Source organism: Aegilops tauschii, chromosome 6, assembly GCF_002575655.3.
Source record: "Aegilops tauschii subsp. strangulata cultivar AL8/78 chromosome 6, Aet v6.0, whole genome shotgun sequence".
In the NCBI taxonomy this organism is placed as follows: domain Eukaryota; kingdom Viridiplantae; phylum Streptophyta; class Magnoliopsida; order Poales; family Poaceae; genus Aegilops; species Aegilops tauschii.
In genome coordinates, this window is record NC_053040.3 from 128,555,004 (window position 1) to 128,627,092 (window position 72,089).

Sequence of the window (72,089 nt, forward strand, 5' to 3'; positions counted from 1 at the left end):
CCGACTCATACACCATGCTTACAAAACACTTGGGGGCTTCCTGTTCAAACATAGGTGTATTCACCAAAGAGAACATAGCGTTACTCCCCTTGCTGTATAAGGCACCAATATATGATGATACTAAATACTTGAAAGTATCGTTTTCTAAAGTTTTGGGTTGTCACCCTTACTGCAATGGTATGGTAAGCCGACCGTTTTTAATCACATATCACAGGTATGATATTCTTTTTTATAATCATAATTATACCGGCCCTGGTTATGAATTGTTTTCGTCACCAGTGGTTTTATATGGGGTATTATGACCCGCCCGCGGTAAACCGCCAGGGAAATTGTAATTTACTTGTGTACAGGGTAATGATAAATCTCATCTGCAAAAATTGACGTTACCATAAGCATAAAGTGATACACTCTTCAAATGGCGGATCAAATGGTGTGGCACAAAGCAAAAACATGCATGATGGCGCGACAGATCAAAGTTTCACTAGCCTATTACATGACTCAGTGAGCCAAAAAGATCAAGTGTTTTCCAAAGTTCAAGTATTTGAACCGCCTAGCGGATCAATCTTCTTGGTCTTGGCGACTTGAAGCTTCTGGATCATCCTTTTCTGGTTCTTCGTCCTCCTCCGCCGTCTGGAAGTTTGGTGATGACCAATCAATGCCATGTAAGGCATGGAATTCAGCTTCATCATCTATAAGATCGGACGGGTCAACTTTAGGGGCGAAAGTATGCTTACGGATTGGGGGAATCAGATCCATCACTTTATAAGCCGGCGTGGGCTTCTTCTGATTTTCTGCATCATAAGCCGGCTGATATTTTGATAGATTTGTCTCATCAGCAATCAGAGTCGCCACATGACGTATTTCCTTCATGCAAGCAGCAAAGTCCTTCTGATCAAAAGAAGTGCCATCTTCTTTCAAACTCGGATACCCAGTAGCTACCTCAGCCGGGTCTAGCTCTGGTACCCATGCCTTAGCATGGCTCAAGGCCGTCACGGCGCCGGCTCTTGCACATGACCATTTTATCTCTTGAATTCTCGCAGGCAGAATTGACAATTTTTTCAAGACGTCGCTCAGAAGATTGGGTCCTTGATGTCTACTACACAACCTTCTTCTTGTAGACGTTGTTGGGCCTCCAAGTGCAGAGGTTTGTAGGACAGTAGCAAATTTCCCTCAAGTGGATGACCTAAGGTTTATCAATCCATGGGAGGCGTAGGATGAAGATGGTCTCTCTCAAACAACCCTGCAACCAAATAACAAAGAGTCTCTTGTGTCCCCAACACACCCAATACAATGGTAAATTGTATAGGTGCACTAGTTCGGCGAAGAGATGGTGATACAAGTGCAATATGGATGGTAGATATAGGTTTTTGTAATCTGAAAATATAAAAACAGCAAGGTAACAAGCGATAATATGAGCGTAAACGGTATATTGCAATGCTAGGAAACAAGGCCTAGGGTTCATACTTTCACTAGTGCAAGTTCTCTCAACAATAATAACATAATTGGATCATATAACTACCCCTCAACATGCAACAAAGAGTCACTCCAAAGTCACTAATAGCAGAGAACAAACGAAAAGATTATGGTAGGGTACGATACCACCTCAAAGTTATTCTTTCCGATCAATCCATTGGGCTATTCCTATAAGTGTCACAAACAGCCCTAGAGTTCGTAGTAAAATAACACCTTAAGACACACATCAACCAAAACCCTAATGTCACCTAGATACTCCAATGTCACCTCAAGTATCCGTGGGTATGATTATACGATATGCATCACACAATCTTAGATCCATCTATTCAAACAACACAAAGAACTTCAAAGAGTGCCCCACAGTTTCTACCAGAGAGTCAAGACGAAAACGTGTGCAAACCCCTATGCATAAGTTCATTGAACCCGCAAGTTGATCACCAAAACATACATCAAGTAGATCACGTGAATATCCCATTGTCACCACAGATAAGCACATGCAAGACATACATCAAGTGTTCTCAAATCCTTAAAGACCCAATCCGATAAGATAACTTCAATGGGAAAACTCAATCCATTACAAGAGAGTAGATGGGGAGAAACATCATAAGATCCAACTATAATAGCAAAGCCCGCGATACATCAAGATCGTATCACCTCAAGAAAGAGATCAAACACATAGCTACTGGTACATACCCTCAGCCCCGAGGGTGAACTACTCCCTCCTCGTCATGGAGAGCGCCGGGATGATGAAGATGGCCACAGGTGAGGGTTCCCCCTCCGGCAGGGTGCCGGAACAGGGTCCCGATTGGTTTTTGGTGGCTACAGAGGCTTGCGGTGGCGGAACTCCTGATCTATTCTGTTCCCCGAAGGTTTTAGGGTATATTGGTATATATAGGAGGAAGAAATACACCAAGGGAGCCACGAGGGTGGAGGGCGCGCCCAGGGGGGTGGGCGCGCCCCCCCTGCCTCGTGCCTTCCTCGTTGATCCCCTGACGTGCACTCCAAGTCTCCCGGATTGCTTTCTTTCCAAAAATAACTTTCCCGAAGGTTTCATTCCGTTTGGACTCCGTTTGATATTCCTTTTCTTTGAAACACTGAAACAAGGGAAAAAACAGAAACTGACACTGGGCTCTGGGTCAATAGGTTAGTCCCAAAAGTAATATAAAAGTGCATAATAAAGCCCATTAAACATCCAAGATGGATAATATAATAGCATGAATACTTCATAAATTATAGATACGCTGGGGACGTATCAGTCCTTGATTTGTTGGAGAAATCGTGGCTAGCATGCGCTGAGCTCTAGTATATAGCTATTCAATAAGCGTATATACGGCTTTAAGCTTCACCAGTGTATCTTGACTAAGGTTGCTGCTCCTTGGACCTGCGTAAACAATCGTGAAATGATTAGCACCGGTTTATGGTATAAAAAGAAGAGATTCAAGTTTGATGCTGGCAAGGCGGCTCACCAAAGATAGCAGAAACCATCTGGGATACACGGTGTTTTAAACCGGTAAGCTCAGTAGTCACATTTTGAAGATCTGCTTCTGCTTTTTCGGCCCGCTGCGTTAGAACAAATTTCTCCTTAGCCCAGGCGGTTCTTTCAGCATCAAAACCGGTTTTCAGCTTTTCTGTCTCCTCCAGACAAATTTGAATTTGAAATCGGCTTTCCGGGTCTCAGATTCTTGAACCTCCAGCCGAGTTTTCATATCAGCCAATTTTGATTGAAGTTGAGCAGTGGCGTTCTGTACAAACACAGATTTGCAATCACATTCATATCCAGGTTACAAGAATATAAGTGTAGCGACCCGACCTCAGACGGTCAAGTCTTTGTGTTTCTGTGCCATCCCTGGATCAGTATGCTGGCACACACAGTACATCAATGTATATATCAAAGTGCAATCACATGTATAAATAACGTAAAACTGATATATACCTCATAAGTCACAGCGGAAACAAATAGTCGGGTGTGGAGTCCCATCAACGCCATCGCCAGGTTGAGTGTAGACCGTAACCCTGTACCGTACTCTTACTCGTTGGAAGAAAGTATCTGCAACATGATACGTTGCAGCCGTGTAGGTCAGTACATTGAATGTACCGGCAAGATCACAACATGAGAAAACAGATGATAAAACTATACTATATGCAATATGGCTTTGTGGCTCTGTATCTAAGTTTTGTTTTGCATAAAAGCTGGTTTTATTTTCCCTACATCAAAGAAATTCAGGAGTCTATACTACGGAGTTTCCTATCATGACATGGTTCCGCCAACCGATGTCTCATGGCCCAAATCATCATAAGTTGCCCACAATTATGTTATCAGTCCGGTGTTGAGAGTTCCGAGATAAATCCAAGTCCAGAGGCTCAAATTGTCCGTAACCGGGGACACGGCTAATCGATTAGGTTTAAACCCTCTGCAGAGGTTTGTACACTTTACCCGCAAGATTCGATCCCTCTTTTTACGTTCTCGCACTTCAGGGTGTTTGAGAACAAGATGACCGAAACATGGTCTTCCAAAGAGTTCCTCTGACCACTGTCCGGTGCTCATCCAATCCTACCGTAGTTCTACATCTGCTAGCACCGTCCCAGCCAGAGTCACAACTAAGGTCAACCAAGCCAGAGCCCATAGTGACTTGCGGTTGCACAGGTAAGCTTCCGGGCATGAAGTATTCTTCTGTCTCTTTGAGTCTGGGTGAAGCTTTCCGCAAGATGTCATGGCGCTTCTCCATGCATCCCGGCCATCCACTGGTTTCTCCAGGGTGCCCGTCAACCGTCCTTCACCCAGTAGTGTGTATTGAATTCTTGTCTCGAGTCTCGAAGAATTCTTGAAGTCCTGAAGATGCAGTCCTTGCCGATGCCATCATGAATTTGTTGTCATGGACGTAGAGTCCTCCATTCTCACACCACTCCCGAGCATTCATACCAAACCCCGTCTACTATAGCGTAGCATTAAGATAAATAACGTCCCGGGCTTGGTAACAGGGTGATGGGTTCCTACCTCATGCATACTACTCAACTACAAGAATTCAATATCACTACTGGAGGGTTGTTGAAAGGGTGCTACTACATGCAAATAAAACATAGGTATGAAAAACATGGTCAAAGTGAACTTGCCTGGTATTACTTGATGAAGATAACAAAGCTCTCAGAATAATGACTTGGTAGAACTATTCGTCACTCTGTTGAAAATCTATATAGTCAAACATAGCATTCATATAAGCAAACATACTAGCAAGCAATTCTAACACTCATAATAAAACCAACAAATAAAATGCAAATCAACAAGGGACACCAAATAAAAACAAAGGAAAACTACACAACAAAACTACTAAAGAAAACTCTAAGACATAACACAAAACAGTTTTGTCCTAAGTAAAAAATTAACAACAATTAAAACACTAAACTAATAAATTAACAGAAAATACAAAGTAAAACAACTGATTTAACAGAAGGTATTTTTCATAAAAATTTATTTGCAAAAAGAAACAAATAAAAAGCTTTTATGAAACACTAACTATGACCTAAACAAGTTTTCCTACAAAACTAAGTAAAATAAGTTTTTAAAACAAAAACAAAATTTTCTTTTGTTGACTAACAGAAACTAAACTAAATTTTTCAAGAGTGACAAAAAGAAACAATTTAAAACTAATAAAAGCAATAAAGAAAAGACTTAAAACAAAACTATAACTAAAACAGTACTGTTTTGCTAAAACATTAATTTAAAATAAACTAAAAATAAATCACTATATGCTACTGGATAGACAAAACTATAACAAAACAGTAGCAAAAAGAATCAATCAAAAATATTTTATAAAACCCAAGATACGACCAAATTGGTGATTTGAACAAATTTCATCAAATTCAATTTTAAACAACTCAAATATGAAATCCAATTGCACTAGCAGAAACTTCAAGAAATCATAAAACTAATGCAAAAAGAAACACTAAATTTGGATCTAAAACATAAAAGTTATAAGCAATATAGAATCAGAACTATTCTGTTTTTAAAACAGAAACGAAAAATCAAAACAAAAAAAATCGGCCACTAGCTACGTGGCCTACTGCTATCGGGCCAGGGAGGTGGGCGATCTGAACTATCTAGCGCTCGGTCGTAAAATAACACAAACGTGTACGTGCTAAAACAGAAAGACCGGTTGGCTAAACCGACTAGACTTGAACCAATCTAAACCGAATAAAAACCGTAACAAACCGGAACTAAACCGATCTAATTAAAAAAACGTAACCGTTCGTTAGATCTAATCTATGCCGTCAATAACAGATCGGACGGTGGAGGTTGCTTACAGCGGTGGTGGCGTCTCCGACGAGGTCATCGTCGGCGGTGGCGGCTCGGACGTCGGTGGCGGTGGCGCTCCGGTCGTCCGCGATGAAGGTGGAGGGGTCGGCGTGATGTAGCGGGCGACGACGAGTCCAACGGTGGTCGTGGAGTCGGAGGAGATGGTCGGAGGTGGTTGACGGCGAGCTCGAGGCGGCGGATGGCGTCGGTGATCAACGACGATGGCAATCCGGTGGTTTTGCGGCTCAGGCGAGTTGTTGGGAAGGTGTAGTCGAGGGAGGGGATCACGATGGTGGTGGCTGCGGGTCTCGGGGAGGTCGGAGGCGGGCTCTAGGGCATCAATGGTGCGGTGGCGGTGCTCGGCTCCGGCGAGAGATTACGGGCGAGGCAAGGGGTTTCGGTGAGGGGAAAGGAGGGGAACGGGTCGAGGGAGAGGGGTATTTATAGGGGGAGGAGTTCTTGGAGGAGGGGGCGAGGGGATTCGTGATCCCGAGAAGATCGGGATTCCGGCGGCGGCGGCGCGACTTGGCGTGGGGAGGAAGAAGACGGCGGGCGAGGGCGATCGGGCAGTGGGGCCCAGCGGTCAGTGGCACAAGGGCGAGAGAGAGAGGAGCGGGCGACCGAGGCGGAGGCGTTTCGGGCGTGCGCGCAGCTGTGGGCTGAAAGGCCAGTGGGCCGTGCGGTGCGGGAAGAGAGAGAGAGGAACAGTGCTGGGCTTCGGCCTGGTACTGTTCGAGGATTTCCTTTTTATTCTTTTCACAGACAACAAAATAAAAAGAAACAACAAATAATAATAAAAAGTATATAGGCATATAATATATCAAAATTTTCAGAAAAACATTTCCTAAAACATGAACTATTTTCCAGGTTCAAATAAAATACACAAAAAATCAAATAAAGCAAACAATGCTACTGTTGCATTAAAATCCAACAAAAATCATTTTTAAAATACCAAAATTATTTCAAAATTATTTTCTCCTAATTTTCCATTGAAGGGAATCATTTTACCCTTATTTCCATTTATTTATTTTTAGGAGAAAAATAATTTGAATAAAATCCAAATAATTCCAAATTTGAAAGGGAGTTTCAAAATACTTTCAAATGACTTTCAATTTGATTCTTTTTGACTTCCAACTCATATTTCATATAATTGAAGAAGTCATTTTATCTTCTCTCATGAAAATCATTGAGTTGCATAAAGTTTTTTTTAGAATTTGAAATATTTCCAACTGGAATTCAAATCTTTTCAAAAACCCTTTGGATTTCAAATGGAAGAAGTCATGTCATCTTCACTCTCGGGTTTTGTGTTGAAATGAATTTGAATTCATTGAGATAAAATGCAAGGATGAAAGTTTGGGAAAGTCATTTCGTTCCCTCTCATCCAACTTCAAAAGTTTCAAATTTCACTCACTTTCAGTCAATCAATCAAACAAACAATCATAATAATTTATTTTATATAACATTCCAAAATTTAGAATTTTGGGATGTTACAAACCTACCACACTTAAAATGAATCTCGTCCTCGAGATTCGAAGCGGCTAGCAAGAAAAGGTTAGGGTTTGGAGGTCTTCCAGCAAATCCTTCGACCAGAGAGGTCTGGGGTGCTACCACACTTAAAAGCAAGGCTATGGTTCTGACAAAATTCATGTACTCCATCCTTTGGGTTGATGGTGTCGGTCTTCTCATATTCTTCGGGATAACTCTTTCAGTGGTGCTCTTCCGGTCGGGGCATGACTTTTCTCAAAATCTCGTGTCCTCTCAATCCTGATGAGGTTCTTCCAAAGAGTGGATCTTCATATCTGACATGTCTGTCGTCAATACTAAGAAACTATCGGAACCTCCTGGCGGTCAACAATTTATGGCTTCTCCTGCAGGAAAATGGCCGGGGTTGAATCTCACCGTATATCCTACGATTGGCAACGGTTGCCTGTAAAGGGTTCCATCGTCCTACCATTCTATGGTTTTATGGCTTATCGCGCCGACACTCTTCTAAGGTTTTCAAGTCTCTCTGATTTTCCATCAACATATGATAGTTCATGATAGAAGTCTCCGGTATGGGGGCCAATCCATCCCGTACTTGAACCATTACTACATACGCAGACAGTGAATCACGTAGTCTAACACTTGGGCATCCTCACAAGCATTGCAGAATTTCTCTTGTCAACGAACTTAGTTCGGATAATTCCATTGATTCTGCAAGCTGAATGAAACATCTATCGTTCTTCACAACTCTTGGGTTTTCGTAACCTCCTAAGGAAATGTCTGCTGATGGAATCATAGCTTCTTCCAATTTTCTTCCTTCATCAAAGTTATGTCTGTTCCTTTTCAAACCCTGGGCCTGTGGGTTATGGCCCACTTCAACACTTGTACAACTCATCCTTGGAGTTACAATTGTTCCATATTCCAACATTACACCTCCTTAAATTCCAATATTGCTTCATTCCTTCATATTCTTGGGGTAACCAACATATCGAAACAAAACTCATACCTATTTTGTCCAAACTTCACTCCCTGAAATATCATTATCCTTTCCATGGGTCAAGTGTTCTTCACAGGGTACTACCACCCTTAAATGAAATTCACAAATCCATCCATAGACCATATTTCTCATATCCTCGAAACTGGTCCAAAATCTTTGTTCATAGGGTAAAAACTCACATAATACAACATATGAAATCATAACACATTAACTTTATTGATTTCATGAATTCATTACAATCTCTGAGCACCCATTACATAACTCAACTCATCGAACTTATGAAAATAGGATTGCTTTCTACCACTCTTATTATCCATATCAAAATCTCAACTACTCAGCTCCAGCTTTCTTCTGATTTGAACATTCCCTAGCAAAATGTCCTGCTTCCTTGCAGCGAAAACAAATGACTTCCGACATGTCTCGGGGCTTCTTTGTGATTATGTAGGCTCCTTGGATTATTGGCTTCTTTTCTGGACATTGACTAGCATAATGACCTAAATCCTTGCACCTGTAACAAATGATATGACTCAGGTCCTTCTTTCCAGAAGTTGGGTTGTTCTGGGGTTGCCTTCGTTTTCTCTTCCTGGATTTCTCTGTAATGATCAGAGCTTCTATTTCCTGAGGGTCAAACTTCATTTCTGCTGTCGGGATGTCTCCCAGATACCCTTGGCTTTGCTTCGTGCAATACAGTGAAAAATGTCCTTCTTTCCCACATGAATAGCAGGCATTGGAGTAAAATCTGTTTAGGCCTTCTCCATTAGGGTCGTCAACATCTTCCTTCATCACAGGTTCTTTCAAACTTTCCCTGAGGGCTTCTTTCATTGCTTTCTTCTGCTGCTTGGTAATTTCTTGTACCTTGGGGTAAATATGACACTGACCAGGGTAGTGTGTAGTTCCTTCACACAGGAAACAAGTAACTTGCCCAGTCGGGCACTCTTTGGTTGGGTGATTCTCCTCACAATGAGGGCATCCATCCTTGTGTTCCTCCTGGGTGTGTCCTATTTCTCCGCAAATCTTGCAAGCACAAGGTTTCTTCTTCGGGTTATCATCGTTCTTCCGAATGAGACGGGATCTTAACAGAGTCTTCTTGAATTCCTCCCAAATTCTTGCTCCATTACATCCCTGTATGGCATGATGCATTTTCCACCAGGTTGCAGCACTTTCTATAAAGTACCAAAGAGCATATTGAACCTCATACTTCCTTGCAATCAAAATTTTCCTGAAGTGATCCTCCATGTTTTGAATCCATAGCTCTGCGTCCAACTGAATCATCGGTCCAGAGAATACCAGTCCATCTTCCTTCCTCATCTATTGGGTCCAAGGGCTTTGGGGTGAGATAAGAGAGATAGAGATAGATACACACAACACAAACAATAATTTTGAAAAATGGATTTTATTTGTGGTTGTCGAGAAACATCACACAACTGACAGCTCACAAATCGTTGCATCTAACGTAAGTATATAACAGGGATTTGGTCTTCTAAAGGTCAAATAATTCTTCAGATTCTCCAAATTCTTCAAGTCTTCGCAGTCTTCAACTGGTGTAGCTTCTTTCTTCGAAATGTATCATGAAATCTTCTTTACTCTGAAGAGGTCATCGGTTGTCCGATATCTTGTCCTTCTTGGAGCGGCTTCAGTTGATCCTCCGTGTGGTCAAAAGGGAAAGGGTATATTCTAACTATTTGAGGTAAGTGAAGATATTTGTTAAAATCAGAAAAGATGAGAAGTAATGGATTCTTTTGAAAATAAAGTTTTAGAGATTTCCTGTCCTAGGGGCTTTCCGATTTCTAGGGTCACGTCCTACAGTCAACATGTGCTCTGATACCATATCTGTAGCGACCCGACCTCAGACGGTCAAGTCTTTGTGTTTCTGTGCCATCCCTGGATCAGTATGCTGGCACACACAGTACATCAATGTATATATCAAAGTGCAATCACATGTATAAATAACGTAAAACTGATATATACCTCATAAGTCACAGCGGAAACAAATAGTCGGGTGTGGAGTCCCATCAATGCCATCGGCAGGTTGAGTGTAGACCGTAACCCTGTACCGTACTCTTACTCGTTGGAAGAAAGTATCTGCAACATGATACGTTGCAGCCGTGTAGGTCAGTACATTGAATGTACCGGCAAGATCACAACATGAGAAAACAGATGATAAAACTATACTATATGCAATATGGCTTTGTGGCTCTGTATCTAAGTTTTGTTTTGCATAAAAGCTGGTTTTATTTTCCCTACATCAAAGAAATTCAGGAGTCTATACTATGGAGTTTCCTATCATGACATGGTTCCGCCAACCGATGTCTCATGGCCCAAATCATCATAAGTTGCCCACAATTATGTTATCAGTCCGGTGTTGAGAGTTCCGAGATAAATCCAAGTCCAGAGGCTCAAATTGTCCGTAACCGGGGACACGGCTAATCGATTAGGTTTAAACCCTCTGCAGAGGTTTGTACACTTTACCCGCAAGATTCGATCCCTCTTTTTACGTTCTCGCACTTCAGGGTGTTTGAGAACAAGATGACCGAAACATGGTCTTCCAAAGAGTTCCTCTGACCACTGTCCGGTGCTCATCCAATCCTACCGTAGTTCTACATCTGCTAGCACCGTCCCAGCCAGAGTCACAACTAAGGTCAACCAAGCCAGAGCCCATAGTGACTTGCGGTTGCACAGGTAAGCTTCCGGGCATGAAGTATTCTTCTGTCTCTTTGAGTCTGGGTGAAGCTTTCCGCAAGATGTCATGGCGCTTCTCCATGCATCCCGGCCATCCACTGGTTTCTCCAGGGTGCCCGTCAACCGTCCTTCACCCAGTAGTGTGTATTGAATTCTTGTCTCGAGTCTCGAAGAATTCTTGAAGTCCTGAAGATGCAGTCCTTGCCGATGCCATCATGAATTTGTTGTCATGGACGTAGAGTCCTCCATTCTCACACCACTCCCGAGCATTCATACCAAACCCCGTCTACTATAGCGTAGCATTAAGATAAATAACGTCCCGGGCTTGGTAACAGGGTGATGGGTTCCTACCTCATGCATACTACTCAACTACAAGAATTCAATATCACTACTGGAGGGTTGTTGAAAGGGTGCTACTACATGCAAATAAAACATAGGTATGAAAAACATGGTCAAAGTGAACTTGCCTGGTATTACTTGATGAAGATAACAAAGCTCTCAGAATAATGACTTGGTAGAACTATTCGTCACTCTGTTGAAAATCTATATAGTCAAACATAGCATTCATATAAGCAAACATACTAGCAAGCAATTCTAACACTCATAATAAAACCAACAAATAAAATGCAAATCAACAAGGGACACCAAATAAAAACAAAGGAAAACTACACAACAAAACTACTAAAGAAAACTCTAAGACATAACACAAAACAGTTTTGTCCTAAGTAAAAAATTAACAACAATTAAAACACTAAACTAATAAATTAACAGAAAATACAAAGTAAAACAACTGATTTAACAGAAGGTATTTTTCATAAAAATTTATTTGCAAAAAGAAACAAATAAAAAGCTTTTATGAAACACTAACTATGACCTAAACAAGTTTTCCTACAAAACTAAGTAAAATAAGTTTTTAAAACAAAAACAAAATTTTCTTTTGTTGACTAACAGAAACTAAACTAAATTTTTCAAGAGTGACAAAAAGAAACAATTTAAAACTAATAAAAGCAATAAAGAAAAGACTTAAAACAAAACTATAACTAAAACAGTACTGTTTTGCTAAAACATTAATTTAAAATAAACTAAAAATAAATCACTATATGCTACTGGATAGACAAAACTATAACAAAACAGTAGCAAAAAGAATCAATCAAAAATATTTTATAAAACCCAAGATACGACCAAATTGGTGATTTGAACAAATTTCATCAAATTCAATTTTAAACAACTCAAATATGAAATCCAATTGCACTAGCAGAAACTTCAAGAAATCATAAAACTAATGCAAAAAGAAACACTAAATTTGGATCTAAAACATAAAAGTTATAAGCAATATAGAATCAGAACTATTCTGTTTTTAAAACAGAAACGAAAAATCAAAACAAAAAAAATCGGCCACTAGCTACGTGGCCTACTGCTATCGGGCCAGGGAGGTGGGCGATCTGAACTATCTAGCGCTCGGTCGTAAAATAACACAAACGTGTACGTGCTAAAACAGAAAGACCGGTTGGCTAAACCGACTAGACTTGAACCAATCTAAACCGAATAAAAACCGTAACAAACCGGAACTAAACCGATCTAATTAAAAAAACGTAACCGTTCGTTAGATCTAATCTATGCCGTCAATAACAGATCGGACGGTGGAGGTTGCTTACAGCGGTGGTGGCGTCTCCGACGAGGTCATCGTCGGCGGTGGCGGCTCGGACGTCGGTGGCGGTGGCGCTCCGGTCGTCCGCGATGAAGGTGGAGGGGTCGGCGTGATGTAGCGGGCGACGACGAGTCCAACGGTGGTCGTGGAGTCGGAGGAGATGGTCGGAGGTGGTTGACGGCGAGCTCGAGGCGGCGGATGGCGTCGGTGATCAACGACGATGGCAATCCGGTGGTTTTGCGGCTCAGGCAAGTTGTTGGGAAGGTGTAGTCGAGGGAGGGGATCACGATGGTGGTGGCTGCGGGTCTCGGGGAGGTCGGAGGCGGGCTCTAGGGCATCAATGGTGCGGTGGCGGTGCTCGGCTCCGGCGAGAGATTACGGGCGAGGCAAGGGGTTTCGGTGAGGGGAAAGGAGGGGAACGGGTCGAGGGAGAGGGGTATTTATAGGGGGAGGAGTTCTTGGAGGAGGGGGCGAGGGGATTCGTGATCCCGAGAAGATCGGGATTCCGGCGGCGGCGGCGCGACTTGGCGTGGGGAGGAAGAAGACGGCGGGCGAGGGCGATCGGGCAGTGGGGCCCAGCGGTCAGTGGCACAAGGGCGAGAGAGAGAGGAGCGGGCGACCGAGGCGGAGGCGTTGGGCGTGCGCGCAGCTGTGGGCTGAAAGGCCAGTGGGCCGTGCGGTGCGGGAAGAGAGAGAGAGGAACAGTGCTGGGCTTCGGCCTGGTACTGTTCGAGGATTTCCTTTTTATTCTTTTCACAGACAACAAAATAAAAAGAAACAACAAATAATAATAAAAAGTATATAGGCATATAATATATCAAAATTTTCAGAAAAACATTTCCTAAAACATGAACTATTTTCCAGGTTCAAATAAAATACACAAAAAATCAAATAAAGCAAACAGTGCTACTGTTGCATTAAAATCCAACAAAAATCATTTTTAAAATACCAAAATTATTTCAAAATTATTTTCTCCTAATTTTCCATTGAAGGGAATCATTTTACCCTTATTTCCATTTATTTATTTTTAGGAGAAAAATAATTTGAATAAAATCCAAATAATTCCAAATTTGAAAGGGAGTTTCAAAATACTTTCAAATGACTTTCAATTTGATTCTTTTTGACTTCCAACTCATATTTCATATAATTGAAGAAGTCATTTTATCTTCTCTCATGAAAATCATTGAGTTGCATAAAGTTTTTTTTAGAATTTGAAATATTTCCAACTGGAATTCAAATCTTTTCAAAAACCCTTTGGATTTCAAATGGAAGAAGTCATGTCATCTTCACTCTCGGGTTTTGTGTTGAAATGAATTTGAATTCATTGAGATAAAATGCAAGGATGAAAGTTTGGGAAAGTCATTTCGTTCCCTCTCATCCAACTTCAAAAGTTTCAAATTTCACTCACTTTCAGTCAATCAATCAAACAAACAATCATAATAATTTATTTTATATAACATTCCAAAATTTAGAATTTTGGGATGTTACAAACCTACCACACTTAAAATGAATCTCGTCCTCGAGATTCGAAGCGGCTAGCAAGAAAAGGTTAGGGTTTGGAGGTCTTCCAGCAAATCCTTCGACCAGAGAGGTCTGGGGTGCTACCACACTTAAAAGCAAGGCTATGGTTCTGACAAAATTCATGTACTCCATCCTTTGGGTTGATGGTGTCGGTCTTCTCATATTCTTCGGGATAACTCTTTCAGTGGTGCTCTTCCGGTCGGGGCATGACTTTTCTCAAAATCTCGTGTCCTCTCAATCCTGATGAGGTTCTTCCAAAGAGTGGATCTTCATATCTGACATGTCTGTCGTCAATACTAAGAAACTATCGGAACCTCCTGGCGGTCAACAATTTATGGCTTCTCCTGCAGGAAAATGGCCGGGGTTGAATCTCACCGTATATCCTACGATTGGCAACGGTTGCCTGTAAAGGGTTCCATCGTCCTACCATTCTATGGTTTTATGGCTTATCGCGCCGACACTCTTCTAAGGTTTTCAAGTCTCTCTGATTTTCCATCAACATATGATAGTTCATGATAGAAGTCTCCGGTATGGGGGCCAATCCATCCCGTACTTGAACCATTACTACATACGCAGACAGTGAATCACGTAGTCTAACACTTGGGCATCCTCACAAGCATTGCAGAATTTCTCTTGTCAACGAACTTAGTTCGGATAATTCCATTGATTCTGCAAGCTGAATGAAACATCTATCGTTCTTCACAACTCTTGGGTTTTCGTAACCTCCTAAGGAAATGTCTGCTGATGGAATCATAGCTTCTTCCAATTTTCTTCCTTCATCAAAGTTATGTCTGTTCCTTTTCAAACCCTAGGCCTGTGGGTTATGGCCCACTTCAACACTTGTACAACTCATCCTTGGAGTTACAATTGTTCCATATTCCAACATTACACCTCCTTAAATTCCAATATTGCTTCATTCCTTCATATTCTTGGGGTAACCAACATATCGAAACAAAACTCATACCTATTTTGTCCAAACTTCACTCCCTGAAATATCATTATCCTTTCCATGGGTCAAGTGTTCTTCACAGGGTACTACCACCCTTAAATGAAATTCACAAATCCATCCATAGACCATATTTCTCATATCCTCGAAACTGGTCCAAAATCTTTGTTCATAGGGTAAAAACTCACATAATACAACATATGAAATCATAACACATTAACTTTATTGATTTCATGAATTCATTACAATCTCTGAGCACCCATTACATAACTCAACTCATCGAACTTATGAAAATAGGATTGCTTTCTACCACTCTTATTATCCATATCAAAATCTCAACTACTCAGCTCCAGCTTTCTTCTGATTTGAACATTCCCTAGCAAAATGTCCTGCTTCCTTGCAGCGAAAACAAATGACTTCCGACATGTCTCGGGGCTTCTTTGTGATTATGTAGGCTCCTTGGATTATTGGCTTCTTTTCTGGACATTGACTAGCGTAATGACCTAAATCCTTGCACCTGTAACAAATGATATGACTCAGGTCCTTCTTTCCAGAAGTTGGGTTGTTCTGGGGTTGCCTTCGTTTTCTCTTCCTGGATTTCTCTGTAATGATCAGAGCTTCTATTTCCTGAGGGTCAAACTTCATTTCTGCTGTCGGGATGTCTCCCAGATACCCTTGGCTTTGCTTCGTGCAATACAGTGAAAAATGTCCTTCTTTCCCACATGAATAGCAGGCATTGGAGTAAAATCTGTTTAGGCCTTCTCCATTAGGGTCGTCAACATCTTCCTTCATCACAGGTTCTTTCAAACTTTCCCTGAGGGCTTCTTTCATTGCTTTCTTCTGCTGCTTGGTAATTTCTTGTACCTTGGGGTAAATATGACACTGACCAGGGTAGTGTGTAGTTCCTTCACACAGGAAACAAGTAACTTGCCCAGTCGGGCACTCTTTGGTTGGGTGATTCTCCTCACAATGAGGGCATCCATCCTTGTGTTCCTCCTGGGTGTGTCCTATTTCTCCGCAAATCTTGCAAGCACAAGGTTTCTTCTTCGGGTTATCATCGTTCTTCCGAATGAGACGGGATCTTAACAGAGTCTTCTTGAATTCCTCCCAAATTCTTGCTCCATTACATCCCTGTATGGCATGATGCATTTTCCACCAGGTTGCAGCACTTTCTATAAAGTACCAAAGAGCATATTGAACCTCATACTTCCTTGCAATCAAAATTTTCCTGAAGTGATCCTCCATGTTTTGAATCCATAGCTCTGCGTCCAACTGAATCATCGGTCCAGAGAATACCAGTCCATCTTCCTTCCTCATCTATTGGGTCCAAGGGCTTTGGGGTGAGATAAGAGAGATAGAGATAGATACACACAACACAAACAATAATTTTGAAAAATGGATTTTATTTGTGGTTGTCGAGAAACATCACACAACTGACAGCTCACAAATCGTTGCATCTAACGTAAGTATATAACAGGGATTTGGTCTTCTAAAGGTCAAATAATTCTTCAGATTCTCCAAATTCTTCAAGTCTTCGCAGTCTTCAACTGGTGTAGCTTCTTTCTTCGAAATGTATCATGAAATCTTCTTTACTCTGAAGAGGTCATCGGTTGTCCGATATCTTGTCCTTCTTGGAGCGGCTTCAGTTGATCCTCCGTGTGGTCAAAAGGGAAAGGGTATATTCTAACTATTTGAGGTAAGTGAAGATATTTGTTAAAATCAGAAAAGATGAGAAGTAATGGATTCTTTTGAAAATAAAGTTTTAGAGATTTCCTATCCTAGGGGCTTTCCGATTTCTAGGGTCACGTCCTACAGTCAACATGTGCTCTGATACCATATCTGTAGCGACCCGACCTCAGACGGTCAAGTCTCTGTGTTTCTGTGCCATCCCTGGATCAGTATGCTGGCACACACAGTACATCAATGTATATATCAAAGTGCAATCACATGTATAAATAACGTAAAACTGATATATACCTCATAAGTCACAGCGGAAACAAATAGTCGGGTGTGGAGTCCCATCAATGCCATCGGCAGGTTGAGTGTAGACCGTAACCCTGTACCGTACTCTTACTCGTTGGAAGAAAGTATCTGCAACATGATACGTTGCAGCCGTGTAGGTCAGTACATTGAATGTACCGGCAAGATCACAACATGAGAAAACAGATGATAAAACTATACTATATGCAATATGGCTTTGTGGCTCTGTATCTAAGTTTTGTTTTGCATAAAAGCTGGTTTTATTTTCCCTACATCAAAGAAATTCAGGAGTCTATACTACGGAGTTTCCTATCATGACATGGTTCCGCCAACCGATGTCTCATGGCCCAAATCATCATAAGTTGCCCACAATTATGTTATCAGTCCGGTGTTGAGAGTTCCGAGATAAATCCAAGTCCAGAGGCTCAAATTGTCCGTAACCGGGGACACGGCTAATCGATTAGGTTTAAACCCTCTGCAGAGGTTTGTACACTTTACCCGCAAGATTCGATCCCTCTTTTTACGTTCTCGCACTTCAGGGTGTTTGAGAACAAGATGACCGAAACATGGTCTTCCAAAGAGTTCCTCTGACCACTGTCCGGTGCTCATCCAATCCTACCGTAGTTCTACATCTGCTAGCACCGTCCCAGCCAGAGTCACAACTAAGGTCAACCAAGCCAGAGCCCATAGTGACTTGCGGTTGCACAGGTAAGCTTCCGGGCATGAAGTATTCTTCTGTCTCTTTGAGTCTGGGTGAAGCTTTCCGCAAGATGTCATGGCGCTTCTCCATGCATCCCGGCCATCCACTGGTTTCTCCAGGGTGCCCGTCAACCGTCCTTCACCCAGTAGTGTGTATTGAATTCTTGTCTCGAGTCTCGAAGAAGTCTTGAAGTCCTGAAGATGCAGTCCTTGCCGATGCCATCATGAATTTGTTGTCATTGACGTAGAGTCCTCCATTCTCACACCACTCCCGAGCATTCAAACCAAACCCCGTCTACTATAGCGTAGCATTAAGATAAATAATGTCCCGGGCTTGGTAACAGGGTGATGGGTTCCTACCTCATGCATACTACTCAACTACAAGAATTCAATATTACTACTGGAGGGTTGTTGAAAGGGTGCTACTACATGCAAATAAAACATAGGTATGAAAAACATGGTCAAAGTGAACTTGCCTGGTATTACTTGATGAAGATAACAAAGCTCTCAGAATAATGACTTGGTAGAACTATTCGTCACTCTGTTGAAAATCTATATAGTCAAACATAGCATTCATATAAGCAAACATACTACCAAGCAATTCTAACACTCATAATAAAACCAACAAATAAAATGCAAATCAACAAGGGACACCAAATAAAAACAAAGGAAAACTACACAACAAAACTACTAAAGAAAACTCTAAGACATAACACAAAACAGTTTTGTCCTAAGTAAAAAATTAACAACAATTAAAACACTAAACTAATAAATTAACAGAAAATACAAAGTAAAACAACTAATTTAACAGAAGGTATTTTTCATAAAATTTTATTTGCAAAAAGAAACAAATAAAAAGCTTTTATGAAACACTAACTATGACCTAAACAAGTTTTCCTACAAAACTAAGTAAAATAAGTTTTTAAAACAAAAACAAAATTTTCTTTTGTTGACTAACAGAAACTAAACTAAATTTTTCAAGAGTGACAACAAGAAATAATTTAAAACTAATAAAAGCAATAAAGAAAAGACTTAAAACAAAACTATAACTAAAACAGTACTGTTTTGCTAAAACATTAATTTAAAATAAACTAAAAATAAATCACTATATGCTACTGGATAGACAAAACTATAACAAAACAGTAGCAAAAAGAATCAATCAAAAATATTTTATAAAACCCAAGATACGACCAAATTGGTGATTTGAACAAATTTCATCAAATTCAATTTTAAACAACTCAAATATGAAATCCAATTGCACTAGCAGAAACTTCAAGAAATCATAAAACTAATGCAAAAAGAAACACTAAATTTGGATCTAAAACATAAAAGTTATAAGCAATATAGAATCAGAACTATTCTGTTTTTAAAACAGAAACGAAAAATCAAAACAAAAAAAATCGGCCACTAGCTACGTGGCCTACTGCTATCGGGCCAGGGAGGTGGGCAATCTGAACTATCTAGCGCTCGGTCGTAAAATAACACAAACGTGTACGGGCTAAAACAGAAAGACCGGTTGGCTAAACCGACTAGACTTGAACCGATCTAAACCGAATAAAAACCGTAACAAACTGGAACTAAACCGATCTAATTAAAAAAACGTAACCGTTCGTTAGATCTAATCTATGCCGTCAATAACAGATCGGACGGTGGAGGTTGCTTACAGCGGTAGTGGCGTCTCCGACGAGGTCGTCGTCGGCGGTGGCGGCTCGGACGTCGGTGGCGGTGGCGCTCCGGTCGTCCGCGATGAAGGTGGAGGGGTCGGCGCGATGTAGCGGGCGACGACGAGTCCAACGGTGGTCGTGGAGTCGGAGGAGATGGTCGGAGGTGGTTGACGGCGAGCTCGAGGCGGCGGATGGCGTCGGTGATCAACGACGATGGCAATCCGGTGGTTTTGCGGCTCAGGCGAGTTGTTGGGAAGGTGTAGTCGAGGGAGGGGATCACGATGGTGGTGGCTGCGGGTCTCGGGGAGGTCGGAGGCGGGCTCTAGGGCATCAATGGTGCGGTGGCGGTGCTCGGCTCCGGCGAGAGATTACGGGCGAGGCAAGGGGTTTCGGTGAGGGGAAAGGAGGGGAACGGGTCGAGGGAGAGGGGTATTTATAGGGGGAGCAGTTCTTGGAGGAGGGGGCGAGGGGATTCGTGATCCCGAGAAGATCGGGATTCCGGCGGCGGCGGCGCGACTTGGCGTGGGGAGGAAGAAGACGGCGGGCGAGGGCGATCGGGCAGTGGGGCCCAGCGGTCAGTGGCACAAGGGCGAGAGAGAGAGGAGCGGGCGACCGAGGCGGAGGCGTTTCGGGCGTGCGCGCAGCTGTGGGCTGAAAGGCCAGTGGGCCGTGCGGTGCGGGAAGAGAGAGAGAGGAACAGTGCTGGGCTTCGGCCTAGTACTGTTCGAGGATTTTCTTTTTATTCTTTTCACAGACAACAAAATAAAAAGAAACAACAAATAATAATAAAAAGTATATAGGCATATAATATATCAAAATTTTCAGAAAAACATTTCCTAAAACATGAACTATTTTCCAGGTTCAAATAAAATACACAAAAAATCAAATAAAGCAAACAGTGCTACTGTTGCATTAAAATCCAACAAAAATCATTTTTAAAGTACCAAAATTATTTCAAAATTATTTTCTCCTAATTTTCCATTGAAGGGAATCATTTTACCCTTATTTCCATTTATTTATTTTTAGGAGAAAAATAATTTGAATAAAATCCAAATAATTCCAAATTTGAAAGGGAGTTTCAAAATACTTTCAAATGACTTTCAATTTGATTCTTTTTGACTTCCAACTCATATTTCATATAATTAAAGAAGTCATTTTATCTTCTCTCATGAAAATCATTGAGTTGCATAAAGTTTTTTTTAGAATTTGAAATATTTCCAACTGGAATTCAAATCTTTTCAAAAACCCTTTGGATTTCAAATGGAAGAAGTCATGTCATCTTCACTCTGGGGTTTTGTGTTGAAATGAATTTGAATTCATTGAGATAAAATGCAAGGATGAAAGTTTGGGAAAGTCATTTCGTTCCCTCTCATCCAACTTCAAAAGTTTCAAATTTCACTCACTTTCAGTCAATCAATCAAACAAACAATCATAATAATTTATTTTATATAACATTCCAAAATTTAGAATTTTGGGATGTTACAATAAGTCCCAAGCCTTTTGCAAGCAACAACACTTGGCACTTGGGGGCTAATGCTTACCGAAGAATTCTTCATACAACGGCTTATATGACTAAGTCCCAAGCACTTTGCAAGCAACAGTACTTAGCACTTGGGGGCTAATGCATATTTGCTCATATTTCATTACTACTTTATGATGACCCGGCAGTGCTGCAGACAACCACAGCCGGTTCATGGGGGCTACATGAGTAAGTTTTGATCTTTAAAGAATGATAAGTACATCATTCATGCTGATTAAATCGGCCCTTGAGGGCTACGGATGCAATGTTGACCATTAAAATCCGGTTTAAGTGAAAGACGGCTTTTTTTGAAGGATTTTTATCAAAGATGCTTTATACTCATTGCTATTCTAAAGTCTACATCATATTCAATTCTATTATAACACAGTAGACTTGGGGGCTGGCAGGATATGCATAATATATTTAAGCCGGAATGCATACCTCATATTTCTGGTGCATCTGCTTCACCATGTCAATCTCAAGGAAACGGCTGGTATGAACTTGGCTGAGATAACTAGAGAATACTTCACTGACGCTTAGTTGAGAATAATCAGTAATGTCGAATCTCACTTTCCGCTTTTCAATGAATTCTTCTTTGGCGGAGTGCTTGGCCAAGACGGTAGGCTGCCCCGGTTCTTTGAAGCTGCTGCCAGTGATCATAACATCTTCGTTATGCTCTTCTGACGGTTTAAGTGGGCTTGATGATTCGGTGTTCAAAACATTGATATTTGTGTGGTCATGGGAGAGATCAGGAGTTTCTGACGGGGCATCATGGGCAGGTTCTTCTGGTTGTTTTCAGAAACGTCTGATGCTGGGACTTGCTGCTCCGGTTCATGGACTTTAGGATCTTCAACTGGCTTGGTCACCTTTGCCTTCTTGCTAGGCTTTGCTTGTCCACTGCACGGGTTATGAGGGATCAGTACAAGTATAAGAACATAAGGAGATAGAGAATAAAAGCGATGTTACCCAGGGGCAGTCTTGAAAGCCGGCAGCTGGGTTTGAGATGAGTCGCCGGAGGAAGAGTGAGAAACCTCCTGATAGTTTGAATCAGAAAGATTAAATGGCTGGCGAATGAGACCCGCCAGTGGGTAAAAAGAGTTTCAGTTTGTAAAGACCTCGTTTTGACGTTTCCGTGGAGCTGGAGTATTTGGTAAGTCGGACCATAACTCTTCACCTCCGCTGGTCCGAGTTTGTCGCCGGCTCTCGTGCTGCTGTTGCTTCAAAAGAAAGTGAGGATCCAAATGAGCTAAGGGGTGTGAAAAGCTTACTTTCCGGGTTAGCCGTCGAATTTTCTGTCTTGGCAAAGGCTCTGAGTCGGATGAAATGATAGTTACCTCTTCTTCGACTGCTTGGTTGGTCCCCGTGTCATCCTGATGATAATCAGTGTCAATAAGATGGTTAAAAAATGAGCCAAGGAATCAAGGGCTACCTCCGACTCAGAACTGTCGTCCAGCCCAAGCATCTCAGAAGTAGTTAATTTCTTCTTGCTTTTCTTGACAGTTTTCTTGGCAGCTTTCTTGGCAACCCTGGCCTTTTTGGCAGCTTCATGGTCATATTGCTTTTTCCAAAATTCAGATTTAGCCTGTGATAGTCATCAAGGTTGAGTTAATAGACTATGTGAACAATGAGGTAAAAGTAAGTAATTTAGAGACTCACATTCGGTGGCGGGTTAAGTGTGCAGAAAGGGTTCAAACCCACTTTGCTGCAGTCTTCTGGATCTTCATTCAGAAGGGTCTTTGTCATTTGATTGATGGCCTCATCAGTTAAATGCACGGAACTGTGGCACAGTGGATCTTTTATACCACCCATGTAAGTACACATTAAACCGGGCCGGAGACTCAAGGGTATGATCCGCCATGAAACCCAGCACCGAACCAAGTCAATGCTAGTTAACCTGTTTCCCATCAGAGCCTTGACCTTTGCAATGGAAGGGGCAAGTTTTGCACGTTCAGCACCGGTAAGTTTTTCGGGAAGACGATGCTTTGGGTCAAGACGCTGGACACGATAACCCAGCAGTGGATTCTCATCAGCCGGAGAGGTATCTTTGCAGTAAAACCATGTCTGGTTCCAATCTTTGGGGTGACTCGGCAAGCAAGCATAGGGGAAGATAGCACCTCTTCTTCATTGAATTGATATTGCACCAAGTTCCAAGCTGAGCCCGTTCGTAAACTCGTTTCGGCGGTTCAAATAAAAATATTCCCTAAAGAGTTCAACGCTGGGTTCCTCTTGAAGGTATACTTCGCAGAAAACTTGAAAATTGCAAATGTTTGACACGGAATTGGGTCTGATGTCTTGAGAATGGAGTTGAAAGAAGTGCATAACGTCTCGGAATTTTTTTGGTCCGGGCGGTGAGAAGCCCCGATTCATGTGATCAGTAAAAACGATGACTTCATCATCCTTTGGGTGAGGTCTTTCTTTGCTTGGTTTGGGGGCGCGCCAATGCATGATATCTTTTGCTGGTAAATAGCCGGTGTTGACAAAGTCTTTGAGCATGTTCTCAGTAACAATTGAGGGAACCCAATTACATGAGGTGACTGTCTTCGGTGGCATTGTGAAGGAAGAAGCCTGAAAGAGAGAAAAATTTGCCGGTTTAAGTTGATTCATTAAGCTGGAAGTAAACGCTAAGTATGTATTCAGATTGGCGGCTTAAGTGGGGCCTAATGATATATGGATAATTATAAACCGGTGGTGTAAGCTGCCATGATAGCAATGATATTCAAGATTTGTCAAGAGCGAATTCTACTAAGTGTTGAGGCAAACAAGTTTCATAGATTAATGCTAGGATTTCGGATCTGGGACACTTCGGATAATGGAAAATATTTTTGACCTGAAATACAGTGCTCGAGCAATTCATATGTTCGGATGGGTTTTTCTTACGCGAAGGAGATGATCTAATAACAGAAACAAGTATCACGGCTGCCGTCGTGCGGGAGAAGTGCTATGTTTGGATCAAAGTCATCAGTTGCAACGAAGAACAAGGATGAACTCTGAAGAACTTCGAGAAACCCTAATGGAAGATCTGTGATGGAGAAAGGAGAGGCACTTACGGGATCCACTGAACAATGGAGAAATGTCGTGGCTGCTCTGGTCTCGTTCAGGTCGATGCAGCGGCCGGAGTCAAGGAAGCTGATGAGTTCGGCGGCGGCGGTGCTCAGGCGTGCAGGTTGTCGCGGAGATGTGAGGAAGAAGAAGAGGACGAAGAGGAAAGGGAGGAGAAAAGAAAGGGACCCGTGGCCCTATTTATAAGGATGGAAGGATAACTGACATGCGCGGGAATCGAGGGGACCAAAAAATGATATGTGACGACGCAAACGCCTCGATTTTCGGGATGGTTATTAAAGATAAGGATCCGTTAAGATATGCTGGGTATTGTGCAAAATTAATAATAGATGACATCATGGCAGGTCTCCGAAATTCCAGGAGATGATGTCACGGCGGAATATCGTGCGGGAACAGGTGAAGAAGGATTTTTCCTAAGTGTTGAAGATTGACATGAACAAGTTCAAATCAACCTGGGGACTATAAGGTATTTTTCCTAAGTGTTGGGGATATAACTATTAGGTATGACCCGCCTAGGAGGGGCCGGGTTATACCAACGGCGGTTCATCATCACGAAGCCCATGAAGGTATTGAAGATGGTGGTTCATGAAGACGGCTCACTAAGAGCCCAAGGCCCAAAGGTGGTTTAAGGCCCATAAGTGTAAACTGCCATATATGTATGACTTATATTGTAAGGCATGTCTATTTGGTCACCGAGCCGAACACGTTGTTATGAACCGGCCGGGACTCTGTAAGCCGCAGGGCGTCAACCTGAGTATATAAAGGGACGACCCTACAGCGGTTTAGGGCAAGAGACAACAAATCGAAAGCTAGGTCAAGCGTATTCGCTCCCTGGTAATCGAGGCATAAGCAATACCACCTCAAACTGGATTAGGCCTTTACCTTCACCGCAAGGGGCCGAACCAGTATAAACTCCTTGTGTCTTTTGTCCTGTTTAACCCCTTTAAGCTAACCCTGTTGCGATGGCTCCACGACTAAGTCCTCTTGCTAGGACATCTTCCATGACAATTCCACGATAGAAAGACTGTTAACGGCATGTTCGTATATAGCCCATTTACGGCCCGATACGGCCTATCGGAATTAAGCCCAGTAGCGTCATCTGGGCCGTCCAATATGATTCCAGCCCGTTGTAACTTCCGACCCATGTATGGCCATGATGTCTTTCAGCCCATATGAGGCCCTTTGTAACTCTGGGCCCATTAAAGGCCCGAGACGAAACTGGCCCATAATGAACATTGTATCGCTTTATACCCATTAACGACCCATTATTCTGTCGGCCGTTTCCAGCCCATGTTACCTTTCGGCCTTCCAAGGGCCCATTTATTCTTGGGCTCATTTCTAGAATTCGGTTAGTTATGGTCCCTTACTGGTCTGTTCCATTTGTGGGCCAAATTCAGCCTGTGGTTACATTCGGCCCGTTTGTGGTCCATTAACCCGTTGGGCTGTTTTCATAGCGTTATCGAATACGGCCTATTAACGGCCCATTATGGTCCACGAATAGTACGACCCATGTTTGGCAAAATGACTATACGTCCCGTAGAAGGCCCATGGATCCTACGGCCCATAGAAGTCCCATGGATCATACGGCCCGTAGAAGGCCCATGGATCATACGGCCCTGATGTCTACTACACAGCTTTATTCTTGTAGACACGTGTTGGGCCTCCAAGCGCAGAGTTTTATAGGACAGTAGCAATTTGCCCTCAAGTGGATGACCTAAGGTTTATCAATCCATGAGAGGTGTAGGATGAAGATGGTCTCTCTCAAACGACCCTGCAACCAAATACAAGAAATCTCTTGTGTCCCCAACACACCCAATACAATGGCAAATTGTATAGGTGCACTAGTTCGGCGAAGAGATGGTGATAAAAGTGTAATATGGATGGTAGAAATATATTTTTATAATCTGAATAAATAAAAACAGCAAGGTAGAAATTAGTAAACGGGCACAACAACGGTGTTGTAATGCTTAAAAATGAGGCCTAGGGTCCGTACTTTCACCAGTGCAACCTCTCAACAATGCTAACATAGTTGGATCATATGATTATCCCTCAAAGTGCAACGAAGAATCACTCCCGAGTTCCTATTAGCGGAGAACAAAAGATAGAAATTGTTTGTAGGGTACGAAACCACCTCAAAGCTATTCTTTCCGTTTGATCTATCCTAGAGTTCGTACTAAAATAACGCAAGCTATTCTTTCCGATCGATCTAATCAAGAGTTCGTACTAAAGTAGCACCAAAGCAAATTCATATTCATAATACTCAATCCACACAAAGAACTACAAAGAGACCCCAAAGTTTCTATCGGAGAAAAGATAATAAAAATGTGCATCAACCCCTATGCATAGATTACCCCAATATCACCGCGGGAATCCGCGAGTTGAATACCAAGACACATATCAAGTGAATCAATATGATACCCCAATTGTCACCTCAAGTATTCATACCGCAAGACATACATCATGTGTTCTCATCTCTGAATATTCAATCCGACAAGACAAAACTTCAAAGGGTAAAGACTCAATTCATCACAACAAGAGTATAGAGGGGAGAAACATCATATGATCCGACTATATTAACAAAGCCCATGATATAGATCACGAGAGAGAGAGAGAGAGATTAAACACATAGCTACTGGTGCAAACCCTTAGCCCCGAGGGTGGACTACTCCCTCCTCATCGTGGTGGCAGCCGGGATGATGAAGATGGCCACCGGAGATGACTCCCCCCTCGGGCAGGGTGCCGGAACGGGTCTAGATTGGTTTTCGATGGCTACGGAGCCTTGCAGCGGCAGAACTTCTGATCTAGGTAAACCCCAAGGGGTTTCAGAATATTTGGGAATTTATAGTGCAAATAAGGGGTACAGGAGGCCACCGAGGTGGGCACAACTCATCTGGGCGCGCCAGGGGGCCCTGGCGCGCCTTGGTGGGTTGTGCCCCCCTTGGGGCACCCCTCAGGTGCTTCTTCGGCCCAATGGAAGTCTTGTGGCCCATAAAAAATCTCCGTGGAGTTTCGCGGTGTTTGGACTCCGTTTGATATTGATTTCCTATGATGTAAAAAACAAGCAAAAAATAGCAACTGGCACTGGGCACTGGGTCAATAGGTTAGTCCCAAAAAATGATATAAAGTTGCTATAAAATGATTGTAAAACACCCAAGAATGATAAAATAACAGCATGAATACTTCATAAATTATAGATACGTTGGAGACGTATCAGCATCCCCAAGCTTAATTCCTACTCTTCCTCGAGTAGGTAAATGTTAAAAGAAATAATTTATGAAGTGTGAATGCTAGCAAAGTGCATAAGTTTGATCAATGATAATTTCAATCACCTTTCCTAGCATCATAACAGCAATTCTTTCTTATAAAACTTCTCATGTTATAGTGGCAACCAATTCACATGTTAAGGTTCAAACAATGAACTCTCTTGAAACTCAACAACCTATGTTCTTAGTCACCAAGCAATTGCAATTCAACTTATTCAACAGAGTTTAAGTAAGAGCTCCACATACTCAACTATCATATAGTCTTCTATGATTGCTAACACTCACCACGTACACATGAGCAAAACGTTTCAACCGGACACATAGAAAGATAGGGGCTTATTGTTTTGCCTCCCAACGTATTGACCTCAAGGGTGATGTCAACAATAATAACTCATGCTACCCATATTCAACTGGACATATGTGCCTAGATCTTTCCTCACCACATGATGCTTGCCAAAGGAGAAAAATAAAAGGAATAGAGAGAAAAACTTTGACTCTTTGCATAAAAGTAAATACATAAAAGTAAAAGATAGGCCCTTCGCAGAGGGAAGCAGAGGTTGCCATGCGCTTATTTGTTTGTATGCTCAATCCCTTAGCGCAAGAGAACTTCACATTGTATTGCTCCTTAAGATGACAACCTTTATTATGCAGTCCTTCACTTTCATTCTTTGCCATCCAAGTTCGTACAACGCTCAATTTTCTCTTACACTAAATGATCTCACACTTTTAGAAGCAATTTTTATTGCCTTATTGCACCGATGACAACTTACTTGAAGGATCTTGCTCAATCCTTAGGTAGGTATGGTGGACTCTTGAAAATAAGATTTGGGTTTATGAGTTTTTGGATGCACAAGTAGTATCTCTACTTGGTGCGAGATTTTTGGCTAGCAAAGATGGGGGGCAAGCACCACATGTTCAAGGATCTATGACAATATGACTTCTATGTGAATATGAGCAAACATAAATCATTACGTTGTCTTCCTTGTCCGACATCAACAATTTTGGCATATAATATTTTGATGGGGTCTCACAATCACAAAAGATTTCCATGATAGTGTATTTATATGTGAAAGTTCTCTTCCTTATACTAATTATTCGTGATTGCTTGTATGACCAGTATTGTGATTGTCAAGCCTCAAAAGATTTCACTTTCTAAACCCAATGTGAAGCTACCACTAGGCATGATATGATTTCAAGTTCATGACATTCAATTTATTCAACAATTTACTCGTAGGATATAAGTGAAGCACAATTGTAAATGACAAGCTACTCCAAAATGATATAAGTGAAGATCAAATGAGTAGTTAAGTAAACAGGTAGCTATTTGAGGACTCTCTCTTATTAAGAACTTTCAGATCTAAGTAATTTATTAAAACAGCAAGTAAAACAAAATAAAATGGCATTCCAACTATAGCACAACTCATGTGAAGAAACAAAAACTTAGGCTCAATCGATACTAACCGATAATTGTTGAAGAGGAAAGGAGGGATGCCTACCGAGGCATCCCCAAGCTTAGATGCTTGACACTTATTGAAATATTATCTTGGTATGCCTTGGGAATCCCCAAGCTTGAGCTTTTGTGTCTCCTTAATTCTTCTCATATCACGGTTTTCCTAAATCTCAAAAACTTCATCCACACAAAACTCAACAAGAACTCATGAGATAAGTTAGTATAAACCAATGCAAAAAAACTTATCATTCTATACTGTAGAAAATCAATAAAATTATTATTCAACATTGCATACTAAATGCCTCTGCATAATTAATACTCCTATCCTCACATAGATTCATTAAACAAGCAAGCATATGCAAACAATGCAAACATAACAGCAATCTGCCAAACAGTAGAGTCTGTAAAGAATGCAAGAGTATCAATACTTCCCTAACTCCAAACATTATGAAATTCTACCACACCGAAGAAAATTTATTAGAGCTCATTTTGCAAAAAGTTCCAACATTATCACATTCTAACTTTCCTCGGGAATTTTTCGAACATCGATAAACTTTCTGTTTTCAAAAAACAACAAGTATACTTGCAAGATAAGCATGGAAAAGGCTATCAATGCCACTTTTATCGAAATAAAAGATGCAAAACATTATTCTAAATAACATCAAGCAAATCCTAACAAAAGAAATTGACGCTCCAACTAAAACTCATATCATGTGACGAATGAAAACATAGCTCCAAGTGAGTTTACCGATAATGTTGGAGACGAAAGAGGGGATGCCTTCCGGGGCATCCCCAAGCTTAGTTGCTTGGATCTTCCTTAGGTATTAACTTGGGGTGCCTTGGGCATCCCCAAGCTTAGGGTATTTTCACTCTTTATTCTCCTCATATCGATATCTCACCCAAAACTTGAAAACTTCAATCACACAAAACTTAACGGAACTTTGTGAGATAGGTTAGTATGATAAAGAGCAAACCATTTCACACTGGTACTGTCAAAGACAGGATTCATAATTGTTTCCACACAATGCCTACTGTAGCATATCATTTCCACAATTTATATTGAGCAATATAAGCCATAGAAACTAGAAAACAAGCAAACTATGCATTGAAAACATAATCTGTCAAAAAACAGAATAGTCTGTAATGATCTGTATAACTACCATACTTCTACTACTCCCAAAATTATGAAAAAAAATATGACCACGTGAGAAATTTGTATATTAAACTTCTTCAAAAAGAATCAACTCAATAGCGCTCTTCTGTTAAAAATGAGACCTATTTTCGTGAGCGCAAAAGTTTCGGTTTTTCAGCAGGGTCAAACCAACTATCACCCAACATGATCCCAAAGGCTTTACTTGGCACTTTATTGAAACAAAAGCTATAAAACATGATCAATACAGTAGCATAATCATGTGAACACACAAAAACAGTAAGTAAAAGTGTTGGGTCGCCTCCCAACAAGCGCTTTTTAATGCCTTTTAAGCTAGGCATGATGATTTTAATGATGCTCACATAAAAGATAAGAATTGAAACATGAAGAGAACATCATGCATCATAAGTTCCTCTCTCATAATATTTTTCAGTAGCATCATGAATAGATTCATCAATATAACCATTACATAAAGCATTCTCTTCATGATCCATAAGCAGAGAAAATTTATTGCTCTCTATGGCATACATGTCATCATAATGATCACCATAGATAGCAAATTTATTGCCATAGTCAATTGAAACCTCTTCCAAAACAGTGGATGTATCACTAAATAAAGTCATGACCTCTCCAAATCCACTTTCATCAATATTGTAGTAAGATTCAACACCCTCCAAAATAGTGGGATCACTACTACCTAGAGTTGACACTCTTCCAAACCCACTTTTATCAATGTAATCATCATAAATGGGAGGCATGCTATCATCAAAATAAGTTTGATCAATCAAAGTAGGGGGACTAAAAAGATCATCTTCATTAAACATAACCTCCCCAAGCTTGGACAAACATTAATTGCAGCAAATAAATTCTCAAACATGTCATTCTCATCAAACATATCATCCCAAGCTTGTGGCTTGGCATATCATAAGCATAATCATTCTCATCATTAATAGTATGAATGGCACCAATGGTATAACAATTGCTATCCTCATAATTTCCCAAGTTGGTGCCAAAAATATTTCCAATATTATAAGAAATATCATTATCTTCCCAATCATAATCATCACAACAAGCAATGGGCATAACAAAATCATCATCAAGTGCATCATCTTCCAAAATTATTTTTGATTCATTTTCATGAGGCACAACAATAATAGGAGCAACATTATTTGGGAGAGATACCTTTTTACCTCTTTTCTTCTTCTTCACCACATCATGTGTGGGTTTAATTGATCTTTTCAAGCTTCTTATTGATGAGATTGGTTGGATAGGAAGCTCCTCCTCATTACCTGATTCATCATAATGAACACTAGGAGGGTTTTGGGAAATATTTTCCCTTTCATTAGTACTCTCTTCATATTCTATTTGTTCTCTTGACTTTAGATAGTTGGCAATATAAGGATTCTCAATGCAATTTACCGCACAAAACATATAAATTTCCTCTACATCAAAATCAAGAAATCTCTCGAGATTAAATTTTGGAATACCCTTAGTTATACGTTTCATTTCTTCATACCCCAAAAGAATACTAAGCTCTTTATGATTCTCAAGGGTTATCAAGTTATCACAATTTTTGGACACGATTTGATCATGAAAGAATTTGCATTGGAGATTTAAATGACCATGTTCATTGCAAAGTTCACAAGGATGGCGAAAAAAATTAAATCTTTCAGCACAATCATCTAGCCTCTCTTGCAACTTTTTTGTTTCTAAATATTTATGCTTCTTACAAAATCTATCTTCCATTTTTGGTGCACAATTGCACTCCCAATTCACTCCGCAAATAGTGACATGCTTATAAGAAACATTTTTTTCATGACTTGTGCAATCATCATTAGCATTTTGGATATTCAAAGAATTCACACTAACAACATTGCAATCATGCTCATCATTCAAATATTTTGTGCCAAGCATTTTATTGACTTCTTCTTCTAACAATTGAGAACAATTTTCCGAGCATCATTTTCAAGAAAGACATTATAAAGATGATCAATAATATGATGCAACCTAAATTCAATTTTTATGTAGTTTTCTTTTATAAACCAAACTAGTGATAAACAAGAAACTAAAAGATTCAATTGCAAGATCAAAAGATATACCTTCAAGAACTCACCTCCTTGGCAACGGCGCCAGAAAAGAGCTTCGTTGACGGGATGTGAGTGCCTCTTGCCTAACCGCCCCGGCAACGGCGCCAGAAAAGAGCTTGATGTCTACTACACAACTTTATTCTTGTAGACATGTGTTGGGCCTCCAAGCGCAGAGGTCTGTAGGAGAGTAGCAATTTTCCCTCAAGTGGATGACCTAAGGTTTATCAATCCGTGAGAGGTGTAGGATGAAGATGGTCTCTCTCAAACGACCATGCAACCAAATACAAGAAATCTCTTGTGTCCCCAGCACACCCAATACAATGGCAAATTGTATAGGTGCACTAGTTCGGCGAAGAGATGGTGATAAAAGTGTAATATGAATGGTAGAAATATATTTTTATAATCTGAATAAATAAAAACAGCAAGGTAGTAATTAGTAAATGGGCACAAAAACGGTGTTGCAATGCTTAAAAATGAGGCCTAGGGTCCGTACTTTCACTAGTGCAACCTCTCAACAATGCTAACATAGTTGGATCATATGATTATCCTTCAAAGTGCAACAAAGAATCACTCCCGAGTTCCTATTAGCGGAGAACAAAAGATAGAAATTGTTTGTAGGGTACGAAACCACCTCAAAGCTATTCTTTCCGTTCGATCTATCCTAGAGTTCGTACTAAAATAATGCAAGCTATTCTTTCCGATCGATCTAATTAAGAGTTCGTACTAAAGTAGCACCAAAGCAAATTCATATTCATAATACTCAATCCACACAAAGAACTACAAAGAGACCCCAAAGTTTCTATCGGAGAAAAGATAATAAAAACGTGCATCAACCCCTATGCATAGATTACCCCAATATCACCACGGGAATCCGCGAGTTGAATACCAAGACACATATCAAGTGAATCAATATGATACCCCAATTATCACCTCAAGTATTCATACCGCAAGACATACATCATGTGTTCTCATCTCTGAATATTCAATCCGACAAGACAAAACTTCAAAGGGTAAAGACTCAATTCGTCACAACAAGAGTATACAGGGGAGAAACATCATATGATCCGACTATATTAACAAAGCCCATGATATAGATCACGAGAGAGAGAGATTAAACACATAGCTACTGGTACAAACCCTTAGCCTCGAGGGTGGACTACTCCCTCCTCATCATGGTGGCAGCCGGGATGATGAAGATGGCCACCGGAGATGATTCCCCCCTCGGGCAGGGTGCCGGAACGGGTCTAGATTGGTTTTCGGTGGCTACGGAGCCTTGCGGCGGCGGAACTTCTAATCTAGGTAAACCCCGAGGGGTTTCAGGATATTTGGGAATTTATAGTGCAAATAAGGGGTACAGGAGGCCACCGAGGTGGGCACAACCATCTGGGCGCGCCAGGGGGCCCTGGCGCGCCTTGGTGGGTTGTGCCCCCTTGGGGCACCCCTCAGGTGCTTCTTTGGCCCAATGGAAGTCTTGTGGCCCATAGAAAATCTCCGTGGAGTTTCGCGGTGTTTGGACTCCGTTTGATATTGATTTCCTGTGATGTAAAAAACAAGCAAAAAATAGCAACTGGCACTGGGCACTGGGTCAATAGGTTAGTCCCAAAAAATGATATAAAGTTGCTATAGAATGATTGGAAAACACCCAAGAATGATAAAATAACAGCATGAATACTTCATAAATTATAGATACGTTGGAGACGTATCAGGGCGGTAGAAGGCCCATGGATCATACGGCCCATAGAAGGCCCATGGATCCCACGGCCCGTAGAAGGCCCATGGATCCTACGGCCCGTAGGAGGCCCATGGTTACAACAATCCGTGTGTTTCCATGATGATTATTGTGGCCTAGTTAGCAAAAATAGGTTATTGTGGCCACTAGAAAAACGCGGAAAAAGAACTGTAGTGACTACAAGCAAACAACTAAACAAGACAATACGGAAATAAATAAGCAAGCAACTAACGCTAGCCTATTACAGCTATTACACATATTACATCCACTAGGCATCGAAGTTCGCCACCAGTGCAAATATAGGGAACAAAGCAGCATATTACATACACTGGCCGTCAAAATTGGCCACCAGTGCAAATAAACGCGGCATCAAAACAAGTCCATAAGTGAAACAACTTCAGAAGAGCTCAAGAAACGTTATCCTGGGTATCCACCATGCTGGCAACAAGCTTAGCAAGCTTATTAGCTTTGTCCTGTTTGGCGCTAAAATCCTCCAACGCTTGCTGTTGCACTAGAAAGTATGCATCTGAATGCTCCACGGACTTCTGCAGTCCTTCCGCTTCTTGTCGCAGCACAGCTGATCGATGTCTTTCAGCTTTTAGTTGAGACTCAAGAAACCGAACTGATCCAGACAGTGAGTTTGAATAGCTTGTGCAAGCGGTAGTGGCCAATAACTCGAACAGTAAACCAAGACAGGACTTTGGGGTTGTCTCACTGTCTTCAAGATAGTTTTCCTTTGTTGTTTTATCAGCTTTGTTGGAGACCAACAAGGATGTCTCACTATCCTGAACCTTATCTGCATTAGTTCCTTTACCATTGCTTAATAAGGCACTATGTGTGGGTTATGTGTGGTAGGGCTGGTTCTCGTGCATGTACAATCGGGGTGCTATCTCCTCCAAATGGTAGCACTGTTTTATTTGAAGACCGTGTTTTTACTCCGCTAGATACTGCCATCACCTGCTATAATTCAAATGGCTGATAAACAGGAAACATAGTTGAATATATGAACATTGTATGACAGACAGATGCAATAGATAGTGTGGAAAAAAAGAGGGCATGAAATAGTTGACATGTATCTTGTTTAACTAAACTGGATAGCATGACATAATTTCACATATATGATGTCTATCTAAACTGGATAGCATAGCATAACATAATTCAAAGATATGATGACTAACTAAACAGGATCGCATGACATAATTCACATACATGTTATCTAAGTAATCAGGATCGCATGATTTAATTCACATCTATGATTTATATGCTAAGCAGAGGGCATTCGCATATATGATGTCTGAACTAAGGACGTGATGTTGAATATTGTGTATATGATGTCTAAACTATGCAATGCAAGACACTATATGCATGGTATGAGCAGTATAACCGTGCCAATTAGAGCATACACCTCGGTGGGGGAATATGACTGGTCATCTGCCTCTGAATCAATCTCTGAGGAGCTATCGGGACCCAGCAAGAGATCTGCTTCGACAGGTAGCACTGTCTGCTCTGAAGGCCTTGTTTTCACTCTAGATTTTTCCATCACCCACTCAAATGGCTGATTCACTGGAAGAGTAGATTAATATACAAACATTGTCGACAAATGGAAATGTAATGAAGAAAAGGATGGGCAAGATATCATTCAAATATATGATTCCTGGTTAAACAGGATGGCATTGCACATTTCACATATATTCTGACTGGCTAAAAGACATGAGACTGCATAATTCCCATATCTGATATTGAAACTAAACATCTGGCATTACAGAACATGTCTAAACTAAGCAGATGACATATATGATGTCGAAAATAGGCACTTCAAGGCAACATATGCATGATAGGAAAAATGCCCGTGCGTTGCAATGGGGAAAAAATAATACAAGCTCATAGCCCAATAATAACCATAGCTCAAGATCCGAACTATACCCTATACACTCGTCCATCATACTACCTCTCGCAATTGACATCAAATGTCATGGACTTGTTCCACTGAGTGTCATTGACTTTTTCCATTGAGGTAGGATGGGTCCCTCACATGTCCCCGCATGACCACTTAGTGTCCAATCGCCGCCTAATGGGCGCCAATTTGTCGCACCACACATGCACACAACTCGAGGCCATGGGGTCTAGGGTCGAATTTTTTCTCCATGAGTTTGATTTCTCCTCCCCTCGATTTGCCAACAAAACCGAAGCTCAAATCAGTCTTCCACCCTATTTGACCCTTCTTGAGGCACCAACCGATTGGAAGGAAGCCCAACGGCTCATATTTTCATAGTCCGAAAGAGGTTCCACGGTTTGGACTTCAGACTCGAGATGGCTCATTTTGGAACTCGCATTGAGCACTGTGACAAAGAAAAAAAGGGAAAAAAACACACAAAACCAAATGAAGCATGTAGTTAGTTCTGTGGACTAAGGAAAACTGATTTAAGTACAATACAACATGAATCACATACTTGCGCCCTGGTTAACATGTTTGCTACCACAAATGATTTACATTGTAACACTAAGATACAAACAACAATAGATGTCCTAGCCTTTTCTTAAAAATGAAATTCTTTGCATCAAACAAAGGCATCATTAAGTTCTCAAGTAACACCAACTTTTTATCACCAAACAGGCACAACCAAAGTGCTAGTCTGGTACTAACTTTCATCCACCCCACCGCATGAATAACTTCAACATTGCACGACAACGAACAGCGAGAGTGCGCAGTCAAGAAAAAAGCAGGCAAAACAAAAAACATGTGTCCGACTGAAAATGCAACTTTAACTATCCGACTGAAACCACAAACAGTTAACCCAGCAGTCAGTCGCTGCTGCAAGACAATGCGACTTTAACTATCTGACTGAAACCACAAGCTACAGGCCTGAAGAAGAGATGGCACAAATCCTCAACTTAACTAACTGGCCACTTCTATTGCTGGAAAAACATCTCTCTCCGTAGCACAGTACCATCAGGTGACACCAGCCGGCAGCCAACAAACCAGCTTTGTTCGGTTAAAATTAGATCCCAAATGAATCCCCAAATCAAAGCAGGGCAGCACCGCACCAGCAGATTATAACCTGATCATAGAACATGAAGCAAAACATAATTGTGGAAGACTGAAGATTATGTGGGCTTGTTGATTCCAGCCCGGAGATTTGAATCCCTGAAAATAGGGCAGTATTAAGATGTAGATTTCTAGAGTTGTTACACTGTTGTTTGTATACCTGTGCAAAAGAAGATTTAAGTACAATTACATCCTATTAACCTAATGCAATAATTCAAAATAATCAACCGAATAGCATTTACTGAACATGAGAACTTATTCTTGGAATATGTCAGAAAGGAGATCAGACACCATCAATAATAGGTTAATTAGAAAATAAATGACATGTCAATTGGCATAGAAAATCTTCAAGTCATATTTGACATGAAAATTTGACTATTACAAATGGCAACTAAATTACACGAGAGAAGGAAAACATCAAGAAGCTAGAGAGAAAATGGACCTGAAAGAACCACCTGAACATACAATTGCACCAACAGGAAAGAAATCCGTCTCCATGGATCAAAGTTGTTTTCACTCTGTCGAGATACGACGAGCGGGCTATCCGTACGTAGTGGAGTATACATACGGCATAATCTGATGTCATCGGTTCATCAATTGATTGAAAAGAAAAGGTTCAGACCAAGCATGCATGAGCACATCCCAGGAGGTCCTAGCATTGACTTCCTACACCTATAACAGATTTTAGTACCATGGAGCAGTATTTTCCATATGCGATCATCCTCCCCTACTGATCCGGTCACGTGAAGTTTAACAAGCCAATGCAAGTTTTAACTGTCGGACTGAAACCACACACTATAGGCCTGAAGAACAAAAGGCAAAAAATCCTCAAATTAACTGACCGGCCGCTTGTACTGGAATAACATATCTCTCCGTAGCGCATTATAGCATCATGTTAAACCAAACGGCAGCAAACAAACCAGCTTTGGCCAATCAAAAATAGATCCCATAGGAATTCCCAAATCAAAGCAGAGCAACACTGCACCAGCAGATTACAACCTGATCAGAGATGCCCGACCAAGGGCAAGGAGAGGAGGGCATACCTTGGCGGTCGTCGTCGGATCCTCGTGAACAGCCTGGCCTACCTGCAGCTCATCCAGAGAATATCGTAGATTTTGCTGCAAGAACCCGACTCGCCACATCAATGACCAGCAATCCACCTGCAAGAGGGCACAGGTGGAGGCCATGACGGCCGTTGTCAACGATGTCGCCTACCTCGCCGGCTCCCAGCTCGCCACTGCCAAGGCCTACCGCAACATCAAACTCCCCACAACGCTAACTTTTCCAAATGAAGGAAGCAAAGATCATTTAACAACAATAATTTGTGTTCTCAAATTTAACATCCTTCAGAGCACCAGGGTCTCTAGCTCTCTGCCAATCTAAAGTTTCAAACGGTCCAATGCCAAAACTTCACAAAGTCACCACAAGCTTATCTTCTACTGTTTTCGAAAGAACTCCTAAGAATTTCAGGTATCAGAGACCCGAGCATGGAAGACAAAGCTTGGAAATGTCATGGTGATGTCACTCCTAATCGATGGCAGAATTAGTTTGAGAAATATATGCAGAACAGAGGTACTGGGAGAATGTTATAAACTGGCACGTCTAGGATTCTGATCTACAAAAATAGAACACATAATGTTTCTGGCTTGCTTGCAACTGATGCACGAACTGAAAACATTCGATGTGCTTAACATTCAAAGGACTGATGTGCTTGATGGCGATTTGAACTACATGTTTTCTTATCTTATCCATCACCGTAACCACATACAAAAATAGTATAAAATCACCATTTTGATGTAAAAAGCATCTAAATAGACGATTGGCAATAGTACTGCACATAGCTAAATGATTTGAACTGAGTTGACCTCTTGTAGAAGGCTGAAGGTCATGCTACCTCGTTGATTCCACCATGTAGAACTAAATTCGCGTTGTTGGTGTGGTTGGGCATTTCATCAAACACCTGGAAAGATATAGTTTAATTAGTACCAGTACATAGTGATTTTGATGCTTACCAACGCCAACACTGGGATATGAGCGGGCAGCATATAAGTTGCCAGATCAAAATTATTGCACCTTGATCCGCCATTATGTGTCTGTAGGTGGTCTTAGACAGTGCGGACGACGGCGACATGTGAGATTGCATCCAGTGTGCTCAAAGGGGCGCGTGGTGACGGAGGCCGACAGCGGCGGCTGCGGCAAAGAGGACCAGGGGGCGTCGGCGTCGAGGGCGCACACGAGTGGAGCAGGACGATGGACCGGCGACCTTGGCATCGGCGATGGGGTCGATCCGGCCAACTCGATCCAAAGCAGAGAAGCACGACACGGGTGTAGGAGGTTGGAGATTGAGGAGGTTGCGGGCTGGGAAGGGGAAGGGGAAGGAGAACAGGAGGTCGGCGGATGGCCGGAGAAGAAGATCGGCGGCGGCGGCGATCGCGGTCGCGACTCGAGAGGAAGCGGCCGGAGAGGACGTTGTGCGAAAGGATCGCGGGTTGAATACTAAAGAGTGCGGGGTTCTTTTAATAAGAGTGAAACATTTTCTCATATACCCACTTTAAAAAGGAGTGCGGGTTGAATAGAGAAAACAGAAGGGACGTTTTTGCAAAAATGTTGCGACGGTGAACCCGACAGACTCAACCCATGCTTTATTATTAAAAAAAAAAAGAGCCCGTGCGTTGCAACGGGACACAAATTTTAACTTATTAATTCCTCTAGAAAGGATGAACGGGTTAACTCTGCATCCTTTGAATAGTAATGCTTAATTTGTGTGATGCTTGAATTGGATGGTGAACAACAAAAACTCACCTCATCTCTCATTTTTCCTAATGTCTATCCTCTGCTAGCTTCATGAAGATGACCTCTTTAAATACTCTACATAGTACCTGTAGAAAGCAAATAATATGATTAGTTTTGGAGAACAATAGTTGGGTAAATAAAATATGATGCTATTCTTTTCATTACAGAGTGATGTGCCAGTGAAAAGTACCCATATGCATGTCTTCACTCTTAACAATCTCATGCCACGATTGCATTCGCAATCTAGGGAGAACTTTTCTCAGATAATGGGGAAAAGATCAAACTATCAGATAAGATTTATTTTTCTCTCTGATGAATTTTTTGTAATAACGAAAAAACTATCATAAGATCTCTTTTCCTGGTCTGATCAATTTTTGTAATAATGAAGCAACTATCAACTATTGGATGAAATGAATTACCCAAAAATATAGGGAGAATTATTTGAGTGAAGCTATAAGAAATGAATAAAATCATCCAGTAAGTTAGTCCACATGAAATCAATGAACATACTTCTCATGTCGCTGGCAGATTACCTTTGATAAACTATAAGCAAATAGTTATAGTTTTCTTGTCAAGAAAGGCAAACAAAATCCATCAGAAGACGTTAACTTACCATGGAATTGTATGTTTGTGTATCTTGTCGACAGAAGGTCTTAGCAACTGTCAAGTTTGGCAACTAAGCGGTGCCGAGTAATTTACTTCATAATTATGCACTCTGACAGGTAGCAATAGCAAGGTATTCCAGCGTTATTCCCTTTCGAATATAACGTTGTCGCCATCCCTTCCATCCGTCCTCTGATCTCCCTCTCCCTGGTGATCAACATTATTAGAATTCAGAATAGGACCAACAGTTTCTTACTTTACGGAACCCGAAAAACCATCGAGCGACCAGAGGCACAGCCACACACGCACACACGCGGATTCCATCGCCATCAATTTTCTTGAATGGATAGATAGATAGTACACTACATCATCCAATACTAAAAAGTATTAGTGGTCTTCCGCTCTTCCTTGTTGAAGCTTTGTCTGAAGTACATCTAGCCCCCATCAACTCAAAGGGAAACAAAAGAAGAATTCAAAATCGCGATTGCTGCTATCGATCACAGTCATGGCTCTTCACAAGCTTCTGCCGGCCTCCGTGCAGCCGCCCTGTAGAGCTACTCCACCGCGGCCGCGCACTTCGACGGCGGCGCAGCGAGGGCAAAGGCCAAGCCGGTTGGCTACCTCGGCTGCTGGGATGATCGGGCTATTGTTGGCGCTGGGGCTGCACACGGCGCGCCAGCAGCTCGCAAAACATCCGCCTCGACAAGCTCAAGTTGAGATCGTGGGCTCGTGGCCGAGGTAGCGGACCTTGACCTCGCCCTCCATGACACCGAGCGTTTTCATGGCAGCTCCATGTTCTAGATGGTCGCCCACGTCAGGGACGATCGCTCTCTCGCCGGATCTTGGTATGGTGGCGGCGATGGATCCGTGGAGGTTGGATTTTTCTGTGGGGTGGGAGATGAGAGAAGAACGTGCGTGTTGACCGACTTAGGAGCGGAGGACGTGTTCGGATCTGTCTTGTTTTGGGCCTCTGATTCGTCTTCTAATCGGTCTCTTCGTTCGATTTGTTTGTTGGGCCGAACACGTTGAAGCCCAATATGCTGTAGGTCGCTTGTGTTCGATCTGAGTGGACGGAATTTCGATGGTAAGAAGCAATAGTATCACCTCGGATGTAGAAAATAATATAGGTGAAAAAAACTGAAAACGTAAATTCATGGGAAGAAGCGTATTGTGACGGTGAACCCGACAAAGTCAATCCGTGCTTTATTATTAGGGAGAGATAGGGAAAGATATGACTAACATCATCATGCCAAGTTAGAGCAAACATCTTGGGGGTAAATAGGAATGGTCAGTTCCATCTGAATCCGCCTCAGAACAGATATCTTCCTCTGGATTACAATCTAGAGAGGGGGGAGGGTTTGCCATTGAACCTACCATGGAGCGATGTCTGCATGACATTGTATTGCCGTGCAAAAACTCTTCTCTTTTTCTCTACATGTTCAGCATGACTGTGTACAATATCTGACATGCATAAAAAAAATATAGTGAGATTATGTAAGGAGAGCATGCAGAAATCTAGAGTAATGGTAACAACCAATGGATGGATCCAAAAATAATGATAGCATGCTGATGATTGCTTTAATTTAATAAAAACCAGATGATGATTGCTTTACTATTTGTTTCCTACCAAGATGAACAACATAGGCATACCCTAGGTGAACCAGATATTAGACAGAGATAATATTCATTGCTGCCTCGATATGTGCCCCACAACTAATTTAGAACTCAAGTTTGAACATCAATTTCACTAAAAAAAGACACATCCGTGACATTTTGGGCCGAACGAATTTTTTTTCTGTCATACTTATGACACTTCTATGACGATAATTGTGAAAAAACCCGGTATCATCATAGATGTGGTGGGGTCCTACTTCTATGGCAAAAAATCATGACAGAAAATGGGCTTTTCGTCCTGGGGGGGCTGGAGACGCAGCTGCATGACATTCTTTGGGCCGTCCATGACGGAAAAAACCGTGGTAGAAGCGAGGGCGAGGAAAATATCGGGGTGTTCCCGGTTACGGTGGGTGGTCGGGGACGAGCGATGCGCGTTTCTCTCGTACACGCACGCGCGTGGGTGCGAGGCGTTGGGCTCTAACTGAACCCGAGCGATTGCACTGCAGGCTACGCGTTACTGAACCCGAGCGATCGATCGATGGCTGTTAATTGAACCCGATCGAAAGATTCCTTCGCTACTGCTGCTAACTGAAGCCGATCGATGCTACCTCGGGATTAACAGTGAGCGTTGCTGGGGGGTTTGGATGAACAGTTCCTGGTGGAGGTGGATGAACAGGACCCCGTGGTGTTGCCTCTGGATGAACAGGACCCCGATCGATGGAGCCGGTTGGGGCTGGATGAACAGGACCACCCCGTGGAGGGCAGGATGAACAGTAGACGGTGGAGGGATGGATGAACTGTAGCCCGTGGAGGGGTGGTTGAACTGGAGCCCGTGGAGAGGGCTGGTTGAACAGTAGCCGGTGGAGTAGCGCGCGGTGGAGGCTGGATGAACAGGAGCCCGTGGATGAACAGTCGCAGGTGGAGGCTGGAGGAGGTCGACGATGGATGAACAGTAGCCCGTGGAGGCTGGAGGGGGTCGACGGTGGAGATGAACAGTATCCCGTGGAGTCCCGTTTTGCGGTACGCCACACCCCTCCCGATGAACAGGACCCCCGTTTCGACCGTAGCGCTCCAACACAAGTCCGTTTCCTACGTTTTGCGGTACGCCACACCCCTCCCGATCAACAGGACCCCCGTTTCGACCGTAGGAGGTCCGTTTCTTCCGTTTTGTGGTACGCCAGACCCCTGTCGATGAACAGGATCCCGTTTCGACCATGGCCGGTCGAACACAAGGCCGCTTCCTCCGTTCTGCGGTACGCCAGGCCTCATTTCCATCGGCTGTTCCGTCCAAGCCCTCCCGATGAACACGACGACGCATTCCGTTCCGACCCAGTCGGTTGGCTCCCCATGAACACGATGACGACGCAGTTTCTCCGTTCCGACCCAGCCATGTACACGAGCCCTGGCCATACGTATGCGCGAGTAGGTGTTCGAGACCCTGCCCGTATGTACGTACGTGGCCGTATTTTCTTTCTTGCACACTGGCCGTTGTACGTACGTGTAGATGCTATGTGCGCGCCTCTACTACGACACGTGCGCGCCTCTACATCGACCAGTATGTACGTACACGTTTGCGACCAGAATGACAATGCTACGTACGCTTCGACCAGGTGGGTCCCGACTGTCAGGCACTTCCTTGCCTGCGAAGATGTAGCTGGTGGGTCCCAGCAGTCAGGGGGCGAATCGTTTTTTTTGCCCGGACGCACTTCCTTGCGTGCGAAGATGTAGCTGGTAGGTCCCAGCAGTCATGGGGAAATGTTTCTTTCACGAAATACAGTTGCCCGTCCGATGGGTCCCTGCTCTCAGGTGGAGGAATAATTATTTTGCACATAATAAGGAGGCACTTCCTTGCTGCGGCCGTGGACCCAGCTGTCAGCCTCTCCACGTACAGTCCACGTCCGATGGAAGCCGTTCCTTGACCACGTTGACCACGCCGCGCCAAGAGCACCGGGGCGGTGGACGACGGCGAGGCCTAGGAAGGGGACGACATGGAGCCGAGGAAGACGCGGCAGTGGAAGCCCGCGCGGAGAGGAGTACGAGGGTTCACTGGTTCGGCTGCGATGTGAGGCTGTCGTCGCCGCAGAATAACAGGGGGTGTGGTTGAGTGGAGGGATGGCCTGGCCAGCGGTGGGAGTAGTAGGGAGCAGTGAGGCCTCCGCGGCAGCACAGCCGGCCACGGGAGTGTTGGGGAACGTAGTAATTTCAAAAAAATTCCTACGCACACGCAAGATCATGATGATGCATAGCAACGAGAGGGGAGAGTGTTGTCCACGTACCCTCGTAGACCGACAGCGGAAGCGTTATCACAACGCGGTTGATGTAGTCGTACGTCTTCACGATCCGACCGATCAAGTACCGAACGCACGGCACCTCCGAAGTTCTACACACGTTCAGCTCGATGACGTCCCTCGAACTCCGATCCAGCCGAGTGTTGAGGGAGAGTTTCGTTAGCACGACGGCGTGGTGATGATGATGATGTTCCACCGACGCAGGGCTTTGCCTAAGCTCTGCGACGGTATTATCGAGGTGTAATCTGGTGGAGGGGGGCACCGCACACGGCTAAAATATCGTATATCAAGTGTGTTCTCAGGTGCCCCCTGCCCCCGTATATAAAGGAGCAAGGGGGAGGCCGGCTGCCCTAGGCGCGCCAAGGAGAGAGGGGGAGTCCTCCTCCTAGTAGGAGTAGGACTCCCCTTTCCTAGTCCTACTAGGAAAGAAAGGGGGAAGGAAAGAGAGGGAGAGGGAGAGGGAAAGGGGGCTGCGCCCCCCTCTCCTAGTACAACTAGGACTCCCCTTGGGAGGGGGCGCGCCACCTCATGGCTGCTGCCCTTTCTCTCCCCTCAAGGCCCACCAAGGCCCAATACTTCCCCGGGGGGTTCCGGTAACCTTCCGGCACTCCGGTTTAATCCGAAACTTCTCCGGAACACTTCTGGTGTCCGAATATAGTCGTCCAATATATCAATCTTTACGTCTCGACCATTTCGAGACTCCTCGTCATGTCCGTGATCACATCCGGGACTCCGAACAACCTTCGGTACATCAAAACATATAAACTCATAATATAACTGTCATCGTAACTTTAAGCGTGCGGACCCTTTGGGTTCGAGAACTATGTAGACATGACCGAGACACCTCTCTGGTCAATAACCAATAGCGGGGCCTGGATGCCCATATTGGCTCCCACATATTCTACGAAGATCTTTATCGGTCAGACCGCATAACAACATACGTTGTTCCCTTTGTCATCGGTATGTTACTTGCCCGAGATTCGATCGTCGGTATCTCGATACCTAGTTCAATCTCGTTACTGGCAAGTCTCTTTACTCGTTCCGTAATACATCATCCCGCAACTAACTCATTAGTCACAATGCTTGCAAGGCTTATAGTGATGTGCATTACCGAGTGGGCCCAGAGATACCTCTCCGACAATCGGAGTGACAAATCCTAATCTCGAAATACGCCAACCCAACAAGTACCTTTGGAGACACCTGTAGAGCACCTTTATAATCACCTAGTTACGTTGTGACGTTTGGTAGCACACAAAGTGTTCCTCCGGTAAACGGGAGTTGCATAATCTCATAGTCATAGGAACATGTATAAGTCATGAAGAAAGCAATAGCAACATACTAAACGATCGGGTGCTAAGCTAATGAAATGGGTCAAGTCAATCACGTCATTCTCCTAATGAGGTGATCCCGTTAATCAAATGACAACTCATGTCTATGGCTAGGAAACATAACCATCTTTGATTAACGAGCTAGTCAAGTAGAGGCATACTAGTGACACTCTGTTTGTCTATGTATTCACACATGTATTACGTTTCCGGTTAATACAATTCTAGCATGAATAATAAACATTTATCATGATATAAGGAAATATATAATACTTTATTATTGCCTCTAGGGTATATTTCCTTCAGTCTCCCACTTGCACTAGAGTCAATAATCTAGATTACATAGTAATGATTCTTACACCCATGGAGTCCTGGTGCTGATCATGTTTTGCTCGTGGAAGAGGCTTAGTCAACGGGTCTGCTACATTCAGATCCGTATGTATCTTGCAAATTTCTATGTCTCCCACCTGGACTAAATCCCGGATGGAATTGAAGCGTCTTCTGATGTGCTTGGTTCTCTTGTGAAATCTGGATTCCTTTGCTAAGGCAATTGCACCAGTATTATCACAAAAGATTTTCATTGGTCCCGATGTACTAGGTATGACACCTAGATCGGATATGAACTCCTTCATCCAGACTCCTTCATTCGCTGCTTCCGAAGCAGCTATGTATTCCGCTTCACACGTAGATCCCGCCACGACACTTTGCTTGGAACTGCACCAACTGACAGCTCCACCGTTCAATGTAAATACGTATCCGGTTTGCGATTTCGAATCGTCCGGATCAGTGTCAAAGCTTGCATCAACGTAACCCCTTACGATGAGCTCCTTGTCACCTCCATAAACGAGAAACATATCCTTAGTCCTTTTCAGGTATTTCAGGATGTTCTTGACCGCTGTCCAGTGATCCACTCCTGGATTACTTTGGTACCTCCCTGCTAAACTTATAGCAAAGGACACATCAGGTCTGGTACATAGCATTTCATACATGATAGAGCCTATGGCTGAAGCATAGGGAACATCTTTCATCTTCTCTCTATCTTCTGCAGTGGTCGGGCATTGAGTCTTACTCAATCTCACACCTTGTAGTACAGGCAAGAACACTTTCTTTGCTTGATCCATTTTGAACTTCTTCAAAACTTTGTCAAGGTATGTGCTTTGTGAAAGTCCAATTAAGCGTCTTGATCTATCTCTATAGATCTTAATGCCTAATATATATGCAGCTTCACCGAGGTCTTTCATTGAAAAACTCTTATTCAAGTATCCCTTTATGCTACCCAGAAATTCTGTATCATTTCCAATCAGTAATATGTCATCCACATATAATATCAGAAATGCTATCGAGCTCCCACTCACTTTCTTGTAAATACAGGCTTCTCCAAAAGTCTGTATAAAACCAAATGCTTTGATCACACTATCAAAGCGTTTATTCCAACTCCGAGAGGCTTGCACCAGTCCATAAATGGATCGCTGGAGCTTGCACACTTTGTTAGCTCCCTTTGGATCGACAAAACCTTCTGGTTGCATCATATACAACTCTTCTTCCAGAAATCCATTCAGGAACGCAGTTTTGACATCCATTTGCCAAATTTCATAATCATAAAATGCGGCAATTGCTAACATGATTCGGACAGACTTAAGCATCGCTACGGGTGAGAAGGTCTCATCGTAGTCAATCCCTTGAACTTGTCGAAAACCTTTTGCAACAAGTCGAGCTTTATAGACAGTAACATTACCATCAGCGTCAGTCTTCTTCTTGAAGATCCATTTGTTTTCAATGGCTTGCCGACCATCGGGCAAGTCAACCAAAGTCCATACTTTGTTCTCATACATGGATCCCATCTCGGATTTCATGGCTTCAAGCCATTTTGCGGAATCTGGGCTCACCATCGCTTCTTCATAGTTCGTAGGTTCGCCATGGTCTAGTAACATGACCTCCAGAACAGGATTACCGTACCACTCTGGTGCGGTTCTTGATCTAGTTGACCTACGAAGTTCAGTAATAACTTGATCTGAAGTTTCATGATCATTATCATTAACTTCCTCACTACTTGGTGTAGGTGTCGCAGAAACTGATTTCTGCGATGATCTACTTTCCAATAAGGGAGCAGGTACAGTTACCTCATCAAGTTCTACTTTCCTCCCACTCACATCTTTCGAGAGAAACTCCTTCTCTAGAAAGGATCCATTCCTAGCAACGAATATCTTGCCTTCGGATCTGTGATAGAAGGTATACCCAGCAGTCTCTTTTGGGTATCCTATGAAGACACATTTCTCCGATTTGGGTTCGAGCTTATCAGGTTGAAGTTTCTTCACATAAGCATCGCAACCCCAAACTTTAAGATACGACAACTTTGGTTTCTTGCCAAACCATAGTTCATAAGGCGTCGTCTCAACGGATTTCGATGGTGTCCTATTTAGAGTGAATGCAGCCGTCTCTAAAGCATAACCCCAAAACGATAGCGGTAAATCAGTAAGAGACATCATAGATCGCACCATATCTAATAAAGTACGATTACGACGTTCGGACACACCATTACGCTGTGGTGTTCCGGGTGGCGTGAGTTGCGAAACTATTCCGCATTGTTTCAAATGTAGACCAAACTCGTAACTCAAATATTCTCCTCCACGATCAGATCGTAGGAATTTAATTTTCTTGTTACGATGATTTTCAACTTCACTCTGAAATTCTTTGAACTTTTCAAATGTTTCAGACTTATGTTTCATTAAGTAGATATACCCATATCTGCTCAAATCATCTGTGAAGGTGAGAAAATAACGATATCCGCCACGAGCCTCAATATTCATTAGACCACATACATCTGTATGTATGATTTCCAACAAATCTGTTGCTCTCTCCATAGTACCGGAGAACGGTGTTTTGGTCATCTTGCCCATAAGGCACGGTTCGCAAGTACCAAGTGATTCAAAATCAAGTGATTCCAAAATTCCATCAGTATGGAGTTTCTTCATGCGCTTTACACCGATATGACCCAAACGGCAGTGCCACAAATAAGTTGCACTGTCATTATTAACTCTGCATCTTTTGGCTTCAACATTATGAATATGTGTATCACTACTATCGAGATTCATTAAAAATAGACCACTCTTCAAGGGTGCATGACCATAAAAGATATTATTCATATAAATAGAACAACCATTATTCTCTGATTTAAATGAATGACCGTCTCGCATTAAACAAGATCCAGATATAATGTTCATGCTCAACGCTGTCACCAAATAAAAATTATTTAGGTCTAATATTAATCCCGAAGGTAGATGTAGAGGTAGCGTGCCGACGGCGATCACATCGACTTTGGAACCATTTCCCACGCGCATCGTCACCTCGTCCTTAGCCAATCTTCGCTCAATCCGTAGCCCCTGTTTCGAGTTGCAAATATTAGCAACAGAACCAGTATCAAATACCCAGGTGCTACTACGAGCATTGGTAAGGTACACATCAATAACTTGTATATCACATATACCTTTGTTAACCTTGCCATCCTTCTTTTTCGCCAAATACTTGGGGCAGTTCCGCTTCCAGTGACCAGTCTGCTTACACTAGAAGCACTCAGTTTCAGGCTTAGGTCCAGACTTGGGTTTCTTCTCCTGAACAGCAACTTGCTTACTGTTCTTCTTGAAGTTCCCCTTCTTCTTCCCTTTGCCCTTTTTCTTGAAACTAGTGGTTTTACTGACCATCAACACTTGATGCTCCTTTTTGATTTCTACCTCCGCTGCCTTTAGCATTGCGAAGAGCTCGGAATTGTCTTATCCATCCCTTGCATGTTATAGTTCATCACGAAGCTCTTGTAGCTTGGTGGCAGTGATTGAAGAATTCTGTCAATGACGCAATCATCCGGAAGTTCAACTCCCAGTTGAACCAAGTGATTATTATACCTAGACATTCTGAGTATATGCTCACTGACAGAACTATTCTCTTCCATCTTGCAGCTATAGAACTTATTGGAGACTTCATATCTCTCAATCCGGGCATTTGCTTGAAATATTAACTTCAACTCCTGGAACATCTCATATGCTCCATGACGTTCAAAACGTCGTTGAAGTCCCGGTTCTAAGCCGTAAAGCATGGCACACTGAACTATTGAGTAGTCATCAGCTTTGCTTTGCCAGACGTTCATAACTTCTGGCGTAGCTCTTGCAGGAGGCCTGGCACCTAGCGGTGCTTCCAGGATGTAATTCTTCTGTGCGGCAATGAGGATAATCCTCAAGTTACGGACCCAGTCCGTGTAATTGCTACCATCATCTTTCAACTTAGCTTTCTCAAGGAACGCATTAAAATTCAACGGAACAACAACACGGGCCATTTATCTACAATTAACATAGACAAGCAAGATACTATCAGGTACTAAGTTCATGATAAATTTAAGTTCAATTAATCATATTACTTAAGAACTCCCACTTAGATAGACATCCCTCTAATCATCTAAGTGATTACGTGATCCAAAGCAACTAAAGCATGTCCGATTAACACGTGAGATGGAGTAGTTTCAATGGTGAACATCACTATGTTGATCATATCTACTATATGATTCACGCTCGACCTTTCGGTCTCTGTGTTCCGAGGCCATATCTGTATATGCTAGGCTCGTCAAGTTTAACCTGAGTATTCCGCGTGTGCAACTGTTTTGCACCCGTTGTATTTGAACGTAGAGCCTATCACACCCGATTAACACGTGGTGTCTCAGCACGAAGAACTTTTGCAACGGTGCATACTCAGGGAGAACACTTTTATCTTGAAATTTTAGTGAGAGATCATCTTATAATGCTACCGTCAATCAAAGCAAGATAAGATGCATAAAGGATTAACATCACATGCAATCAATATAAGTGATATGATATGGCCATCATCATCTTGTGCTTGTGATCTCCATCTCTGAAGCACCGTGCTCGTGATCTCCATCTCCGAAGCACCGTCATGATCACCATCGTCACCGGCTCGACACCTTGATCTCCATCGTAGTATCGTTGTCGTCTCGCCAACTTATTGCTTTTACGACTATCGCTACCGCTTAGTGATAAAGTAAAACTATTACATGGCGATTGCATCTCATACAATAAAGCGACAACCATATGGCTCCTGCCAGTTGCCGATAACTCGGTTACAAAACATGATCATCTCATACAACACATTATATCACATCATGTCTTGACCATATCACATCACCACATGCCCTGCAAAAACAAGTTAGACGTCCTCAACTTTGTTGTTGCAAGTTTTACGTGGCTGCTACGGGCTTAGCAAGAACCGTTCTTACCTACGCATCAAAACCACAACGATAGTTTGTCAAGTTGGTGCTATTTTAACCTTCGCAAGGACTGGGCGTAGCCACACTCGGTTCAACTAAAGTGAGAGAGACAGACACCCGCCGGTCACCTTTAAGCAACAAGTGCTCGCAACGGTGAAACCAGTCTCGCGTAAGCGTACGCGTAATGTCGGTCCGGGCCGCTTCATCTCACAATACCGCTGAACCAAAGTATGACATGCTGGTAAGCAGTATGACTTATATCGCCCATAACCCACAGGTCCTAGGATCGTAACCTGGCTCTGATACCACTGTTGGGGAACGTAGTAATTTCAAAAAAATTCCTACGCACACGCAAGATCATGGTGATGCATAGCAACGAGAGGGGAGAGTGTTGTCCACGTACCCTCGTAGACCGACAGCGGAAGCGTTATCACAACGCGGTTGATGTAGTCGTACGTCTTCACGATCCGACCGATCAAGTACCGAACGCACGGCACCTCCGGAGTTCTACACACATTTAGCTCGATGACGTCCCTCGAACTCCGATCCAGCCGAGTGTTGAGGGAGAGTTTCTTCAGCACGACGGTGTGGTGACGATGATGATGTTCCACCGACGCAGGGCTTCGCCTAAGCTCTGCGACGGTATTATCGAGGTGTAATCTGGTGGAGGGGGGCACCGCACACGGCTAAAATATCGTATATCAAGTGTGTTCTCAGGTGCCCCCCTGCCCCCGTATATAAAGGAGCAAGGGGGAGGCCGGCTGCCCTAGGTGCGCCAAGGAGAGAGGGGGAGTCCTCCTCCTAGTAGGAGTAGGACTCCCCTTTCCTAGTCCTACTAGGAAAGAAAGGGGGGAAGGAAAGAGAGGGAGAGGGAGAGGGAAAGGGGGCTGCGCCCCCCTCTCCTAGTCCAACTAGGACTCCCCTTGGGAGGGGGCGCGCCACCTCATGGCTGCTGCCCTTTCTCTCCCCTCAAGGCCCACCAAGGCCCAATACTTCCCCGGGGGGTTCCGGTAACCCTCCGGCACTCCGGTTTAATCCGAAACTTCTTCGGAACACTTCCGGTGTCCGAATATAGTCGTCCAATATATCAATCTTTACGTCTCGACCATTTCGAGACTCCTCGTCATGTCCGTGATCACATCCGGGACTCCGAACAACCTTCGGTACATCAAAACATATAAACTCATAATATAACTGTCATCGTAACTTTAAGCGTGTGGACCCTTGGGATTCGAGAACTATGTAGACATGACCGAGACACCTCTCTGGTCAATAACCAATAGCGGGACCTGGATGCCCATATTGGCTCCCACATATTCTACGAAGATCTTTATCGGTCAGACCGCATAACAACATACGTTGTTCCCTTTGTCATCGGTATGTTACTTGCCCGAGATTCGATCGTCGGTATCTCGATACCTAGTTCAATCTCGTTACTGGCAAGTCTCTTTACTCGTTCCATAATACATCATCCCGCAACTAACTCATTAGTCACAATGCTTGCAAGGCTTATAGTGATGTGCATTACTGAGTGGGCCCAGAGATACCTCTCCGACAATCGGAGTGACAAATCCTAATCTCGAAATACGCCAACCCAACAAGTACCTTTGGAGACACCTGTAGAGCACCTTTATAATCACCCAGTTACGTTGTGACGTTTGGTAGCACACAAAGTGTTCCTCCGGTAAACGGGAGTTGCATAATCTCATAGTCATAGGAACATGTATAAGTCATGAAGAAAGCAATAGCAACATACTAAACGATCGGGTGCTAAGCTAATGAAATGGGTCAAGTCAATCACGTCATTCTCCTAATGAGGTGATCCCGTTAATCAAATGACAACTCATGTCTATGGCTAGGAAACATAACCATATTTGATTAACGAGCTAGTCAAGTAGAGGCATACTAGTGACACTCTGTTTGTCTATGTATTCACACATGTATTACGTTTCCGGATAATACAATTCTAGCATGAATAATAAACATTTATCATGATATAAGGAAATATATAATACTTTATTATTGCCTCTAGGGCATATTTCCTTCAGGGAGGCAGGAGCACGAGGCACGACCGGCGCTGGTTTGGGCGGCTGGAGCAAGAAGACCAGAGGTTGAAGAAGCACTACGGCCGTTGGATGGACATCGTACGGTCACTGGAGCTAGAATCATGCATATTGACTAAGTTGACAAAGCCCTCCGTCCCCGTCAACTTAGTAGGCACACAAGTCAGCCTGCCACTATACTGGGTCCTAGCTAATAAGGGGGGTATTCATTTTTTTGTGCGTAATAAGGAGGCACTTCTTTGCGTGCGAAGATATAGCTGGTGGGTCTGAGCTGTCAGTGGCGGTAACGTTTTTTCATGAAATACAGAGGCCTTTTTGGTGGGTCCCAGATCTCAGGTGGAGGAATCATTATTTTGCGCGTAATAAGGAGGCATTTCCTTGCGTGCGGCCGTGGACCCAGCTGTCAGCCTCTCCACGTACAGTCCACTTCAGATGCATGTCAGTCGTTGACCACGTTGACTAGGCCGCGCCGAGAGCACCAGGGCGGTGGACGACAGCGAGGCCTAGGAAGGGAACGACACGGAGGCAGGGAAGACTCGGCAGTTGTTTCCCACGCGGAGGGGAGTACGACTATACAAGGGTTTACTGGTTCGTCTGCCGTCGCCGGAGAATAACAGCAGGTGTGGGTGAGTAGAGGGATGGCTAGGCTAGCGATGGGAGTACGGTGGGGCGGTGAGGCCTGCGCGGCAGCACAGCCGGCCGCGGGGAGGAGAGAGTAGGCAGTCCCGCCGGCGCTTGTTTGAGCGGGTGGAGCAGGAAGAGCAGAGATTGAAGAAGCACGACGGCCGTTGGATGGACATCCAACAGTCACTGCTTGTGCGTCAACCTTTTTTTAGGAAAGCCTCAAATCTGTGGAAAACATCATACAACCCATCTGCCATTAGTTCTAATAATTTATAGCCCATTTGCTAATTCTTAAGGTTTTTTTGGAGCCCATATTCTTTTTGTTAGCATTACAGCCCATATTGTGGCCACGGTTAAAAAATTATACGAAATTTTGCATATTTCGGTGCGGTCCGAACTGTTTTTAATCCCGAAATTTCGAGTCACATTCAAACTGATTTTAAAAATAAATGTATATCAATATAAAATCCAACAAATTGTCCACGCATAAAAATCAATGCAATTTAAAATCTCAAAATGAAAAAAAAAGAAATTTTAAACTAATTGCCGGTTTGATGTGTTTCAAAAATGTATATCCCATTTCTCATTACTGATAGGCCATTTTCTTGGCCAGCTGAATGGAGCTCTCCTCGTCTTGAAAGATTTGCAGCCCAACAGGCCTGACAAAGCGACTTACTTGGCAAATCACAAAAAAACTGGGCTGTGGCCGTGGACCCAGCTGCGGCCGTGGACCCAGCTGTCAGCCTCTCCACGTACAGTACTCTTCCGATGGAAGTCGGTCGTTGACCACATTGACCACGCCGCGCCGAGAGCACCAAGGCGGTGGACGACGGCGAGGCCTAGGAAGGGGACGATGCGGAGCCGGGGAAGACGCGACAGTGGATGCCCACGCGGAAAGGAGTACGAGGGTTCACTGGTTCGGCTGCGGTGTGAGGCTTCCGTCGCCGCAGAATAACAGGGGGTGTGGGTGAGTGGAGGGATGGCCTAGCCAGCGGTGGGAGTAGTATGGGGGTGGTGAGGCCTCCGCGGCAGCACAGCCGGCCACAGGAGGCAGGAGCAGGCGGCACGACCGGCGCTGCTTTGGGCGGCTGGAGCAAGAAGACCAGAGGTTGAAGAAGCACTATGGCCGTTGGATGGACATTGTACGGTCACTGGAGCTAGAATCGTTCATATTGACTAAGTTGACAAAGCCCTCTGTCCGCGTCAACTTAGTAGGCCCACAAGTCAGCCACCCACTATGGTGGGTCCCAGCTAGCAGGGGGTATTCATTTTTTTGTGCGTCATAAGGAGGCACTTCCTTGCGTGCGAAGATATAGCTGGTGGGTCTGACCTGTCAGTGGGGGGGGGGACGTTTTTTTCTGGAAATGCAGAAGCCCTTCCCGTGGGTCCTAGCTGTTAGGTGGAGGAATCATTATTTTGCGCGTAATAAGGAGGCATTTCCTTGCGTGCGGCCATGGACCCAGCTGCCAGCCTCTCCACGTACAGTCCACTTCCGATGGATGTCGTTCATTGACCACGTTGACCAGGCCGCGTCGAGAGCACCAGGGCGGTGGACGACGGCGAGGCCTAGGAAGGGAACGACATGGAGCCAGGGAAGACTCGGCAGTTGTTTCCCACACGGAGGAGTACGAGGGTTTACTAGTTCGTCTGTCGTCCTCGGAAAATAACAGCAGGTGTGGGTGAGTAGAGGGATGGCTAGGCCAGCGATGGGAGTACGGTGGGGCGGTGAGGCCTGCGCGGCAGCATAGCCGGCCGCGGGAGGAGGGAGCAGGCAGTCCCGCCGGCGCGTGTTTGAGCGGCTGGAGCAGGAAAAGCAGAGATTGAAGAAGCACGACAGCTGTTGGATGGACATCCAACAGTCACTGCTCTCGTGTGCATTATTTCTAATAATGTACAGCCCATTTGCTAATTCTTAAGAATTTTTGTGGAGCCCATCTTCTTTTTGTTAGCATTACACCCCATATTGTGGCCACATTTAAAAAGTATACGAATTTTTTGCATATTTCGGTGCGGTCAACTGTTTTTAATCCCGAAATATCGATTCACATTCAAACTATTTTGAAAATAATTTATATAAATATAAAATCCAAATAATTGTCCACGCCTAAAAATCAATGGAATTTAAAATCTTGTAATGAAAAAAAATTGAAACTAATTCCCGGTTTGATGTGTTTTAAAAATTTACAGCCCATTTCCGGGCAAACCGAATGAAACTCTCCTCGTCTTGAAAGATTTGCAGCCCAACAGGGTTGATAAAGCAAGTAGGCCTCGTTTGGGTATTTCTTAAAAAAAATAGAACTGGGCTAGCCATTTTTAGCAAGAAAAAAACACAACTGGGCTCATGATGTGGTAAACATAAATAAAACCCTGGCTAGATGGGCCACAGCCCCCGCACAACCCCGTTGTTACCCTGATCCGTCGCTAAAACTAGTATAAATAACAACTGCTTGTTCCTAAAAAAAACTGCGCGACCTGCTGGGTCCCTGGTGTCAGCCGCTCGTAGTTTTTTTGAAACATAGCAGGAGAACTGCTACATTTCATTAAGAGGAAGCGGTAAAGAAACCGGTGCTCAGTTAATTAAGGAAAACTGAGCTAAAACCTTTACAAAGAGCACACGGCCGACACAACACGAACCGCTCGTAGTGTAATTCTCTCGTTTATTGACTACGTTGACAATGGCATGAGCCCCAGATGTCCAACCATTACGAGGAACCATATTTTTGGGCTTGTAATATAGAGGCACTTGCTTGCATACTGCCATGACGCTGGTGGGTCCCTACTGTCATCCTCTCCACGTACAACCATCTCCTTGTTCCTCTCGGTTGTTGACGACGTTGACAACGCAAGAGGGCGGCACACCGCGCACGGCGAGCGATCCAAGGCCGCAAGGCAGAGGACGACGGCGAGGCCTCGGACGCAACAAACAGGAGCCGTGGAAGATGCGCCGTTCCAGTCGCAGGTAGAGGGGAGTACGAGGGTTGACTGGTTCGGGTGCGGGCGCGTGTTGGGGCTGACGTCGCCGGAGAATAACAGGACGTGTGGGGGAATAGAGGGAGGGACTGGCCAACGTTGGAGGGTACATACGGTAGGGCGGCAGAGGCGCAGCCAGCCATGGGAGGCGGGAGCAGGCGGAGCCGACGGGGTGGTTTGGTTTGGGTGGCTGGAGGAAGAAGAAGACAAGAGATAGAAGATACACGACAGAAGTTGGATGTCAATCCAACGGCTGGTAGGCAGAATCGTTTGTTGACTGGCTAGTTAGTTGACACCACCTTAGATAGGCTGTTTCCTCGCGGGTCCCAAATGTCAGAATCCAAATCTGTCATGGTCATGCAGTCCCAAATTTACAGCCCATTTGATGTGCTAGTTGGAAATAAGTTTGTGGGTGCTGGTGGGGGCTAATCACTTGGCTTCTGTAATGCACAGTGAGCTCAAGCAGCCGGCGAGAGTGATGTTATTTCCCTTGGTTGGGATTTGTTAGTTGTTACAATATTTCACTCTAAATTAAACGACTGGCAAGCCATTTTCCTTGCTTCAAAGAAAATATGACAGTCACAGCCGAGTTGAAAAGGGCAAGAACATCTAACTCCAGCTTACAAACTGTACAAAAGCACGAGGGTTAATTGTTCATCAGGTTTACAAAAAAACCAGGTTGAAAAGGGCAACAACATCTCACTCCAGCACTGTTTTTGGCAGTCACAGTCAAATGGATCGGTCAGGTCCATAGAATGAACATCCTGGGTCGTAAAATTTACTGGATTATGACCACAATATGTTGTAAATAGAAGCCCGGCACGTTCAGAAGCTCTTTTGCCCACCTGAAACTCCTTTTTTTGCTCTTCCACATACCCATCCATCAAAACCATGCTGCTGATAAACTTAAGCCTGATGGACAATAGTAACCTCGCATTCAGCAGGAAGAATGTGACAAATCTAGTGTTTGCACGGTTGGCTACATATCGTTCTAGCGTTATTGTCTTCAATCGAATCTCATGAGAAGTGGGAAAATCCCGATGCTTGCGAATCGACCGATTGGTTATAACTTTCTTACCCCGTCCTGTTGCCTAAATAGACATGAAGATTGAAAACAGTTAAGGTCTAAAAAAAGAGTTTCGAAAGAGCAACAGCTGAACGGTTAATTCTAGTACACTATATGCGGGCTACCAATGTGTGTGAAATTATCACCTTTATATACAACTTCTCCAGACATGGAAAGCATTGCAGCAAGCCAATAATCTTGTTCAGATCAAAACTATTCATTTGGATATATAAAATCTTGACAGAATCCAGCACCATTGATAGGCCATCCATGGAGAAACTCTTCATTGAGCATAGAACATAATATTAGTACAAAATGTGTACTCCAAGATGACATATAACTTATGCGCAGAAATTTAAAATGCAGCTTATGGTTACAAGTGTAGATGATAATGTAAAGTACCTGAAGAACTGTGGAGCCAAACACCATATTGAAATGAGCACAGAGATCATGTATTACACCCAAGGTCTCCAGTTTAGGCGCAGAGAGGACGGTTATTTGCAATGGTGAATAACTAGAATCAAGGATCAACCTTTGAGGTGAAGGGGCACCTTGGATGATGAGCTGCCTTCCGTCAAAACAAATTCCAATTCTTACAAGGTTAGGCGACTTTATTTGGAGACAACCGATTCTAATTGTGAAAACAAGCACCAAGCACTCCAGGGCAGGGCAACTGGAGTGGATGATGCTGTGCAATGAGGCCTCCGATATACGAACCCGCACAAGTGAAAGTTTCTTGAGAAATGGGAGTCGAAGGTTTAGTACCAGATGAAGGAAATATGCCCTAGAGGCAATAATAAAGTATTATATATTTCCTTATATCATGATAAATGTTTATTATTCATGCTATAATTGTATTAGCCGGAAACATAATACATGTGTGAATACATAGACAAACAGAGTGTCACTAGTATGCCTCTACTTGACTAGCTCGTTAATCAAAGATGGTTATGTTTCCTAGCCATAGACATGAGTTGTCATTTGATTAACGGGATCACCTCATTAGGAGAATGACGTGATTGACATGACCCATTCCGTTAGCTTAGCACCCGATCGTTTAGTATGTTGCTATTGCTTTCTTCATGACTTATACATGTTCCTATGACTATGAGATTATGCAACTCCCGTTTACCGGAGGAACACTTTGTGTGCTACCAAACGTCACAACGTAACTGGGTGATTATAAAGGTGCTCTACAGGTGTCTCCAAAGGTACTTGTTGGGTTGGCGTATTTCGAGATTAGGATTTGTCACTCCGATTGTCGGAGAGGTATCTCTGGGCCCACTCGGTAATGCACATCACTATAAGCCTTGCAAGCATTGTGACTAATGAGTTAGTTGCGGGATGATGCCTCTTAGGCTTTTTGTTCTCTGCTTGTGGTGGGTCTCCAATCTTGATCCGGTGCTGACTTAATAGGGAAACTACGGAACGAGTAAAGAGACTTGCCAGTAACGAGATTGAACTAGGTATCGAGATACCGACGATCGAATCTCGGGCAAGTAACATACCGATGACAAAGGGAACAACGTATGTTGTTATGCGATCTGACCGATAAAGATCTTCGTAGAATATGTGGGAGCCAATATGGGGATCCAGGTCCCGCTATTGGTTATTGACCGGAGAGGTGTCTCGGTCATGTCTACATAGTTCTCGAACCCGAAGGGTCCGCACGCTTAACGTTACGATGACAGTTTTATTGAGTTTTGATGTACCGAAGGAGTTCGGAGTCCCGGATGAGATCGGGGACATGACGAGGAGTCTCGAAATGGCCGAGACGTAAAGATCGATATATTGGATGACTATATTCGGACTTCGGAAAGGTTCCGAGTGATTCGGGTATTTTTGGAGTACCGGAGAGTTATGGGAATTCGTATTGGGCCTTAATGGGCCATACGGGAAAGGAGAGAAAGGCCTCAAAAGGTGGCCGCGCCCCTCCCCATGATCTGGTCCGAATTGGACTAGGGAAGGGGGGCGCCCCCTTCCTTCTTTCTCCTTCCCCCTTCCCTTCTCCTACTCCCACAAGGAAAGGAGGAGTCCTACTCCCGGTGGGAGTAGGACTCCCCCCTTTGGCGCGCCTCTCCCCTTGGCCGGCTGCCTTCCCCTTGCTCCTTTATATACGGGGGCAGGGGGGCACCCCAAAGACACAACAATTGATCCTTGAGATCTCTTAGCCGTGTGCGGTGCCCCCCTCCACCATATTACACCTCGATAATACCGTCGCGGAGCTTAGGCGAAGCCCTGCGTCGGTGGAACATCATCATCGTCACCACGCCGTCGTGCTGACGAAACTCTCCCTCAACACTCGGCTGGATCGGAGTTCGAGGGACGTCATCGAGCTGAACGTGTGTAGAACTCGGAGGTGCCGTACGTTCGGTACTTGATCGGTCGGATCGTGAAGACGTACGACTACATCAACCGCGTTGTGATAACGCTTCCGCTGTCGGTCTACGAGGGTACGTGGACAACACTCTCCCCTCTCGTTGCTATGCATCACCATGATCTTGCGTGTGCGTAGGAATTTTTTTGAAATAATCCCGATGCTTGCGAATCGACCGATTGGTTATAACTTTCTTACCCCGTCCTGTTGCCTAAATAGACATGAAGATTGAAAACAGTTAAGGTCTAAAAAAAGAGTTTCGAAAGAGCAACAGCTGAACGGTTAATTCTAGTACACTATATGCGGGCTACCAATGTGTGTGAAATTATCACCTTTATATACAACTTCTCCAGACATGGAAAGCATTGCAGCAAGCCAATAATCTTGTTCAGATCAAAACTATTCATTTGGATATATAAGATCTTGACAGAATCCAGCACCATTGATAGGCCATCCATGGAGAAACTCTTCATTGAGCATAGAACATAATATTAGTACAAAATGTGTACTCCAAGATGACATATAACTTATGCGCAAAAATTTAAAATGCAGCTTATGGTTACAAGTGTAGATGATAATGTAAAGTACCTAAAGAACTGTGGAGCCAAACACCATATTGAAATGAGCACAGAGATCATGTATTACACCCAAGGTCTCCAGTTTAGGCGCAGAGAGGACGGTTATTTGCAATGGTGAATAACTAGAATCAAGGATAAACCTTTGAGGTGAAGGGGCACCTTGGATGATGAGCTGCCTTCCGTCAAAACAAATTCCAATTCTTACAAGGTTAGGCGACTTTATTTGGAGACAACCGATTCTAATTGTGAAAACAAGCACCAAGCACTCCAGGGCAGGGCAACTGGAGTGGATGATGCTGTGCAATCAGGCCTCCGATATACGAACCCACACAAGTGAAAGTTTCTTGAGAAATGGGAGTCGAAGGTTTAGTACCAGATTGTCTGGTAGGTCGCACAGCGCAAAGGTGGCGGTGTGGAGAGAGGAGGAAAACCGCGAGATGGACATCGGTGCTGAGGGCACAGGTAGATGGCGTTCGGTATCTGGTAGGTGATTTCCAGGGGAATAGTAGAACTCAAGCAGCTGTAGTTCTGTGAATTCAGGGGATTTCAGCGAGGCGTCCACCGTGCAGGGCATGGTATGCTTGCTCAGGTAGCATGACGGGATGCAGAGGCTTTGAACGGAGCCCTGGTGGGAGGAGATGATGGCTCTGAGGATTTCAAAATCATTGAAGAGAGATAGCTGACGACAGTCGAGATTAAGGGGCACGACGCGCCATAGAGGGCACCACCTAATTGAGAGGACTTGGGTGCGCCAACAATCCTTGGTGGGGAGAAGCAAGATGATCTCCCCAAGGACGGCGTCCGGGAGATCGCTGATGCGGTCCACCCGAGATTCTACGGGTTCGTGGGATCCGGTGGGGGCGGGGTCGCCGCTTCTCCCCGCGCTGCCGGGTGCGGGATCTACAACAGGCGTCGCTGCTAGCGGGAGCCTCATCTTCTTGGCGCTGGGGTCAGCCGACTCCATTTTCCTCGAGGGCGTCGCGTCGCGCTCACGGATTTGAGCAGAGTAATGAATGACGAGCCTAGTTGTAGTGTGAGTGAAGAAGGGGAGCTGGGGTTTTTCTGTAGTAGTGAGGAAGAAGGGGAGCTGGGGTTTTTTGTAGGAGTGAGGTGAGGAATTTGGGGGTACGAGTGGAGCGAGCTGACGTGAGGTGGGTGGGAGTGAGGAGGAAGAAGAACACCCAGGTTTTTTTGGGGGGCGGTGTGCTGGGTGTGTGTGGCGCCTCTCATTCAGTAAATATATGGACTTTTGAATTGATTTTACTATTTACTAGGGTGGATGGGCTGTTTTGTCTTGGGCCCAGAGAAACAATTACTACTAGTACAGTGGAGACACTCTATAGTTACCCAAAAAAACAATTACTACTAGTACAGTGGATACAATACCGCTTCTGGCTCCTCCTAGGTCATCGAAACGTCTCCCTCTACTGAATGCCATTATACTTTTGTTCACCGACATGCGGGTCATGCAGCGCGCGGGCCCAAATGCCATCCACCAAATTAGAAGGCAGTATGCAGGCGGAGAGTCACCCTGGTCATAGCGCGGCAATAACGAGCCGTCGTATCACAAAACCCCACCTCCCCGCAGTCTAAGTTTGACGGACGAAGCAACCATCATTTCACTCTTCGCTGAATCCCCTTCTCCCTCACCGTCTTCAAGAAAGGTAACACTCGCATCTGCCACTGTTCTTCTCTCCCAACGAAGGGAAGGTAAGCGGATCCGTGATGTTGGTATATTTTCGTTCAGAGAAAAAAAAGAACTTTTGCAAAGCGGTAACCGATCCTCACTCTCTTTTTTGTTTCATTGTCATTGCGATTGTGTTTTCCTTTCAGTGGTCTCCTAGTATTCGTCAGTTTCATGATGGACCAAGGAGAACCAGGCAAAAATATACCGATATTGGAGCAGACGTGGGAGGCTGATCCCCACGAGACAGAGAGCTCCAAGAAGATGGAGGCAGCCACCGAGCCGACCCCTGATACGCTCACGGCCACTACTGAGATGGTCAACACCCCGTTTGAGGTTACAACCCCCGTGGCACTGCAGGAGCAGTTTTCCCCCTTCGAGGATGTGTCCCCCCCCCCCCCCCGCTGAGCTGCCCAAGGTGATTTTCTTCTTTGCCGTTCTCGATTGTGGTTTTTCATCTAAGTATGTGGTGATGAATAATGCAAAATTTTATTAGCTTCGATGCCATGTTATACATAGTGGTTTAAATAACTTGTGTTTCTTATACTGGAAAGTAATTCAGAATTTGTTTCTGTTTCAATTAGAGCCCTGATGCAGACAAGGATTGTGTGGTTGTACATGTCACTCGCTATGAGGCGGATGACCTTAATATACGCACTAGGAAAACAGAGTTTTTAGGCTGTTGGATCCTGGAAGCCATTTGCGCTTATACCAATGAAGAGTTGTATTCATGCCTCACTCTTGTCAGGTGTGTTGTCCAGGGTGTACTGAAGCACAAGAAGTGCAAAGCTACTCCTTCGTTTGTGAGGCATACTGTTCTTGTCAAGCTTACGCAGGAAGATGATGTGGCATGCCTCCACAAACAAGTTTATGAGTGGCAAGGCCACAAGGTTGTCTTCATGAAGGTTCACAGGATTGAGCTGCCGCCAGACCTGTTCGATGGTGTTCATGGCAAGATCCGTCTTGTGTCCAGCCCAAATTAGATCGAGGCATGAAATACTTGCCCCAGCTAGTGTTTAATAGTAGTTTGGATTCTGTCTAATTATCCGAACCTTGCCTATTATCGAGCCCTCTCGGCTAGTACTCTGTTTGAATCCGTCTATGGGAACTGCTGCTACTTTTGTGTGCCCGTGAATCATCGTAATTGTTGCCGAAACAGATGCTTCCTCACTAGTTTTATCATACGAGCAGTGTGTGTATTGATGAAATAGAGTACTCGTTTGAGAACTGTGCGCTGACGTATGCATAAGTACTTGTAAACACTGTTGGTGCTACCCCACTTGTAAGCAGTTGTGCAAAACATGACACATTGGCTCAGCTCGCTTCAACACTAGGCTATCGACTAGCTAACAATCAACAATCTGCTGTCTGACATATAAGCAACTATGTATCTTGTTACAGTGGTTCATGCAGTTAACTGAGGCCACAATGTAAATTCCAAAAGTTCACACGCTAGTCCAGCGTTCATGTGGAACACTCACATTAAACTCGGCTTCATAAAAAACTTGAAAAGCATAAGTTAAGCAATTTTATACATCTCAATGATTCATAGAACATAGCAAACATGTACTAGTTCACAGCAAAAGACAAAGTTGTGAGAAGGTTTACAAAGCAGGAAAAAACAAGCAAGGCTTCTCTGAGCAAAGGGCCTCCCGACAGGCTTAAATTTCCTGGAGTTCACTCTGGTTTTTTCTTGTTGCCACCATCCAGGGTTAGGTTCTCTCATTCCAGAATAACCAATTATAATTGTGTTCTCAGCTGGAATGCTGAACTGAACCATGTAGTGTACTGACCAGCTGAAATTCTAGTGCATTCCACTAAATTTAAGCACCGCTATTTGCAGAAATAAGCAGACCACAATGCCTCTTGTCCGCGCACCTGTCCAAAAAACCGCCGTGCAGCCGTGCCAGCTAGTCCCCGGTCCATGGATGAACTGGTAGAAAGTGCATTACGGACTAGGATGCAATTGTTTTCACTCGTCCCTACACTGCAATCAGGAAGTAAAACGTACGAATCAACTTCTTTTATATTGCGTTGGTCATTCTGCCTAGTAACTACCAATGTAGGAATACCTGGAAGACGGGTGGTTAGACGACGGCAACGAGGGTTAGCCATCTCATTTTGCGTAGTTCTACTAAAACCGAGGTGTGTGCTTTTGATTGCGCGGATAGAAACGATACGGAGACAGACATCCCAAAACGATATGGAGACAGACATCCCTGTTTGCGCAAATATGAAATATGGTTATTTAAACAGTGACAGATATTTGCAGTGGCGTATGATTAACATCAGCATCTATTGTGTTATAATTGGCACTAGATTGACAGTATGAAAGCGTCCTTAAGTAAGTAGCATCACATCACATCAACACTGCCACTAGATTAACATGCAGAACAATCGCATTAGTATTACTGTCATGAGAGTAGCACATGGTCAGTAAATGTGCAATCAAATTTGTGCAGTTCCACTAGGAGGAAGCAATGTTAGCGGTGTGAGATTTAAGTGTAACTGCAAAAACACAATTCATGGGAAATAAAGCAAGACGGAAGCACTTCATAAAATGGTGGTGGCATTGCTTCAATTTATCGACGGCACTAGACCATTACTTATAGTGACATTAGGTGGCATTGCTTAATGCTTCATGTGATTTTACATTAACGGTAGCGATATGGGCGTAGGGACAGCAGAGGCATAAAGTGGTGAGGCAGATGTGGTTGCCGAGAGCGGCAAACACTCAGGCAGCATGTCTGCATTTGTCCCATTTTTTATCTCCTCGGCGACATTTTCCTATGTGAGCACAGGAAATTTAGACCTGCTCATTCTCATTTGCGTTGTCCCCCAACACCCGTCACTTTCTTTCCAAGAGATAGGTCCACTTCCCCCCACCCTTCGCCATCCACCATGCTTTCTTCGTCTTTTCAACCAAGGGACCGGTTGGGTAGCCAGTATCTACTACTTTCCCCCGTTTCCTCTTAGAACCAAGTCCTAGATTCATGCTACAGCTTTCCCACTTTCTTCCCTGTTTGAACCAACTCTTAGAGTCGACTGTATGAACTAGCTTTACCTCTAATAATAGTAAAAGTCTAGGTGGCTTTGGGACAGCGGACGGAAGTAGAAAAAGATCCACACGAAGCCAAGTGGGGAGCTGGGGCAGTAGAGCAAGGCAGGTTTCGAAGGAATATATACCTGAGGGTCGTCGGCATGTGGCAAAGACGGCGTCGGGAGGCCGCATCTTGGCCACAATACCGCAGGGAGGAAGAAGGGGTTGGAGGCCCTCCGGAGCCGGCGCTCTCTCGGAGAGAATGGCACGGCCGCCGATCGGAGCCGGCGCTCTCTCAGAGAGAACGGCACGGCCGCCGATCGGGACGCGCGGGCAGCCGTTGGTCTCCTCCCTCGCCGTTGACGACAGCGTGAACGATGCACCTACACCCCTGCCCCGGTCGAGGTTGTCCGGCCGGATTTGTGACCAGCCGTGAGCTGAGAGAGAGTGTGGCCACCTATGTCTTGCTTAGATCTGGAGAGCATGAGAGAGTGAACGAGAGGAACCCTAGTAAAGCAAGCGCTAAGGCTCCTGCTTATATATATAGTGGAGTGATTTTGTTGTACCAGCTTCAAAAAAATGCGCTCCTACGTGTACCCGCGAGTGGCTGTGAGAGAACTAGCGCGTGCGTGCACCGCTTCTCTTCGTGAGAGTACAATATACTATGCCCAAAGAATGTTTTCCACAAGAGTAATAGTATAAGTGTGTGACGTGTGAGCTAAAATAAAATGTGCGCGACGTCTTTTGTTTTTTAGAAGTTCTGAGGGTAGGGTGTGAAGAGCACATATGTGTGTGATGTCTACCTGCAGATAGACGGTGGGTGCGAGGGACTCGGGAGGGTGCATGTGCGTGAGAGAGAGGGGGGCACGTATCAATGCAATGCATGTGTCCGTAAATCATTATCCGACAAACGTTCGCCACAAGCCTTTTTCTGACGAATGTTGTAAGAACCGTTAGATCGGCATCCAACAGTGTCAGTTTTGCCATGTGATTTAACAGAATAGCCACTCCTCTTACACACAAGTCTTCCACGTGAGTGTTAGCAACTACCGTATGCTCCCTCCGTTCCAAAATGTAGTGCATATAGCTTTATTGAAAATTCGAACCTCGCAAACTTTTACCGAGTTTTCGTGTACCAAATTGCACATGTAGAATACCCTGTATATATCATTTCTTTCATCTTCGAGAGGTAACTATAAAGATGGGGGAGGAGTCTACAAAGAAAGACCATCGTATCACTTGCAGCAATTTCAACCATCCTTTGGTGTGGAGGAATATCATAGGAACTCTATATGATATGATTTTTATAGGATTTTTTCCTTTAGAGCCAATTGGTTCATAGGAATAGATTCATATACTCCACATTTCAAACATGATATCATTTCTATAGCTTTAGAGCCACTTGGTTCATATGAATGGATTCCTATACTCCCATAATTTCAAAGGAAAATAAACATTAGCGTATATTCAATAGAAAAGTTCCTCTGATATGAACCAAATTACATCTCTTTTCCAATCCCTCCTCATAGGAATTGAGATACATGTCATCTCTAGATTCAATAGAAAAGTTCCTATGATGTCAACCAAATGACATCTCTTTTCCAATCCCTACTCATAGGAATTGAGATACTCCATGTCATCTCTTTCCCTACAACTTCCATGTATACATCTTCTATTCCTAAATAGCTAGTACAACCCACAAGTAGCTTTTTTCCAGGACATGCAACTATGGCACAAGAACTATATAGTGTGCGAATAACTTGAAAGATGGTCGCTGGATGAAGCTAATCCGACAATGCAGGGATGGCAAATCCGAGCACTACTGGCCGTTGGATATCATCAACATTCCACCAGATCTACCACATGTACAATTTAGAAGACTCCATGGTTGAACTTAAGCATAATGCACAAACCTCAAACCACAAGCACTTCTCCTTTGTTCTAGAATCTTCCGTATCATAATTGATTTTTTTCTAAATGAATTGCCATTATTTGTTTTTTGCTTTATGCTTTACAATGCACAACCCCATGAATCTTAACATTTTTATAAAACTAATTGATTTTGAATGAGATGAACTATAAGAACTAAACGAACATCTACATCATGCATATATCACTCAAAGCTTTACATGCTATAGTGTGTATTTATTCATAATTTGGTTTCAAAATCTCATGCGTTCAATGCATGTGTACCTTACTAGTTTTGAGTAGAGTAGCAAATTTCACGCGGCCCACACATATTTAAGGCGTCGACTCGAACTCAATCCATCTCCCGTTTACTACGACGTGGCCCCGCACGCCCTAGTAGTACTCCTACAAACCCTATCGCCGCACGCATCATCGGTTTTCTTCAGGAGGACGAGGGAGAAGCCGATTTGTAGTGGAGGTGCTTTTAAAAAAATGATATGTAGTGGAGACCCTACCCTAGGGTGCCCTAGGTAGCTGCCGCACGCATCATTGGTTTTCTCTTTTCTTTATGCTCTTGCGCCCTAGAGTGAAATGATGGTTGCTTCGTCCGTCCAGCTTAATGCGGGAAAGGTGGGGCTTTGTGATTTGACCCCTCATCGCTCATTTTCTACTACTGCGGCGCTAAGACCGGGGTGCCTCCAATTCCAACCGCTGCTCCGAACTGTAATTTGGTGCATCGCACGTGGAACAAGACAGTGGTTGAGCCACATGTCGGCCAAAGGGGTCCTGTTAAGTGTGTCGCCATTTCATGGGGACTTACCCTGCTTGAGTCGCTACGCCAACACGACAGGTGCAGCCTACCACTTGGTTTTGCTCCTTGGTGAATCCCGACTATATTGATCTAAAAAGATATGTACTGAACTACACTGTCTGTCTCGTTTTTTAGATGTCTCGGTTTATAGGGCGTGCACGTAGTTCTAGGTCATCCATTTGACTAACTAAATCTGAGTTACTATGTCACAAAAAGTATATCATTGGATTATTAAGCGGATGTAGTTTCTAAACATATACTGTTCATCACATATATAGCCAGTTAAATTCTCAACCTAGAACGACGTGCATGCCATGTAAACCGATACGGAGGAAGTATAGTAGTAAAAATGAGGTGATTTTACCGAGCGATCGGCGGGGGAGCATGGCCTTGTTGGAAATATGCCCTAGAGGCAATAATAAAATGGTTATTATTGTATTTCCTTGTTCATGATAATTGTCTATTGTTCATGCTATAATTGTATTAACTGGAAACCGTAATACATGTGTTAATACATAGACCACAACATGTCCCTAGTGAGCCTCTAGTTGACTAGCTCGTTGATCAATAGATGGTTATGGTTTCCTGACCATGGACATTGGATGTCATTGATAACGGGATCACATCATTAGGAGAATGATGTGATGGACAAGACCCAACCCTAAGCATAGCACAAGATCGTGTAGTTCGTTTTGCTAGAGATTTTCTAATGTCAAAGTATCGTTTCCTTAGACCATGAGATTGTGCAACTCCCGGATACCGTAGGAATGCTTTGGGTGTACCAAACGTCACAACGTAACTGGGTGGCTATAAAGGTGCACTACAGGTATCTCCGAAAGTGTCTGTTGGGTTGGCACGAATCGAGACTGGGATTTGTCACTCCGTATGACGGAGAGGTATCTCTGGGCCCACTCGGTAATGCATCATCATAATGAGCTCAATGTGACTAAGGAGTTAGTCACGGGATCATGCGTTACGGAACGAGTAAAGAGACTTGCCGGTAACGAGATTGAACAAGGTATAGGGATACCGACGACCGAATCTCGGGCAAGTAACATACCGATAGACAAAGGGAATTGTATACGGGATTGACTGAATCCTTGACATCGTGGTTCATCCGATGAGATCATCATGGAACATGTGGGAGTCAATATGGGTATCCAGATCCCTCTATTGGTTATTGGCCGGAGAGGTGTCTCGGTCATGTCTGCTTGGTTCCCGAACCCGTAGGGTCTACACACTTAAGGTTCGGTGACGCTAGAGTTGTTATGGGAAATAGTATGTGGTTACCGAAGGTTGTTCGGAGTCCCGGATGAGATCCCGGATGTGACGAGGAACTCCGGAATGGTCCGGAGGTGAAGATCGATATATTGGATGAAGGGTATTGGAGTCCGGAATTGTTCTGGGAGTACCGGGTGACGACCAGCGTGACCGAAAGGTGTTTCGGAGGCCCCGGCAAGCGTTGGGGGGCCTTATGTGCCAAGGGGAGGGGGCCCATCAGCCCACTAAGGGGTTGTGCGCCCCTCCCACCCCATCTCACGTAACATGGAGAGGTGGGGGCGCCTCCCCTAGGGCAGCCACCCCTCCCGGCTTGGGGGGCAAGTTTCCTAGGGGTGGGGGCGCCCAAACCCATCTAGGGTTTCTGTAACATCCCAAATTTTCAATTTGGAATGTTATACATTAGATCATCATTGCATACCATATTTTATTGCATTTTATTTTGATCCTAGAAATTCTACGCAACTCAAGGACCCACGGAGAGAGTTGGGGATTTCGTTATTTTCATATTCGAGTTTTCTCGAATTTTGAAAAGAGGATCTTTGATTTTAATTATTTTTCTCTGAAATATTTCTTTTATAAAAAAATAAAAGAGAGAGGATAAAATGACTTCCTCAAAATAAAGAAATATCAGAGATTTAATATTAAAATGAAATAAGATTTTTATTCGGAGTTTTATCGCTATTTTATTTGAATTAGGAAAAATATGTTTTTTTTCAAAATTGCATTTTAGGCCCAAATAAATGTTCACCTTGTCCGGCTTATTTTTAGAAGATGGGGAAAATTTATTTCGGGATTTTTGGAGTCCGTTTAGTATTTCTTTTCTTACTTTTTATGCACGTCTGAATTTAAAAAAAAAGTGAAACCGACTCGGGCCGTAACCGGCCAGGACTCCGCCCAGCCGGCCCTCTTAAATAGCACCGCCCCGAGCCCCCCAGCCCACCGAAACCCACCGCCACCTAAACCCTAACCCTAGCCCGACCCCGCCGCCGCCGCTGTCGCCGCCGCAGACCCGCCGACGCCGCCCGTTCCGCCGCCGCCGGAGCCGAGCCGCCGCCCCGCTGCCCCTAGCCGACCCCGCTGGACCCCGCCGCCACCTCGCCGCCTTGCCGGACTCGAGGTAGCTGCCGCCGGTTTTTTTATAAAACCGTTCGGTTTTAAAAAAACACCTAGATCCGTTTTATTTACTAGATCGGTTTTATGTTTTTTTGGTTTAGTTATTTTGCGGATGTTCGTCCGTACGTTCGTTTTAACGAACGGTTTTCGTCATTTCACCGCAGACAGCAAACGTTCGTTCGTTAGCTTGTTCGTCAGTTTTTCTTTTTCTCGGAATTTTTGCGATTATTTTCGATCGTGATTTCTGATCCGATTTACGTTTTAGTATAACTTTTCGCTCGTTTATCGGAATCAGGCGATTCAAGCGCCTAGAGTTTCGCCTCGAAACCCTCTTTCCGTTTAACCAACTTAAACAAGTTTTTGCTACTGTAAAATTTGACTGAAGTTCAGATTAGTAAACGAAGCTTGTTTCTTTCGCCGTTTGAGTTTCGTTGCTTCGTTCGATTTGATTCTTTTTGCAAACCGGAGTTCTTAAGTTGAACTTTCTGGTTAGATCTCTTATTTTGAGTTTTACCCATTCACCCTTGCTTGATTGCTTATGTATGTATTGTTTGTTTGCGATAGAGTACCCAGAGTGCGAAGCGTGCTACTACGAGTCTCTAGGTTTCACGGATCATCAGCAAGGCAAGTAACACTTTGATCATACCTCTTACTACCCAGTATTATTGCATTAGATCAATCCTCAAACAATTGCATGGTTAGGATCTGATTTAAATTGTGGGTTTGGGAAGTAGATGAGGTAGTACCTATTGCCCTGTTTATTATCAAACCCTGGGAGTTACTTCTACGTTATGCTTATGTTGCTATGCTATGCTCGTAGACGTGGATTGGGTTTGAGTGAATTTCCATGATAGATGTGAGGATGTTAATTAATGGTTCAACTTAAGGTGGTTACTTTAATTCACATCTGGGTGGATTGAGGCACCTGGGGAACCCAGTGTTGCCTGTATTTTTGGATATCCCGGAGTACCCGTGAGATTATCCTATGGACCGCCACCCAGGCTCAAAGGGATCATGAGATTATTCATGCTAGAAACTTCCGTGTGCAGCCACAAGCTATTATGGGCTCTAGCATAGTTGAGTAGGTTATATGACCTCTTGAAGAGGTGGGCTAGCAGATGTAGGGGAAAGTAGGTGTAACTGTCCACCCGGAGTAAAGAGTTATTGTTTCTGAAAGACTGTGTCTCGGTCATCCATTTCTCAAACACCATGTAGTGCGAGAAATCAAATGGAGGAGATCGAGTCTTGTGGGGAAAAGTGCGCAAACCTCTGCAGAGTGTACAAACTAATCATGGTTAGCCGTGTCCCCGGTTATGGACATCTTGAGTATCTAGTTCTTGGATTATCATGTGAATCTCATCATCATGTTACTTAATTTAATTTGATTGGGTTAATCACGTTCTTAATTGGGATTGAGTTGGAGGTACCTTCTCAATGTTTAACAACCACCATGATAGTTAAATAAAATTTATTCCTTTGTTGTAGGGAAAAATTGGCTTTTCGCAAACTATAACCATAGAGCTTTCCACCAGCCATATGTGCATGTAGTGATAGCATTATTCTGTTCATTACTCTCTATGTGTTACTTTGCCAGCATATTCCATGTGCTGACCCGTTTTCGGGCTGCAACGTTCATGTTGCAGACTTTTCAGACGACGAGTAAGGTGCCATAGGTCGTGGTCTTATACTCAGTGATGCCGTTGGAGTTGATGGACTCACTTTTTATTCCAAGCCTTCCGCTGTTATCGTATTTCGATGGTCTTAAGCCATATTTATTGTAATAAGTTCTCTCTTGAGACTTTTCATTGTAATAAGTGTGTGATTGCCACTCTGTTATAAATCCTTCAAGTACTATGCGTGTCAGCATTACCGATCCAGGGATGACACTGATGCACAGAGACTAGACTGTTTGAGGTCTGGTCGCTACAAAGAAGGTATCAGAGCACACGCTGACTGTAGGACACGACCACTAAGCTAAAGCCCTAGATCACTACTCTCTTC

The 72,089-nt window shown here is 43.7% G+C and overlaps 1 long non-coding RNA gene across 1 annotated transcript; it reads right to left on the reverse strand.

Annotated features, from left to right (window-relative positions):
- Positions 1-33,799: 33,799 nt before the first annotated feature.
- LOC109770642 (uncharacterized) lies at positions 33,800-39,196 on the reverse strand. Its single transcript, XR_005759643.3, has 3 exons — positions 38,758-39,196; positions 35,044-38,644; positions 33,800-34,595 (listed from the first exon to the last, which is right to left on the reverse strand). It is a non-coding gene; the product is annotated as an uncharacterized lncRNA (long non-coding RNA).
- Between the last annotated feature and the right edge of the window lie 32,893 nt (positions 39,197-72,089).